Below are 63,511 nucleotides of genomic sequence, written 5' to 3' on the forward strand. Positions count from 1 at the left end.
TTTCTTTTTTTTGGGGGGGGGCTTTATCCCCACAATTTTCATTTCTTTTCTTGTTTATTTTATTTCTTTAATTTAAAGTGACAAAATATTGAAACCCCCTCAAAAAAAAAAGAAAAGGTGACTCCCATGCCCCCCATCCATCCCTTCCATTCAGAAAAATGCAGGGGTCAGGATTCTTTCCAGTCCTCACTTACCCGCAGATGAGGCCTGAGCCCAGGGTAGTAAGCTAAGAGGGATCTAGCAAAGCTTAAGGAATGATCTAGAGATTGGCAGTTAAAATGTAATGCTAAAAAAATGCAGAGTAAAGCAGAAACCCAGGGAGAGGTACAGTATTGGAGATGAAGTAATTCTAAGCACAGAAAGAAGAGTGGGATCTGGAGGTGATTGTATCTTATGCAGTTAAGGTGGTCAAACAGGTAGATATAATGACGGCACAAGCCGGAAAGATGGCTGCATAGGGAGAGAAATTGTCAGCAAAAAATGAGTGGCAATATTGCCCCTGTAGAGGTCTCTGGTGAGACCTCATTTGGAATACTCAGACCGCACTTTCAAAAGGATATAAACTGGAGTCAGTTGGAGTCAGTCCAGATTATGGTTACTAAAATGGTCAGTGGTCTTCATTCTAAAGCATATGGGGATAGTCTTAAAGATCTAAACATGTATACCCTAGAGAAAAGCTGGTAGAGGAGATGATAGAGACATTTAAATATCTCAAAGGTTTCCATGGGGGCTGTAAGCACAATACAATAGCCTCTTTCAACAGAAAGGAGGCTTTAGAACAAGGGGTCATGGGATGAGGGTGAAAGGAAGCACACGAGAGTATTTTTAGGGAGTATTTCTTTACAGAGAGGGTCACGGATGTATGGAATGGCCACCTAGTGGAGGTGGTGGAGGTAAAAACGGTATCTGAATTCAAGAAAAGCATGGGATGTATGCAGAGGATCGCTTAGGACATGATGGGAATTGTAAGGGCAGGTGGGCAGACTAGATAGGCAATATGTTCTGTCATATTTCTATACTGATAAATGTGCAAATTACAAAGACAGCATTATCTGTTTTTCTAGCATCAAATTTTTTTTATTATGTAGTGGGTCTCCCCTTTCAGTGCTTTATCCTAGACTAAGGGTGCTATGGGTCCAGGTCCAAGTCCGGATGGGGAGGAACACTTCTCTTCTGGGGGCCCTAGACCTGTTGATCACTGTCTCAGTGGCCACTTCACACTCTAGATCAAATGTTTCCAGAAGGTGCCAGATAGTGAAAAATAAGAGCAGGGAAGCCAAAATTACCACTACTGCAAGGAACCAGAGATCACAGAAAGGTCTATCCATTCCCCAATAAGTCCATGCTTGGGTAAAACTCAATGAAAACACTGGAGTCTGTAGTTGGTGTTCAAATAAGATAGTCTTTACTGTATCTTAAAGAGGATCCAGGTCAAGATGACAAAAACAGGAATCCAATGATCAATAAAAAAAAAAGTGAGTTCTGTCCATCTTTCTGTTCACTTCCCTTCTTCCTCTTGCACCTTCATCCTGATTGAAAATATCCCCACCAATAAGAGTGGAATAACTGGAGTATGGCTCCAGTTCTGGCATGAACTGAGCTGGAAAAAGTATCCAAGGAAAAAAAAAAATCCAGACAAGGGTTCCAAAAGCAAAACTTCACTGTAATTCAACGATCAAAAACACAAATCTCTTGAGTGAGTGGCTCAAAGGTCTATATCCTTCTCTTCACCCAATCTTAACTGGTCAAATGGGTCAAAAGCTCTTTGTTTCAGCCCCTTGGGATACCGAGGGTATGTCCTACCCCCAGGCACTGGTCAATCAACATTCAAAAAGTCTTCTCAAAAACTCTCTCCGAACCCTTTGCCAAAAATGCTTGAATTGCCTTCTGTGAGATCCAGGGGGAATCTCCAGCTCTTCAACTACCTTGCCTTGAGATTTTGGGGAAATCTCTTATTCAGTTCTCTTTATGGAAACCCTAGGGAGGTTTCAGCTCCTCACTCTTCCTCACCATTCCTGCTCCTCACTCATTAACCCATTGAGGAACTGGCCATGCTCCATGGGTCTTTATACCCCAAAAAGCCTATCCTCCAAAAAGGTGAGGTTAAGCAATGGGAGGAATCAAAATCAAAACTGCTCCTACTGCCCCTAGATAGAAAAATCAGAGGGACAATGTTAGTGACTGGTGTCGCCCCATCACAATTAATTGGTCTGGGAATGAATTATATTCTGTGATTTAGATGAAGAATATATGTAAGGAAGAATATTAACTGTAAATACTAAAGTATGAAATTGGCAGTGGGAGCTGGGGGAAGTGGAATTGGGGGTGGGGATGATTGATTTGCTTAGGCCCTCCCCATCCAAAAAGGCATTCCACTGCCCCTAGGTTGACTTCTAAAGAAACTAGTTTTGTAGTGCACATGAGAAAGGAAGACATTTTACGCAAATGTGGTTTTTATTAACTTATATCTTCTCAGAATTGCTCAGTCATAGAAACATGGCTAGAAAATTCAGACATACCACTTAACTACTCCTCAGCATTTCCTGTATTCCAGTCTAAAGTGGGATCTTTCAGTTTAGAGGCTGTGCATGATGTACCCTCTAGTGGCAGGAGGTCAAAGCTACAGCTAAGTAGACTAATTTGGGAGAGCTGGGGAATAGGTGGAACTTTGGCTTTGAGACAGAGTGGTCACTGGTTCTTTGTTTGCACAGAGGATCACTATAGGCTGGGAGTGTTTAGGTTGCCTGCTCTGAGAGAGAATGATTGGGAGAGAGGAAAACAATTACTGTTAACAGTGAATGAAGGCTGAAGTGAAGATGATTGCCAGGAGCTCTGAAATTTCACATTTACAATCTGCTTGCTTGTAATTTAACACAGCCTTTTGGAATCTGAAAGAGAACAGAGGCTTGGAAGCAGAAAGTGCAAAATACAATGTTTAATGTTTGAACATGTTGAAAGAACTAAAATAAATTAAATAGCTAGACACAGATCTTGCTAGTAAAGAAAGATAATTAGCTTAAAGTTTACCATTAAATTTATAACTCATGTTATAAATACTAAAAAAAAACAAGTCACTAAAACTGTCATGATTCATAAAGAGAGAAGTAAAACAGAGAAGCCAGTCAGATGCCTCTGAGGAGTAAGATTAGGAAAAGGAGAGGAAGACATGAGGAAGAAAGGAAGGCTGGATGATACCAGATGAGAGGGGTAAGGAGGTTAAAGGGCTACTGAGAGAGAAAGAAGATGTGTCTGGCTTAACAAGACCAGGCTAATATTGACAGATGAACAGCAAGCACATATCAAGAATAGGACTAGCAGAAGAGATTCACCTCTGACAGGATCTTACTGACTCACCTGCTTTCACTTTAGTGTTTTGTTTTTTTTAGTATATTTCTGTGGTGAATGGCACAGGCAAGGAAACACTAGTGTAATCACACTGGACAGGGCCCACAAAATGTGTTGCAGGAGCGCTAGGGAGTGATCCCGCTTCTGGAGAGATCTGTGCCCATGGACCACGACGCGACCGCAGAGAGGAACTCCGTGGAAGCGCCGAGGCAGATGAGACGTATCCCAGCACAGGCAGACAGGCTGAAGATCAGGGACTCGGGCCTCCGCCAAATCTGATGCATCAGTAGAGACCCAACAATGCAATGCTGGTCTCTGGGGTAACCCTCCAGCCACTTGATAGCCCTTTCGGACCTGCCGTATGGGAACGACGAATGCGCCAGGACGGAGAGAGGACGAGGACAGGTGATGATGCTGGAACAAGACGAAGACTCAAGACATGGTCAGGTGAAATATCAGGCAAGAAGGCAAGGCTGGGTCATGGTTACATCAGGGTCAAGGCACAGTTATGACAAGGTCAAGACAAGGGTATGTCAGGGTTCAGATATGGCTTCGTCAAAAGATCAGTCATGGCTATACCAAGGATCAGACATGGCTACATCAAGGTTCGGGCAGGACTACATGAAGGTCAAGACAAGGCTAAGGCAGGGCTGAGGCAAGACAAGGACTCTTGAAGAATGGACAGACATCAGGAGACTAGACGGCATGGTCATCTGGTGACAAGGACATCAGGGACAACAAAGATGAGACATCTGAAAGCAGGTTCAACTGGGGTATCCAAGGCAGGGACATCAGGACTTCGGACCCCCAAAGATACTCAATCAAGAGCAATGAGGAGGCACAGAAAGATAAAACATCCGAACGCCAGGCCTTCCAGACTTCGGACCTGCCAGCCACTCAACCAAGAGCATCACGAAGGCCCCACAGACAGGACATATAGACATCTACTGGCAAGGACTACTTCAGAGAAAGACTTCTGTGAACAGGGCATCTGAGATGGACATCAGGGAAGACAAGACATCTGGAATCAACGTCGTCTGAAGACGGAGACATCTGTGGACAAAGACATTGGATGGAGACATCAATGGACAGGAACACAGGATCCGACGAGAGACCAGGACATAGAACGAAGATAAAGATAGGATCAGTAACCACAGAGAAAGACAAGGGAATTCCCATGAAGAACAGAGTGCCTTGAAGAAGCAGAGGAGGACATCGGAGACTCCTGGACTGAAGAGCTGGAACGGAGGATCCAGGAGCAGTCCAGCTCCAAGGCAAAGAGAAACTGAAGGCTGGGCCCTTTTGTAGGGCTGAAGAGGAACACCCAGGATGACATCACGAGGAGGAGCCAGGAGGACTGGCCCTTTAAATCTTGAGAAGAGGCCTAAGGAGGCAGGACCAGGGACTGTAGCCATGCTGTAGAGAAGTAAGCAGGCCTGTATGGAGGGAGAACTGAAGACGGAGACTCCCCACGCAGGGGAGGAGACAGTGGCAGCGGCCTCCGGGTTGCGAAGAGGAGCTCCAGGGCAGCCTCATGGCCACGGAAGAGGAAGCTGGAGGTGGCTCCAAGCCGCGCAGGACGGCGCTGGCATCGGCGGCTCCCAGCTGCGAAGGAGAGAAGACGTCGGTGGCCTCCTGGCTGCAAGAAGGAAGCAGCAATGGCGTGGGCCCGCCGCGGAACACGGCGGCGGCTCCTACCGTATGAAGACTGCGTTGGCGGCCTCCTAGCTGCATGGAGGCATGGCGGCAAGGCCCGCCGTGCAGGAGCAAACTGAGGGCGGTCTCCAGACCGCGGGGCATGGCAGACGGCATCGGGGAACTGGCCCGCTGGCTGGAAGAAGGTGAGAGGCTGCTTGTGGGCTTATCCCACAAGCAGAATCGTAACAAAATGTGAGCGAGTTTGTTAGAACTGCTTACAAAGTTTCTTCCCATTTTCCATCTCTATAGATCCAGATACTCTCAGAATATAAATTCCACCCACTCCAATCAGTTTTCCCCTTTTTCTTAGGAAATCACGATTCTCAGTCATAACCACTAAATAAATAGATAGTACTCAATCATTAGAAACATAGTAATTCCCTCCATTCTATTGCAAACTCTAATCCTTCAATGTTTCCTCTTGATGCTTTTACTGCCAATAGCAAGGGACATCCCCGGTTCCCTGGCTCTCTCGCCCTTCAAGAGCTCTTCACACCAGTTTCTTCCCATATGCTGCTTGATCTCCAAACAATCCTCCCCTTCCCGGGTCCAGGCCCTAGTCATTTTCCCCTTTGGGGAGAAACACCCCCGAGCCTCGGTCCTTTCCCATTGAGGAGATAAGCTCCTGCAGGGCCCTCTCAGAAGAGAGGCAATCCTGGGCAAACCCTCTTCCTGCCTGCGTATTCTCCAGCTCCTCCTGCCAAGCATTTTATGCTGAAGGAGCACTCCAGAATGCAGGACTCTTCTCTCCATCCATTCCCCACCTCAACCATTAACCAAGCTTCCCACATTGACAGTGCAGACTGCAGAGGCCATTCAAAATACAATACTTCCATCACAGAACGTACCTCATGCAATAGGCTGAAGTCAGGAAAAAAAAAATGGGAGCAAATGAGGAAGACAAGAATCCAAGCTTGGAAAGAGCAACAGTCGAACAGGTCACCACGAGCAGAGTCACGGGGGGTACAGGAAGCTGGTTGTGCTTTCAGTGCAATCAGTGGCAGAGCACTGAGGGCTAAACCAAGAGTCCCGAGAAGCAGGGGTAACCACCGTGATTTTATTAGACGTGCTCTTCTGTACCAAATCAGAATCGACTAAGCTAAACACAGCTTTCCACCATTTCAGGTTTTTTTTCCAATTCTTTATTTATCAATTTTTCATTAATGCAAACAGAAATGTTTACATCAAATTAGATTGAATCTTTTTCCTAACAGAGTTTAAACATAACAGCATATCAATATTCTTGGTGTAAACTGTTTTACTGCCAGTGATAAAAAGAAAACAAAAGGATCTTTAGTATAATGGAACATTCTTAGGTATTAAACATTATTACAAAAAAAACAAAAAAGGAGAATATTTCAGTCTTTCTTCTAATTGCACCTGAACAGTTCAGGTACCGCTGGTTTCACCTTTACAACTATCTATATAAACCCTCAAATGAGATGGCTCATAAAAATTATAGCTTTTCCCATTATGTTGTAACACACACTTGCAAGGGTACCTGATATTTATCTGGGCATCTAACTTCCTTGCTCCCTGACACATATCCACAAATGATTTTCTACGAATTTGTGTATCTCTTACAATGTCTGGGTATATCCACATTTTTTGTCCTAGGTATAACTTCTTTCTATTTTTTAGAAACATTCTAAGGACTAAGTCTCTATCCATAGGGTGTATATATATAAACGATACTACTATAGTTCCACGAAAGTCCACCTGTTCTTCATTAGATGTCTCCAAAAAGGCAGTGAGTTCTGTTTCAAGATTAAGATTAAGAACAGCAGTTTCTGGCTCATTAACTTTCTTCAATGGTGGTACAAAATAAATCCCATTTCAGTTTTTATCTTTAACTTCTTTATTCAATTATATCTATACATTACAAGTTACAACTTGCGGTAAGAAAAACATGAGATAATCATAAAGGTAAAAACATTTCCAAGAAGAAAGAAAACAAATCTCTCACGCTTCTTCCAAGTCCACATATTAAGAGAAAGTTCAAGCCTCAAAATACAGGAAAATTAAAGCAAGAAATAAGCATTAACATTATGGATAAAATCCATACTGCGGTACTGCTTGTAAGATTTACAATCAGGGCTTTATTGCTAAGAAAAGCAGACAACTGGGAAGGAACAGTAAATATATATATATGTAAATATATATATATATATATTTACATATATATATATATATTTGTAAATATATGTAAATATATATATATATGTAAATATATATATATATTTACATATATATATATATACATATATATATATATATATGTGTGTGTGTGTGTGTGTAAATATATATATATATATATATATATATATATTTACATATATATATATATATATATATATATGTAAATATATATATATATATATATATGATATCCTGAAACGTAAGCATTTACAAGGAAATCTTACCAAGAAACGACCACTCATTTGCTGAAATCTTGGTTTCAATAAAAGGAATTTCTTCCTCCTGTTCTGGCTTTCTTTAAAACCATCAGGAAAAATGTGAATACGACAATTCATAAACAGAACATCTTTCACCTTAAAAACATTTTAAGTAACCACTCTATCAGTATCTAAGGCACACGAAATAATCATAGTAGCTGGAGTCACCTGATCTGTCTCAGATCCTTCCAGAAACCCTATAAGCTCTAAACTCTTAAACGGTACCTGGGCTAGTTCCTAAACATCTGCCTCATTCCTTTTGTATGGAGGAAGATGAAAAAGTCCTGGAAGGAGAAGGGAGACACTCAGGGGGAGCTTTACAAACTGTGGTAACATGTCTAATGCCTGTAATCCCTGGGTGGGATGCAATCTGGAGACTGCACCCAAAGGCACACAGTCAAGGATTTGAGCCCTACTTGCAACAGTTCTCCAAGCTTACATTTCTGAGTGGTCCAGGGCTCCCTGTGGGGGGAAGCTTAGCTTCAAGGCCCTTTTGCATGTATCACACAAATACACTGACCTTTAGTCCCTAGGCGTACAGCACTGATAATCTCGAAAGTCTACGACAGCAATAAATACTGACAGCTGAGTGGCTTCCAACCTCTTTTACTGATAGTTGGTCAAATAGGTAAAAATGTTGTGTACAGCCTTTTGATGTTAAATCCAATTGATTTACAGATTGAAATTAATAAATTTGTGACCTTGCTCTTAGTCAAAGTCTTTAGAATTTGTAATAGCCAATTCCCTTAATTCAGCTCCTTCACCTTTCTCATTAATCAAGAATGAAGTGTAAGCCTTCACCCAATTTTCTCAAATATATCTGAGATTCTTCCCATTGTGAAATGGTCAGATTAGTAGTCCCAATTACTCAACCGGATGAAAAGAGGACCGGAATCTGCATACCTTTCCCAGCAGCCCCAGAAGAAGACTCCAGAGGTCACCGCGACCTATCAGGTTTCAGTCTACAAAACCCCAGCTTCCAGAGGCCCTGCACCTCTTGCAGCAGAAGAGGACCAGAATGCTTATCTGCATACCTTATTCAGGCCCAGAACGCACGAGTCTAATGGTGTGCGTGCCTCAAAGCCCCTTACTATAAATGTGCTACCAATTTGATACAGAAGGGATTTAATTCAACACAAGAGTCAATAAGGTGGGTAAATAAGTATTTATAAGTAGATTAATTGTATTGTTTTCAGGGTCATTGATAAATGTAAAATACTAGGGACTGCCCCTGCTCGCTTTTCTCGTCAACCCAGCCAGTGGGGCAATGTGCAGAAGGGGTGGAGGAATGACATGTACATGGTGGGGGCGACAGGGATGTGTATGTATTGCTGGAGACACTTTTCCCCTTGCACTTTTAACTTTGTCCCTATCTCCTCACCCTGTGTGGAGATAGGGACAAAGTCATAGTGGCAGTATGTGAGATGTATGTATGTGAGCAGGGGAGGGTTTGGAGGTGGTAGTGTGTGTGTGTGTGTGGGGGGGGGGGATTGATGGCAGTAGTGTATGTGGAGGGGTTTGGCAATGGTGGTGATGATGTGTGCGCATGGGGCTGTTGCATGAGGGTGTTTGCGTGTGGTGTGAGTTGTGTGTGGGGGTAGTTTGGCAGCAGTGGGGATGTTTGAGGGGGTTGGCAGCAGTGGTAGGGTATGTATATGGAGGCTTGGTGACTATGTATAGGGCTTGGCGATGGTGATGGGGTGTGGGAATGGAGGTTTGGCTGTGATAGTGTCTGTGCATGTGGGAAGGATTGAAGGTGGTGATTTGTTTGTGTGTAGTGGTTTGGTGGCAGTAGTGATGGGATGTGCATTGGGTGTTGGTGGTGATGGTGGAGTTGTGTATGTGGGGGGTTTGTGGTAATGGGGGTGTGCATGGGGCGGTTTGGCAGCAGGGTTGGGGTGTGTGGTGGGGCTGGGGGGCTTGATGGTGGTGGTAGGGTGAGTAGGGACTTTGTGGTGGAGTGAGTGAGAGTGGAGTTGGTAGTGTGTGGTTATGTATGGAGGGCAAGTTGGGAGGTGGTGGCTGTGGGTGTGTATGGGGATCTGGCAGTGGTGGCTGTGTGTTTGGGGGTTTGCGGTGAAGATTGTGTATATGTGTTGGGGGTGGGGGTGGAGCTTGTGAGTGAGGTGTTTGATGGTAGAGGTTGTGTATGGGGGCTTTGGCAATGGTGGTTATGTGTGTGGGGGGGTTGGTGGCAGTGTGTAAAGATTGAATGTGTAGGGGTTGTATATAGAGAGTGGGCATGTGTATGCAGGGAATGGTAGTGCATGAGTGTGCATGTGTGTGGCGAAAGTGTTGGTATGTGGAAGTGTTGTTTGTGTTAAGGGTTGTGGGGTGTGAGGGGGTGTTGGTGTGTGGGATGTGGCTATGGGGAATGTGTATGTGTTAGGATTCATGGGTTTTGCGGACCCTTGGCTCGAAGTGAAGGTTATTACTGTCTGAGGGGTGGAGCCCCACAGGTCTACACCATCAGGAGGTGAGGTCAGTTGCAACAGGGAACAAGACTGTAGTTCACTGGAGAGATAACGTCCTGCATCACTACCACATGATCGCAGAGTAGACCAGAGCTGTGCCGTGAGGCAGACCCCTAGGAGCGGGGAGTGCAAGGACAGGGTCTACTGTTGGCGAGATGCAGAGACTGGCCCAAGGGGCGGGACAGCGTGGTAACAGAGTCTGGTATGATGACATAGGGGCTGCCCCGAGGAGTGGGGAAGCACAGTATCAATCTTAGAAGTAGTGACGTAGCTGCCCCGAGGAGCGGGGAAGTGAAGAGTCAATCTTGGCAGTAGTGACGTAGACTGCCCCAAGGAGTGGGGAAGTGGGAACAAGTCACTTGTGTAGAGATGTAGGCACTGCCCCGAGGAGCAGGGAAGTATGGAGCAAGTCGCTGGTGTAGAGACGTAGGCACTGCCCCGAGGAGCGGGGAAGTGCAGAGGAATTCTCTGGTGTAGACATGTAGACTCTGCCCCGAGGAACAGAGAAGTGTGGAACAAGTCACTGGTGTAGAGACGTAGGCACTGCCCCGAGGAGCGGGGAAGTGCAGATGAATTCTCTGGTGTAGACATGTAGACTCTGCCCTGAGGAGCAGGGAAGTGTGGAGCAAGTCGCTGATGTAGAGACGTAGGCACTGCCCCGAGGAGCAATTCTCTGGTGTAGACATGTAGACACTGCCCCGAGGAGCGGGGAAGTGGGAGCAGGTCTCTCGTGTAGAAACGAAGGCACTACCCCGAGGAGCAGGGAAGTGCGGAGCAAGTTGCTGGTGTAGAGACATAGGCACTGCTCCGAGGAGCAGGGAAGTGCGGAGCAATTCTCTGGTATAGACACTTCGAATCTGCCCCGAAGAGCGGGGAAGTGCGGAGCAAGTCGCGGGTGTAGAGACGTAGGCTCTGCCCCGAGGAGCGGGGAAGTGCGGAGCAAGTCGCTGGTGTAGAGACGTAGGCACTGCCCCGAGGAGCAATTCTCTGGTGTAGACATGTTGACACTGCCCTGAGGAGCGGGGAAGTGGGAGCAGGTCTCTCGTGTAGAAACGAAGGCACTACCCCGAGGAGCAGGGAAGTGCGGAGCAAGTTGCTGGTGTAGAGACATAGGCACTGCTCCGAGGAGCAGGGAAGTGCGGAGCAATTCTCTGGTATAGACACTTCGAATCTGCCCCGAAGAGCGGGGAAGTGCGGAGCAAGTCGCGGGTGTAGAGACGTAGGCTCTGCCCCGAGGAGCGGGGAAGTGCGGAGCAAGTCGCTGGTGTAGAGACGTAGGCTCTGCCTCGAGGAGCGGGGAAGTGGGAGCAGGTCTCTCATGTAGATACGAAGGCACTACCCCGAGGAGCAGGGAAGAGCAGAGTCAAGTCTCCAGGTAAGGCAGATACTACCCCGAGGAGCGGGGAGCGTAGAGCAGGAGTCTCTGTAAGGCAGTTCTTAAGACAACCCCGAGGAGTGGGGAAGCCAGCAGGCAGGACCTCTGGAGAGGTGCAGGGATCACCCCGAGGAGTGGGGAAGTCTGGAGACAAGTCTCCCAAGGAAGAGCACGCAGCCCCCGAGGAGCGGGTATCCGAGCCGGAGTCCAGAAGCGCAGGAAGAGATCCGAGAAGGCACCAACATCCGAGGAGACAGGAACAAGCACCAGTAGGCGAAGGAACTCATTGCCAAGTCGATTAGCGTAGGCCAGGGGAGGTGCTTATAAATCCCAGCTAGTGATGTCATCAATCGGGGATGCTCCTGAGGTTCCCGCCATAGCGTCTTTAAAGAGAGACTCAGTGGCGCGCGCGCCTAGGAAGGCACAGAGAAGGTATGGATGTCGGTGGCGTCCCAGCCGCCATGAGAAGTCTTGGGAGGCAGATGGCATGCGGCGGCAGCGGCTAGCCACAGCTGTGAGTTCGCCCAGAGAGGAGAGCAGGGCAGCATATGATGTGAGTTGGATCAGCCACAGGAGGCTGCGGCCAACGGTCATAACAGTATGCAGGGGATGTTTCTGTGTGGGGAGTAAGTGTAGGGGTGAGCATGTGTAGGAGCGGTATGTAGGGAGTGTGTGCATTAGTGTGGTGGTGGTCTGTGCTTGTGTGGGGAGTGTGTGTGAGGGGGTGGTGGTTTGTGTGGGATGTGTGTGGAGTGGGGGGGTGGGGGGGTGGGGAGGTGGCGATGAATGGTGGGAAGTGTCTGCATCAATTAGCATTTAAAATTCCATGGGAAACTAATTTGTGCCCAAGAATGGGTTCCAAATCCCTTCAGGTGTGCATTGATCGGGATTGGTCAACATTTTTTTTAAATACCAGCAGAAAAAGAAATTGCCTAGCTGCAGTCTTCTTTGAAAACTCAAACAGGGCATGTATGAAACAGAGGCCTGGATTCATCATTCCACTCTAAGTATAACGGAATGATGAGCCGCGACAAAAAAGGAGCGAGAGGCAATAGTGAGCAGGCGACCGCATTGCAGCGGTGCGTTTTTGCGTGCCGTGGTAACAGCCATGCTGCACACTATCGCCCGTGTAGCATCATTGAAAGAGCTGTAGCTATTTCCGGTGCTACTGTGGGCAATAATGTGCGATACATTATCACCCTCAGTGCTACAGGCCCCTAATTTCCCTAAACCCAGACCAAACTCCTCCCCTTTCCCTAATTTAAATGTTCAGATTGCAATAATGGCCCATTGCAATTTGATGAATGACCCTGAGGGAGAGGAATACAGAAATTCTTGTAAGGCTGGTGAGTTTGTTTTTTGCATTTTGTTTCTCAATTTAAGTAATAAGGAAAACTCTCACAACTATGCTTTTATTTTTAATAGAATTACCAACCGTTTTCGCTAAATCATCCCTAATGCAGCCATTGTGGGGTGAAACGCTGACAGCGTCAGATTGATGGCTTCTTTGAGAGGAGGCTGAACACAGGCTGCTGCTATGTTTGAGATAAGCTGAGAGGAAGTTCCTCCTTTTAAAACAAGTTTTTGTAGCGATTTAAATGGTTTTGGGATTATCACAAGTCTAATTCACAGGACAAAGAAATTTTCCACAATATAAAAATTTACAATAAAAATAATATAAAAATGAACATTTAATGGTCAACTTTAAGATAAAAAAGGAGGTTTTTACTAATGATGGTGCTTTTGTCTTTCACATCAAAGGCATGTGTCACCTAGAATGTGCATTTGAAGTTTTTCCCTCCAAACTAAACAAGTCATTTAAAATTTAAAGCCAAGTTCTGGGTGCAAGTTTTTCTTTTGTTTGGAAAAGTTCATAAACCATTTTTAAGGTACTTGTGACCTAGATTGGCCACTTTTGTAAACAGGTGTTTGATGGCCCTTTGGTCTGACCCAGTATGGCAAATCTTATGTTCTTATCTCAATCTCTCCAGTAGTCTTCAATATTCTCTTTTCCTCCAGTCAGATCCAAATATTGTACTGATCTTGCTCCTCTCTTTCACAATATGTCTCATGTGGGACCATATTGGAAAGCCTTAGCAAAAAAATCATCTTCATTCCTCACTAGCAATAGATGGAAATACATTTCTCTTTGATGATACAGCTACTCCTCGGGGTCTTTTCTGGGCAAAAGACTTTACATTTCCAAATAAAAAATAATGCTGAGACCCTGGGCCATAGAGTTCCCAAAGAGAGAGAGGACGGGTGGAAAAATGTCCTTTTCTAGAAGCAAAAGGTGTCCAAAACTCTTGACCAAAAATAGGGCCAAGCCACTTTCCAACTCTCTTTACCCAGGTCTCTGAGAAGATGACCTTCAGAATTCTCTTCCCGGAAAACAAAGAAAAAGATGGAGTACACAAGCAGGGTTGTCCCTTAGCAGAGCAACTCAGGAAAACGAAATGAAGAATCTACAACTAAAATCCACACCCTAAGATGGTGACAAGGATTTCTCTACTGTTAGCGCACATCATCTTCTGCTTCCACACGGAGGGAGTCAGAATCCCAATCTCTACTCACTAATCTCCCTGAACGTCCCCAGAAAGTTAGTACACTCCTTCTGGTAAGGAAAACCAAAGGTTCCTTACATGCAGATATAAAAGGAACTCAGGGAAAGTTCAAAAACCATAAATTACACCTGTTCAATGTATTTTCCAAAATCTGAAGCTTATTATGAGATGTCCCAAAGTCCTTTAGGAAAAACTTTTCTTTATCATGTGATGGTTTAATCGTATCCTCTACTAAATACAAACACCGCTTACTATTTGTTATTTCTAATTCCTGTGTCTCCCAAATAGTCTCAAATGAGAAATGATCTGGTCTCACCAAATTTTCAGTATCCATTGGAGGAGGAAAACTTTAGGCATCCGGCAGATCTGAGTCTTTGGCATAAAACTGAAGGGCAGAAGGAAATCGCCTTTAAAGTGTCTTCACTGCTCTCAGTTACTGTCTCTGAGCTCTCTTCCGATTGGTGGATCTCTCTACACTGGCTGGAACCAAACTGCACCGCTGCCGAACACACTCCCTCCGCAAAGCACCAGCATCATTAAGACACGCTGCCCCAAGTTCCTCTTCGACCTTGGAAGCCCACGGACCTACGAGAGGAAACCACTCCTCCGGGCTACAAATAAGTTTGTCAGGGTAGTCATCAAGCCAACCCCTGCTCCCGAGAACCTTGGCAACGCTTGCTCCAGGGATGAAGCCGTGAGTCCGGACCGACAGACAAAAGAGTCAGTTGGTCCCTGAACTGCCTGGGCAGGTGGAGCTGGCAGAATTCTTGGATGGCTATTCTTCTTTCAACTCACAAATATCCAGGTTACATCCAAACACCAAGACATCTTGAAGCTGTAGAGACCCCCATTTCAGTGTTCAATAAATTTCCCTTGATAAATTAGCTGATTTGTTTTTATTGGAGTCATTTAGTTTTTACCAGTTTATACCCATTTTTCAATTCACTCCATAATTTACCCAGTTTTTATTTTTCTTATATCTAGATAAATGGTTTTTGTATTGTAGCACTGAAGCTGAAGCAAGTCTTCAACGTAAAACACACTCCAGACACACAATGGAGCTGTTCAGATCAAACGGTGTTACGATGGCATCACGACTGACTCAGATAAAAAGGTGCTCGGTATCTTTTTTTCCTTCTTTCTCGATATTCTCATTTCTGGTTTGCTTTTCATGTGCATCAGTTATTCTTGATAAAGTTGTACGGCAAAAAAGTGAACGCCTCTCTACAGGAAATAACCCATTGTGCCCAGTCAGGGGCCATGGAAGAAGAGAAGGGCTGCAGTCCCAGAAGTGTTGTGAATGTGCAAGTATAGATGCATTAAAACATTATTATTATTATTATTTCCCCCCTATTTAAACTGATATTTTTCTTTCCTTTATATTGTAATTTGAGCCTGGTTTTTATGTTTGTTTCAAGAAAAATCTTGAAAAATTCTCAGAATTATTTTCTGAAAGTAAAACCTGAAAGTGTGGAACACACCTCTCAGGGTGGGAGCTTCTGTGCTGTGACATATCCCCAAGTTCCTGCTGTAATCCGGACAATTTCCCGCACAGGCAGTGCCAGTATATGCTTTGCCCACGTGCGGCCTTTCCCATGGCTCAGCCCTCTACTGGGAAGATTACTTCTGGAAGATAAAACAGAGATCCATTCTCCCTGTGGATTCAATCCTTTGGTTTCTCTGTTAGCTCTGTCAAAAAGGTATCCGTTGTGTACCAGCAGTAATCTTTTTTTTTTCAGTACTGGGTGGATACGTTGATTCCACTTTCAGCTAGGATCCCTAACTCTTCATGCATAAATTGCCTGCTCTTATTCTTCACGTCTATTTGATGTTTAGAAGGACGAAGATATCACCAGAGAGGGAAGAAAGACAGACAGTGCTGGAGAAACAACCTTCCCCACCACAAGGGTGGACAGGCTGATGAATTCACTTAACAGGCAAAGGGAATTTGAACCAGCCCTTAAGAAATCTGTTACAAATCAAGTTACTTATTCAGAAGTTTTTGCAAATGAGGGCAGAGGACTGATTGACATTTCCTGAAATAAGTGAATTAAAATATTCAAGAGCTCTGATTTGTGTAAATCAGTTTATAAGACAGAGGGGTGGAGTGTTACATTTTTATACAAAACAAGCTGAGCAGCTTTGCTGATGTAGTAATGGCGCAGTGAGAGTGAGAGAAGAGCAGGGCAGCAGCAGAAGCTATCCGCGCTGAAATCCTGAGGCATAAATCAATAGGCTTCTCTGGAAGATTATTGAGGATTGTTACACCTCTTCAAGTACAATTTTCTCATTATTGGAACAGGGAGCTTTGCATTACATCTGTTCTCCACTCGTGTACAACCTCTCATTTATTTTTAATAAGATGTTTTTATTTGTAGTGGTGCCTGAGGGACATCACATAACATTTGCTTTTTGGACAGGGCATTCTTGAAAGGGATCTTGTAAGAACTGCTCTGAAGGATTAAACAAGTTGATGGGTTACAGAATCACAGGCTTTCAAAGCGATTTGAAAGAACTAAAAAAATCTCTTAACTTCTCATTCAAATCCTCTTTTGTATCTAAGGATTGGAGGGAAGCCAATGTAATATACATTTCAAAAGTTCTGATGTCAGTACTGGGCAGAACGGTAGAAGCTATTCTGAAGAACAAAATTACTGGCCATCTGGATAGACACAGATTAATGGGGCAGAGCCAACTTAGGTTTAGCAAAGGGACATCTTGTCTTACAAATGGGTTAGTTTTTTTTTTTTTTTTTTTTTTTGAAGGGGGTTAATAAACACGTGAACAAGAATGAGTCCATTGTCATAGTGTATCTGAATTTTCAAAAAGCGTTGGATAAAGTCCCTCACGAGAAGCTCATCAAGAAATTAAAGAGTCATGGGATAGGAGGCAATGTCCTATTGTTTACTAATAACCGGCTAAAGATAGGAAACAGAGAATAGGACTAAATGATCATTTCTCTCCATGGAGAAAGGTAACTTAGTGGAGTGCCTCAGGGATAGGCGCTGGGACCTGCACTGTTTAACATATTCATAAATGTGTGGGAGAAGGTATTTATCCACATCTCTAATTATGCTGGGTACTCAATAAAGTTGGATGCTGAATTCTGTCTATTAGCCAAGTTGGATAATAGTGAAATGGCAGATGAGGATCTTTTGGTGTTTGTACTAAAGTCATGCATAGTCGTTAAAAAAAATGTATATTGATATGCTGGATACATAGAGAACCTCCTACTGTCACTACATGGAAAATTCTAATGCATTATTAAATGATTATGGAAAAACTGCCTGCAGTTAAATGTAAATTAGCTCAATGAAAGGCATGTTTAAGCAGTTGGAGAGTGTTTATTGATTCTCTTATTACTCAAACTCATAGTCTAAGTGTGGATTCCCTGAAAGTATGAGATGTTGGCATATATGTTGTTGGACTGGGTATGAGGGGTGCTGGGGGGGGGGGGGGAAAGCTGAAAGAGATGGGAGACTTGCATTAGTGGAAATTCTCAATATTGTCTCTTCTAAAATATGTAGCGATTGTGTTTGTTGGTCTGGTTATGATTCTTCCAATAAAAAGATTTCCCCATAATATGTTCATAAAAGATCTGGAAAAGGGAGTGATAAGTGAGGCGATCAAATCTGCAGATGGCACAAAATTATTCAACATATCTAAATCAAGAGCCAATTGTGAGGAATTGAAAGAAGGCCTGAGCCTGGGGGACTGGGCAGCTAAATGGAATTTAACGAGAAAGTGCAAAGTGATAGAAATAGGAAAGAAGAATCCAAACTATAGGTGCGTGATGCTGAGTTCCATTGTAGGCGTCACCACCTAGAGAAAGGATCTTAGAGCACTGTGGACAATACTTTGAAATTCTCTGCAGACAAAAAAAAAAAAGCAAATTTAAAAGTTAGGTATTGTTAGGAAGGGAATAGAAAATAAAACTGAAGATATCATAATGCCTCTGTATCAATCATGGCTCGACAGCATCTTGCATATTGTGTGCAGTTCTGATCGCCCCATTTCAAAAAAGACACAGCAGAGCTAGAAAAGTTACAGAGAAGGGTAACCAGCATGGAAAAGGGGATGGAGCAACTCCCCTAGGAGGAAAGGCAAGACAGGTTAGAGGTCTTCAACCTGGAAAAGAGACGATAAATAAAGAATTGAAAAAAAACCTGGAAAAGAGATGACTAAAAGGAGATAATGTTGAGGTCTATAAAATCATAAGTGTGGTGGAATATGGGTAAATAGGGAATAGTTATTTACCTTTGCCGGTAGTACTAGGACTAGGGCACACTCCATGAAGCTAATAGGTAACACTTTTAGAACAAAATAGGGAGAGTAATTTTTTCACTTGGCGTACAAACCATGGAATTTATTGCCAGAGGACATGGTGAAAGCAGTTAGCAAAGCTGGGATTTAAAAGGTTCTACACAAATTCCGGGAGGAAAAGTCCATAAATTACTATTAGCCATACAGACTTGGGAAAGCTTATTCTCATTATAAACAAAAGGATTGGCCTATTCTTTGGGATCCTGCCTGGTACTTGTGACCTGGATTGACCATTATTGTCGGAGACGGGATGCCGGGTTTCATGGACCTTTAGTTTGATCCAGCATGGTACTTCTTATGTTTCTTTGTTTGTTGTATTTATTTAGGTCTTGCGTTTGAAGACCGCCCTTTCACATAGGACTCTGGGCAGGCTTACAAAAACATTAAAATGTCACAATTACATAATGAAATATCCATAACAACATAATATGCAAATAGAACAAAACATACAATTTAATTTAAAAAATGACTTAAAATCAAATCCATCTCAGCCAGATAACAGCAGCAGCCAACAGCTAAGTGAAAAAAGAATTGAGAACACATCCTAATTATACAGCTTCTAACATCATGTACCTATCTTGCTATTTAAAAGCTAAAGTAAAAAAAAACAACAACTTTTACTGTGCTTCTGAACATAAGAAGTTGTCATGCTGGATCAAATTAAGGGTCCATCAAGCCCAGCATCCTGTTTCCAACCGTGACCAATCCAGGTTACAAGTACCTGGCAAACATTAAATAGACATTAAAGTCAACTTAACTAATAGCAGTTTATGGACTTCTCCAGGAACTTATCCAAACCTTTTTTAAACCCAGCTACACTGACTGCCTTAACCACATCTTCTGGCAATGCATTCCAGAGCTTAACTGTGCATTGAGGGGCGGATTTTAAGAGCCCTGCTCACGTAAATCCGCCTGGATTTACGCGAGCAGGGCCTGCGCGCCGGTGCGCCTATTTTACATAGGCCTGCCGGCGTGCTCAGAGCCCCGGGACTCGCGTAAGTCCCGGGGTTTTCCGAAGGGGGCATGTCGGGGGCGGGGCCGATCGGCGCGGCGTTTTCGGGGCAGGTCGCAGAGTTTCGGGGGCGGGCCCGGGGGCGTGGTTTCGGCCAGGGGCGGTCCGGGGGCGTGGCCGTGCCCTCCGGAACCGCCCCCGGGTTGCATCTAGGCGCGCCAGCAGCCCGCTGGTGCGCGGGGATTTACTTCTCCCTCTGGGAGGCGTAAATCCCCCAACAAAGGTAGGGGGGGGTTTAGACAGGGCCGGGGGGGTGGGTTAGGTAGAGGAAGGGAGGGGAAGGTGAGGGGAGGGCGTTAGCGAATTCCCTCCGAGGCCGCTCCGATTTCGGAGCGGCCTCGGAGGGAACGGAGGTAGGCTGCGCGGCTCGGTGTGCGCCGGCTACACAAAATCGGTAGCCTTGCGCCCGCCGATCCAGGATTTTAGCAGATACGCGCGGCTCCGCGCGTATCTACTAAAATCCAGCGTACTTTTGTTTGCGCCTGATGCGCCTACAAAAGTACGCGAGGGCGCCCTGTATGAAAATCTACCCCTGAGCGAAAAGGAATTTTCTCCCATTTGTTTTAAATGTGTTAGTTGCTAATTTCATGGCGTGTACCCTAGTCCTTGTCTTATCTGAAAGAGTAAATAACCGATTCATATTTAACCATTCTAGTTCTCTTGTGATTCTGAGGATCTCTATTATATCCCACCTCAGCCATCTTCTTCTCCAAGCTGAACAGCCCTAACCTCTTTAGCCTTTCCTCATAGGGGAGCTGTTCCATCCCCTTTATCATTTTGGTCGCTCTTCTCTGTACCTTCTCCAGTGTACTATATCTTTTTTGAGATGCAGCGACCAGAATTGCACACAATATTCAAGATGCAGTCTCAATATAGAGAGATACAGAAACATTATGACATTCTCCATTTTATTCATCATTCCCTTCCTAATAATTGTTAACATTCTGTTTTGCTTTTGGACCGTTGCAGCACACCAAGCCAACGATTTCAATGTATTATTATCCACTATGACGCCCAGATCTTTTTCCTGGGTGGTAACTCCTAATATGGAGTGTATAACTACAGCATGGGTTATTTTTCCCTATATGCATCATCTTTCACTTGTCCACATTAAATTTCATCTACTATTTGGATAACCAATGTTCCAGTCTTGCAGGATCCTCCTTGTGTTTTAACTACTCTGAATAATTTTGATCACCTTACTCGACATAGGCCTTTCCAGATTTTTAAAAATATATTAAAAAGCACTGGTCTAAAGTACAGATCCCTGAGCTATTCCACTGTTTACTTTTTTCCACTGTGAAAACAGACCATTGAATCCTACTCTCTGTTTCCTGTCTTTTAACCAGTTTGTAATCCACAAAAGGACATTGCCTCCTATCCCATGACGTTTTAGTTTTCTTAGAAGCCTCTCATGAGTGACTTTGTCGAATGCCTTCTGAAAATTCAAATAGACCACATCTACCAGTTCATCTTTATCCACATGTTTATTAACCCCCTTCAAAAAAAATGCAGCAGATTTGTGAGGCAGGACATGGAATTAAGAATACACTGGGGCTGAGGATGGGCAAACATTTTAACAATAAACAGATTGACCCTGGGGTATAGTGTTTGCCCATCCTCAGCCCCAGTGCCCTATGCGCATCTAGCCTGCCATAATTCAAATGTCTTTATTGTTAAAGTAGTGTGACCAGATATCGTACAGACGTAGAACACATGCTTTCTGACCACTGAAGTTACTATTCTAGGTGCGGGGGGGGGGGGGGGGGGGAGTTGACCTTTTCAAATGTTTATGTTTTTGAAATATATTTTCAGAAACAATGAGTTAATTTGTGTCATCTGCTATTATTCATCATGGAAACACACGTGTTTTCAGTTGTGCGGGTGTAATGGATGTTTTCACTGGTTAATCTTTTTTGTTTATCAAATGTTCCAGTGGAGGCCTGTTGACATTAAGTTTGTTGGCTATCAGAGTGTCTTTATTAGGGTGTTTCCAGTAGAAACAGATGCACCAGGACAGTTCAGGACATGCTAATACTTAATTATCACCATGTGAAGTTTAATTTGAGAAAGAACCGGCACCCAGACATGCAGCTCCGAGCCTCTTTTTGACTACAATGGTTAGGAGCCGGAAGATTTGAGAGAAACCCATGGACAGCATTTTCCCAGAGTAGTGGTGTGGCTTCAGACCTGACCAGAGGGCCACAGACATGGTATTCTATTCTTTAGCCAGGCAGATTCAGGAGAAATGCCTTGAGCAGCATCAAGATCTATAGATGGTCTTTGTAGAATGGACCAAGGCCTTTGATACAATCGGCCGCTGCAGCCTGTGTAAAATCCTCTAGAAACTTAATCTCCCAGAGAAGTGTGTTTCCATCATCAGATCTTTCCACAAAGGGACGTTGGCCAAGGTTCAGGAATGTGGTGAATCCTCTGATTACTTCTCCGTCTCAAATGGCACAAAACAAGGCTATTTACTGGCATCAAGATTTTTCTCTATTGTCTTTTCCATGATGCTCCTGGATTCCTTCCAGGATATGGATCAGAGTGTTTACATCCAATTATGCCCAGGCAGAGGGTTGTTTAATCGAAGACTGCTACAGGCTCTTTCTAAAGTGGTGAAATCAGTGGGCATGGACTTGTTGCTTGTGGATTATTGTGCCCATTGAATGGAGGACATCCAGGTCATCATAGACTGGTTCATCCAGGCAGCTAGATGCTTTGGCTTCACCTTAGCCTGAAAAAAAAAATGGATGCCATGTACTAGCCAGCTGTATCTGATGCTTATGTCAAGCCTACAGCTTTTATTGAGGGTATGCAACTTAATGCAACTGACAAATTATTTTATCTCGGAAGCTGCCAACATTAACAGCGAGATTATACAATGCATTGCCAACTCAAGCTTTTCCTTTGGCAGATTCATTATTGTCAGTGGGGTGAGAGAGGGGTGAGACTGCGGTATGGATGTGAGTTCTGGATGCTGTACTGGAGACACCTCAGGCAATTCAAGCCTATCATCAGTGCTCCCTGAGATCCATCTGCAATATGGCAGATGGATCTCAGGCAGGACAGGATCTTCAACAGAGAAGTCCTTGAAAGGTGCCACATTTCCAGCATGGAGAGAATGGTGGTGAAAGCTCAGTTTTGGTGGGCAGGCCATATCATAAGGATAACGGACACCAGAATTCTCAAAGTTGTGTTCTATGGCCAACTGAAAAGTGGACACAGATCAGCAGGTAGACCATGCCTTAGGTTCAAGGACACCTCAAGCATAACCTTAAAATCTGCAACAGCTAAGAGGACATGGCCTCGGTCAGGGTCAAATAGAAACATCTGTCACTTGGCTGCCCAAAGCGGGGAAATGAAGTAAATGCAAGCATAAAAGGAGAAGAGTGAGAGAAAAAAGGTCAACTCCATAACTTCAACAACTCCAAGTTTCATCTGCTAAGTCAAGGATTGGTCTTATTTCATATCAACAGACACATCATAAACTGAGTCAAAGGGAGTAGCTGAAAACTCATACATTGTTATCAATGGGAGACTCCATTAAATAATGAATGACGCTGAAGTCTGTGTAGGCTGTGACACCTTTTAAAGTACCAATGGAAAAGATGTTATAGTACCTGAACTTTAGGATTTCCTAGGCTGCCTCCTCAGAGGAAGAAGAGGCCTATGCTACAACATCCTTTTCACTGATCCTTATAAAGGTGTCACAACCTAAAAAGACTGGGGAAAATATATTACAGCATGACACCATAAAACTCACAGCTTAGGACTGGAAATCTTTGAACTTGATGCAACATACACCAGTATTTCGTGGAATCAGAACCATAGTTTGGAATTGTTTGTAAAGGAAGAAAATCCTATACTCTGCTTGTTTGCTGCTCTTTGCAAGGTACAGCCCGGAGCATTAGGATACTTTGGTTTTCATTTTATATTTTGGTAGAAGCTGGTTAGGCTGCTCAGTACGAGCAGTGTGGAACAATGCAATACAATGTAGTCTTGACACAATGGTGTCTTTCATACAAAATAACTCACCTTTGATGTACTAATGACAGTTACAATAGTATATTGTAGTACAGCTTGGGGGAGACACAACAAAATCAACAGGGAAGGAAAACATCAAACAGCACAGAAATATAAAGCAGAATGCTGGAGAGATGATGGGATTAAGATAACATGGAGAGGATAAGGAGGAGAGGAATATTGGAGGCGAGGGAAAAGAGGTGAGCCTCCTAGAGAAGGGAAAAGGGTAAACTGGTTTAGCCTTATGTCACCAGCTCAGTGAGCCCCTAATATCTCCAGAAATGTCCATTCAACTTATTATGCACCTCTTCCCTTCCCGTTTCACTGATACTGTGGCTGCAACTATGACATCCAGAGAGAGGTTAAGGAACTGGAGTCCCCTAGAGGCTGGAGATGCAATCTCAGTCCTTCCAGCCCAGATGATCCTACGTTAACCCATAATGAACCTTGGTGCTAAAGGTATGATCACGTTGCTCTGCATTTCCTGTCCTTTCAGGCCAATTGAGAAAATGTCACATTTTAAATTTCTTCTCCTAATCATACAACAGAGCTTGTGAGCTTCTGACCTAATTGGGAAGGTAAATATATCTGAGCACAATCTCACAGACATAGCATCAAGACAGCGGACGTGTTCTAGATAAAATTTGCCTGCCTCCAGCCGGTATGTTTTGGAGTGGGGACCCCAGAATACAGAGTAACGATATGCAGGTACTATAATCCTGTGGGAGGAGGATCTGTTCATTCCACCACAGTTCATTTAGAAGGCCAGATCTCGTTTAACGTAAATTTTCCAGAAATGCTAACGCTTGTGAAAATCCAGACTCAGGAAAGGGCGGGAAGGTCTGATAGTCATTTAACTAGCAAGGTAATCATAGACATTATTTACCTTCAAAGAAATTAGCTCCTGTAATTAGAGACAGCATTTATAATCAATTACTTCAAAGCACTGCATGCTACTGTCTGACTGGGAGAAAGGACTGGAAGGGAAACAACCTAGATAAACAAATGCATTCTTCTTTGGTGGTGTGCCCAGCACTACAGCAGAATGAGAATCCTTTCCTGAGGAAAAGAGAGTGATTCCTTTACACCTGCAGAGATAAGACACTGGTCAGGGCTCTCTTGTGATGCACCATGTACCCTCTGGCTGCTGAGTTACAGAGGGACCCTCTTGCTGGAACTCTGCAAAGTGTTATCAGAGGATGATAGTGACAGAGACATCATGACCGCTTCCAGCAGCTGGAGGGTCTAGAGGAAGACTCATTCAGAAGTGAGAAGGAGCTTGCTTTGACATGAAACAGTATCCTCCACTTTGTAATGGTGTTTCAAGAAGCTATGATTTGCTGCTGGCTTTCCTCAGACAGAGAATAAAAAAGGCGGGGGCCGGGGGGAAATTCATTCTTTGGGGATTTTCCTGGTTATATTTATGATGTTAAGGTTACACAATCCAGGAAGAATTCAAAGGTCTTCTGCACACAGACTAAGTTGGACTCGAAAAACATGATTCCTAGTCTTGATGCTCTAATGCTTTCCCACTGCACTGAGGTTTGCTAGCAGGAGGTCAATGACTGTGAAACTAATGAGGGGATGGAAGAACTGAGCAGCTCTCGGTGCTGCAGCCCTAAATATGGACTTGTATTTCTCCTTGAGCGGTTGGGGGTTGGTATTTGGCCTAGCAGAGAAAGTGGACTGTGGCTGTGATGATCCACTCTGTCTATGTATTGCATGACAAAAGGACTGTCTGCAGACAGGGTCATTGGGCAAGCAACTGCTTTGGATGCCAAGACAGGGGGGCGCCATGCTGCTCTTTTGAATCAATGCAAGTTCAAAAAGGATGGGGTACACTAAAACCACCCTTGCCCTAGGCACTGTTTTCTACAGCGACTACTCTGTCTGGACAAAGGACAGGTGGCATTTACATTTACTTCCTGACCTGTCCTGCGGCGTGCATGTGCAGTGCTGCAGCCATTGCATGGAGTTGTATTTTGCGTCCTGAAGGCATCTTCTTGCCAGTGGACAGATTTCTTCCCAGTACAGTCCTGTGCACCTGAAAGATGCTGCTAAATTGGAGATTATTCGTTTAAATAAAAAAATCTATTCTGCTTGCCTGAAAAGATCATGTGCTGACCAGTGTGATTACATCCCATCATCACTAAAGGCATCATTTTACCTAGCTAATGGCAAGGCATCTTTAACCTTGCTTGATGACTTCACAAAGCTGCATTTAAACTGAAACAATTTAGCAAAAATAAAAAAATAAAAAATTACGTACAGTATTTATTTATTTATTTAAAATTATCTTTATCATGGGAAAGATTTAGTCTACAAAATTTTAAGAATTAGTATTTTCTAAGTACATTAAGACAATCACGGTGTGCACATGGAACTTGTCCTTATCTAGTGATGTAATCACCTCCAGGGATGGTAATATCTTTTCTCCGGACTGCCCCCTCCCCCATGCCTTTTCTCTTTACAGAGTTTCTAAAGGGATTTTCCTGGGCAGACTCCCCTATTAGAAGTAGACGCAAGCTTCTACAAAACGCGTCCTTTCAACCAGATTAAAATGAGGCGTTCCTGACGGGGGTGGGGTGGGGTGCGTACGTAATCTGATGCTAGTCTCTAGCCTAGAACATGTTATGTGATGTTTGCATACTGCTTTCCTTGATCAAAGTCCAATCCAAAGCAGTTTACAACAGAAATAATACAACAAATTCATTATAATACATCAATAAAAATACATTCATCTACTCTATGTAAAAAGCTATCTATGAAATACTAATCTGCTAATTTTTAATGCATAATAAACTCATACAAATTACAATAAAAGGAAGTGTGGCTGCGTGTGAACCTATTTGAATACAAGAAAATAAAGGTTAACAAATAAAAACAAAACACATAAGGTGATGATATCTTTTTATTGGACTAACTTAATACATTTCATGGACAGTTTTCGGACTAACACTCCCTTCCTCAGGTCAGAATAGAATGAGCAAAATGTGATGTGGCTGGCTCAGGTGAACTCAGAGTGAGTTGTGTAATACAGTCCTGCTACTCCCATACTCTTTCTCCTCCTCAATCCATCTCCACCGATTTCTCTCTTACCTCCTCCCACATCCACCTCTTCCACAAGTTAGCTTCCACCATGCTGTCATTATTCCCCCCCCCCCCCCCCCCCATCACTACTACTGCTAGTACTAGTACAATTACTATTATTTATCAGTTCGAAATGGAGCCACTCTTAGAACAGGGGCCAGCATCGGCTCCTGGGCCTTGCTGTGAAGAACACTGCTTTGCTCTATTTGTAGTCTTGGTGAGTGCTGCCGTGCTATTAATGTTTTTTTCACCCTTGCATTTTTGCATGAAGGGTGGCTATTGTTCCTTATTAATTATTTTTGTTATTTTGCACAGTTGTTTGTTTTTTTATTATTATACTTTTTTTTTAATTTTGGATTTCTGTTCTACCTTTTGTGCCTAAGCAGCCACTCCAAAGCAGATTACAAACAAGGGAAGATGAGTTACATTCAGGCCGATACAGTAAAAATTGTGGGAAAGCGGGCGAACGACCACTAGGGACACTAGCGCATCCCTAGCGCCTCTTTTTGGACAGGAGCGGCGGCTGTCAGCGAGTTTGACAGCCAACGCTCAATTTTGCCGGCGTCGGTTCTCAAACCCGCTGACAGCACGGGTTCGGAAACCGGGCGCCGGCAAAATTGAGCATCTGGTTTTCAAGCCGCGGACCGATTTAAAATTTTTTTTTAATTTTATTTTTAACTTTTGGGACCTCCGACTTAATATCGCCATGATATTCCCGATGCCGGCAGAAATTAACGCCTACCTTTGGGTAGGCGCTAATTTCTGAAAGTAAAATGTGCGGCTTGGCTGCACATTTTACTTACTGAATCGCGCGGGAATAACTAATAGGGCCATCAACATGCATTTGCATGTTGCGGGCGCTATTAGTTTCGGGGCGGGGGGGGGGGTTGGACGTGCGTTTTCGACGGCTATTACCCCTTACTGAATAAGGGGTAAAGCTAGCGCGTCGAAAACGCGCGTCCACACGGGTTAACAATGCACTCCGCCGAAGCGCACTGTACTGTATCGGCCTGAATGTCATTATAAAGAGAACTGAGGAATACATTATGATTTACTCTATGTAGGATGATCCTATCTTTGTATTCCTGTATGCTTTTATTAATCATTTTGTTATTGTTGTGTTATGTTGATATTATTAAAACATTGCATAAAGTGTTTCTATTGTACTTCTTATATTTCTTATTACTAAACTTGGTGTTCTGCATTGAACGGATTTTTAACCCTTGGACAGGTGGATAACTTACATTAAATAAAATTCACTCTAGGCAGTGCTGCACTGGATCGCTAGTTCTGTGTACACCAAACATCTAGCAGAGATGTCTGAATCTTTGCAAAAAGAAAAAAACTCGGTTCAACAGACATTCACTGGTTTTTCAAAATCTACCAGATTTCACTTCCAATATTCAGTTGAACTATTTGGTAAATCTACAAGATTTGATGAAAGTTTCGGCAGCTCCTGCAATCACTGATGCTATAACAGGGGGCCATCTCCAGGAAGCATCTGTGAGGAAAGAGAATGATTGGCCATCTTGTAGTTTGTGCGCGCTGCAGGGCTGTTAGTCGCTTTTTTTTCTTTTTTTTTGTGTCCAGCAGTTTCCTCTTGTTCTTTTGAGCTTCCGGATCAGTTAGGACTGGCCCTCATTGGGTTAGGGGGATCATGAGCCTTACTCTCAGCTGTCCAGGGGTATTCCCCTATTCTGGGGTCCTCCCAATCCAGCTCGGCCATTGCAGTGAAGACCTTAAGCCAGGGGCCACAAACCATGCCTCCTTCCAGAGCCGGGCTAACACGGACCCGAAGGGCGCCCTCTGCAGCATCCCCAAGCCCTGGCTGACTGGGGAACAGGAACTGGACCCATGATCTCCGCAGGGGGTGAAAAGCAAGGGGAGGGGGCTGGTAGAGATTCCCAACCCCCCACCCCCGCTGCCAGGCAAACCCCACCTCTTGCACCCAGCCCCCAGGGCCCCGTCTCTGCCGCCGCACTAAAAACAATTCCATGTCATTTCCTTTTTCATTTCTCTGGTTTTTTTTTTTTTTGAGGGGGGGCAAGGTTTTTCATTTGATGTTTCTTTCTGTTTCTTTTGTTTATTTGAAATGAAATAAATATCAAAAGGAGCAGTGAAAAAAATTTTAAAAAACAAACAAAAGGAAAGTAAGAGGCTGAAGTTCTCCACTCCCCCATTGAAACAAAAGTCAGCTCGGCCGACGCTTAAAAACTGAATCTCCTGGTCTTCTCCTATTCCCCAGCCCCCACGAGGCCTCTTACCCTTGCTGTAGGGTCTCCTGGGTCCTGCTCGGTTCTGATTTGAAAGTGGCATCGGCTGGCACCATTTTCTTGTACAACGCAAGGACATTGGGCCTCGGGGCCAGCCGGCGCCATTTTGAAATTGGGATCGGGCAGGACCGGGAATCACTCTTGCGAGATTTTTTGTGGGGCAGTGACTCCGTCATTCTGACCATTAAAAGAATTGCTTTAGCAATAAGGCTGTTTTATTAACTGCCAAAGCTAGAGAGGCCACATTCCCGCTTTCTGACCATGAGACCTGCTGGCCTGTATTATTCAGCCTTCTCCAGCTGCCTCCTTCATTCAGTCCAACTGCCTTCCTTTGCCTTCCCTTTGGCTGAGGAGCTGCTCCTCTTTGATGGATACCTGGCGCTGAAGAGTGAACGCAGCTCTCCTCCCGCAGCAGTGTCCGCCCACGGAAGGGCGGCAGGTGGTGCCAGAAGTAGTGCAGAATAATATTGTCCTTAGAAGGATGAAACAACGTCACTTCCTTTGCTGGGCTGCTGCATACCTCTCACTCGGTTCCTCATCTTTGGGGTCCTTTTGGGACGTCCTGAAACCCATCCCCCTCACTGCTGCATTTTTTTGGGCCACAGTTTTGAAATGGCACCTCTTTTGGCCAATGCTTTGACTTCCTGCGACCAGTGGAAGGGAACATATTCTGCCAGAAAATCTTCTACAGAGCGCACAGTAGGATCTTTGCCTGAGCCTTACATTGAAATATTCACCTAGACAATATATTTTTGTATGTGTGGAGCTTCCCTCCCCCTCCAGAGGATGTGGTTAGTGCAGATAGTGTAGCTGGGTTCAAAAAAGGTTTGGATAAGTTCTTGGAGGAGAAGTCCATTAACGGCTATTAATCAAGTTTACTTAGGGAATAGCCACTGCTATTAATTGCATCAGTAGCATGGGATCTTCTTAGTGTTTGGGTAATTGCCTGGTTCTTGTGGCCTGGTTTGGCCTCTGTTGGAAACAGGATGCTGGGCTTGATGGACCCTTGCTCTGACCCAGCATGGCAAGTTCTTATGTTTGTCTTATAAAATGCACTCTTTTAAAATTGGGCACACTCTCACTGACGTGCAAAACTTTTATGTTGGTTCTAGCCCCCAAAAAATGCAAGATTTGTTGTGTTAGAGTGGGAAACTGTTATTTTTTGCTTCTGAAATAAAATATCGAAGTTTCCTGCTTTTATGGTAAGTCAGCAGAGGATGTCCATTTCCGGCAGCAGTTAGAAACTAAATAATGAACTTATTATATATATATATTTTTTTTTACTTTTAGATTTGTTAAAGTGTAGTTTATTAAAGATTGTTAAATGTTTTACATGTTACTCAGATTCCACATGAGGGTTGGAACTAAATATATATGAATCAGTTAGAGGCAGGGCTGGTGCTTTCATTAGGCAAAGTAGGCAGTTGCCTAGAGCAGCAAACTTTTGGGGGGCAGCAAAATCCTGCCAACCCGAGGCCAAGAAGGGGTGCTGTGCTGATGTCAGTACTGCCAAAGAAGGGAGAGCTGTGCGGGAACTACTTTTGTCAGCAGAAGGATGCTACTGCCAACAGGTATATTAAGGGAGGTGGTGCATGAGTGAAGGGTCACCTAGGGTGCCAAATACTCTCGCATCGGCCCTGGTTAGAGGATGAATTTATGGGCATTTTTTTTTTGGGGGGGGGGGAGCGTTTCTATTTAAAGCATTGCATCAGTGCTTTATTCTGTACAGAAATTTAAATGATGATGCATGAAACAAACCTGCTCATAAAAGAAATGGAACAATTTGAGTTATGTTGATTGCTCCCATGGATTTAATTGTGTAGTATAAGATTAAAGAATCAGCTTTGGAAAAGGGATGTGCTGTCATGTCAAAATGACATGAAAGCATCAACAGTGCTTGTAATATTGTTTGTGACTTTTCCCATCCAAAAGAACTCAAAAATTTAAAGAAATATTGTTCATAATGTTTTAGCGTGCACTAAAACATTTCAATGTATGCCATTCCCAAAATTTAGTAAAGTATGATGAGCACTGTAAAAATATCCATGCATTGTAAAAATGCAGCGTGCGCCAACACAAAGCGAATGATATATACAAGAAAATAGCACAGAACTGAAATGACATGCCAAAATGTCCCAAAACAGCATTTTATTCCATGCACACCCCTCTGTTGAAACTATTTCAGAATTCCTCAATGATACATTAAGATACGTCTATGACACAGAGTGGGGAAATCAGGATTTGAAGGTCGTCATGCTAAGAGCTGCACAGGCACTAAACTCAGAGATTGGATTCTTTCTCCTAGGTTCTAGTACAGCCGAAGATTTTGTTCGTTACTAATGAGATTCTGAAAATGTCCATCTGCTGAGACACAGCCAACAAAACTTTCCAGCTCAGATCTGCCCAGTTTACCAATTAAAGTGCCTTTTAGACTGCTCAGTTTCTGCACTGTGGCAACATATATCTGTCTGTGCGAGGACTTTATAGATTCAAAAGTGATTTGAAATGGTGAACTGGGCAGATCTGAGCTGTGATGTCTCTGAGCAGCCAGATACAGCTCTTATCTGTTCCAGCTGCTGTGAGTTCAAGGACCTCACTTAAATCCTAAGGCAGAAAGTCAAGTCCACTGAACCAAGTTCTTATTAATGAAACACAATGGCTGCAATGCTAGAAGCGCGCCCCACTGTGTGCGCATGTTAATGTTTGATTTTGCTCACATCTCCGTGCGTAGCACTTTGCTCCCAATTTAACAAGGGGTTTAGTGCACAAATAACGTGCACACAATCCTGAGTGAAATTGTGCAAATCCCATGTTAATCAAGGCATTGGCTGTTACTCCCCAGTGCAGAGGGGTGCATGGGCTTAATGCAGGTTTTCTTATAGCTGGGAATTTAACTCCTGGTCAGAGGTATAGTAAAGTTTCTGGGGCCAGTGTTAGTCAGTGATGGAGCTGAACTTTGACTTGATGGTGAAGTGCCTGTACTCAGCATTTATGTGCATAAAACCCAATCAGGTGAAGTTGCACATGTAAAAGTAACATACTATCATAGCAATTTACAAAAGTCATTTATCTGTGCTGAGTGCACTAAACACAGGCAAAACCTATTGACAATTCAATGGCATATATTGAAGCAATTTTCAGAAGCCCACTTACTTGAGTAAAGGGCATTTACACGTGTAAAACCCAGTTTTAATTGTGTAAATGCTTTTGAAAATCAGGCCCAATTTGTGCACTAATCATGTTTTTTGTGCAGACATGGTCGAAAGCATAAATCTTTTATGTTCTCTAAACATAAATGTTTTTATGTTCTCTAAGCATGGCACATCTTCGGGGTTATGCAGTTTTTTTTTTAACTCCCAGTGCATTAGCATAATATTAGCTTAACTGCATTGGGAGGCATTTTCTTTTGAGCTATGAAGTTCAGAAAGAATTCAGTCCCTTTTTGTGTCTGGTACCAGATGTCCAATATATAGGGGCATCTATTTTCCTGTAGAGAGCGAATGCAAGGCACCTAAAGATGAAATGCAACAGAAATGGATCTTTAATAGAATGGCCCTGTCAAGCACCAATGCTTCCAAGCAGAGATGGTGGATCCGGGGGAACCTGCAGCTTCAGTTCGCTAAGTTGTTGCTTTTCGGAGAATTCCGTGTTTTAGTCTCCTTGTGTGGCACAGAAATGCTCCGCAGCCGGTCTGTAAGGTTACATTTGTTATCGAATTGTTGTGTAACTTTGAGAACAGAGAGCCGTGACTCAGCCGTGACAGTTTGCATACAGATTGTTAAACTGCAACACAAAATTCAGTTTTAGTTTTGATGATGACAGGGTTTTCTAATGGGTTTTTTTTAACTGTTAGTCCAATAAAACGGCCTCAATGGAACTTGCTTGTTGACCTTTATTTTTCCATTTTCCTTCTGTTTAACTTCGGAAGGATTTTGTTTTAACGTATTCAGTTGCAAAGAGGGCAAAACCACATTGCAGATTGGTCTAAGCTTTCCTCCGCTTGAGTTTCAAGCAGGTCCAAAGTAACCCCGCAGGCAGCAGCTGCTTGCTTTTGCAGTCCGTAACAGTTTACATTTCGGTGACAGTAACTTCTGCGGCACCGTCCCCTGGATCCTCCTTCTCCAGGGGCGGAGGATGTGAGGGGGTGGATGCAGTGGCCTCTTGCGCCCCCTAGTGAAGCAAGGCATCCTTGCAGGTGGTACATGAGCTGCTGTGCTGATGCCCCCAGCCGCCTTCCAGCCATAGACTAATCGCTGTATGATTTACAGGACCGACTGCAGCCTCCGCCCACCCCCACCCCCTCCCCGATTTTAGTGTAGAACAAAATGTATAGCTGCAGCCTGACTCCTCCTGGGAAGCTTCGAGGAAGGTGCAACTTGCATTGCCTTTTGCTGTTAAACAAGCAGGAAGGTGGCTGCAGCTATCACACCACGGATCTTTCATTCATATTAAAAGTATGGGCTGGATTTAAAGTACCCGAAATGCCAAAACGTGTATTATTGAGAAGGTAAGAACTCAAAGCATGTCTCTTTTCTCAGTGATAGGGTAGCAGGAGAAGTTTTACTGCAGGATACCCGCTCTATCTGCTTGCACACCTGTGCCCGTTCCTAAAACCTAGATGAGATATTGTTGCTCAGAGTTGTAGAGCTGAATGCAGTAAAACAGATCCCGGGTGCTCCAGCCTCGCTAGATTTTTAATGTAATGCTGGACCTTAATAACGAGGATGTTGCACGGCAGCTGATTGTCTCCACGAAGTGAAACCCTCTCACAGAAAACGAATCTAGAAAGAATTAGCCTTCAAAATGTGACTGTAATGGACTTGTTCAGCTTTTATTTCCCACTGAAGCAATGACACTAGAAAAACCTTCCTAAGAAGGTGCTCGGTGTATTCTTGAAGGGATCCGTATGAGTGATTGGAATATGATTCGCAATGTATAATTGATTTGTTGCTATTTTATTTGAACTTTGATGTGTCTGCTACAAATGATACTCACAAAAAGGATCCTTCTAGCAGATCCATAAATGTTTGGGGGCATTTGCATGCTCTTGTCTTTGATTGCAATAACTTCAAGGATTGCGATTTAAAATAGTAAAGACCACATGTAGCATTTCTGTTATTATTATTATTATTTTATTTGTATTCTGCTTTTCATGCACTTCAAAGCAGATTACAAATTCTTTGCAAGAAAAGAACTCAGTTTAAAAGAATGCTTTGATGTATTTCGTTGCAGGAACTCTTGGGTTTTGCTGTTTCATCTCTCCGTTCCTATTGGCTTTTAGGGGGTAGGAGGTGATCCGAGAGAGGGGCTGGGTAGGGAAACCCTTCTCCTGTTGTTTCTCATCTTCGGAGGACCCAGAAAAAGAGAGAGAGAGAGAGAGAGAGAGAGAGAGAGCTGAAAGTAAGCCACGACGGGATTGACGAAGGAAGAAAAGAAATGGAAAATCTAAAATAAAGGAAAGATTCCGAGATGAAAAGGAGCAAAGCAACATCATCATAGAACTGTCTTTCAAGTAAGAAAAAACCTTAAAAGAAAAGAAAATGATCTCTCCAGAGCAACACTATAGGAAGTGCGTTTAGAAAGCAGGCAGCCCATATTCAGTCCACCTTGGAGGGCAGAGAAGGGGAGACATGGAGAGCTTGTGTGCCCAGGAGGATGAGTGCTGGGGGCTTTTTGCTAACAGCTCGCTCAGGAACTCCACTCTGGAGTACAGGGCTGCAGGCGCCAACAACAGCAGGGATCCCCTGAAGAGGAATGAGGACATAGCCAAGATTGAGGTGACCGTGCTGTCCCTCATCCTCTTCCTAGCCCTGACTGGCAACCTGTGCGTGCTGCTGGCGATCCACATCAACAGGAACAAACACTCCCGCATGTATTTCTTCATGAAGCATCTCAGCATTGCTGACCTCATGGTGGCCATCTTCCAGGTGCTGCCCCAGCTCATTTGGGACATCACCTTCCGGTTTTACGGACCGGACATCCTTTGCCGAGTGGTGAAGTACCTGCAGGTGGTGGGGATGTTCGCATCCACCTACATGCTGCTCCTAATGTCCCTGGACAGGTGCTTGGCCATCTGTCAGCCGCTCAGGTCTTTGCACCGGCGCTCAGACCGAGCTTATGTGATCCTCACCTGGCTGCTGAGTTTCTTCGTAAGCATCCCGCAGGTGCACATCTTCTACCTGAAGGAGGTGAGCGACGGGGTGTACGACTGCTGGGCAGAGTTCATCCAGCCCTGGGGGCTGAAGGCGTACGTTACCTGGATCACCCTTACCGTCTACATCGTCCCGGTGCTGATCCTGAGCGTCTGCTACGGCTTGATCAGCTTCAAAATCTGGCAAAACATCAAACTGAAGACGGTGTGCGAGACCAACATGAAGCTGACGGCCACCTCCACCCGCAAAACTGCCCTGTCCCGGGTCAGCAGCGTGAAACTCATTTCCCAAGCCAAGATCCGGACCGTCAAAATGACTTTCATCATAGTGATAGCCTACGTCGTCTGCTGGACGCCTTTCTTCTTTGTGCAGATGTGGTCTGTCTGGGACAAAAATGCTCCAAAAGAAAGTAAGTGTTCTGCTCTTTACTAATTCATGCGTATTGATTGATAAGTACTGCGGCGTACAGCTGCTCCTGTACCCGATTATCTAATTTTGGCAAGTTTTGTGCGGGCAGCAGCCCCTAACCTGAGGTGCTATGATAATGAAAGCGCTATATACTGGGGACGCCAGAGCGGGGATAAGAGCTGGAACAGTGCTGGGTGCTTTCTCTCTCCATCCGGCCACAGATCCTTTGCTTTTCTGTTTATTACTTCTTTGCTGATATGTGCTTAGCACGTGCTGTTTGCTTACCATGAGCTGACGTGCGCTAAGCAGGTTTGCGCCACTGCTGCTTGTGCTGGGATTTGCCAAGTGTCAGCTACAGAAAGCAGCGTGCAGGGGGGGGGGGGCAGAAGAGAGGATGCTGCAGAGGGACCGGTACCAGGAGAAGAGAAGAAAGGCTTGGGGAGGAGAGGGAGCCCTGGGAATGCCTTGAAGTCACTGGCAGAGAAGCACGCAGCAGACCTGGTTTCTAATTTTGCAAGTCTTTTTTGCTACCTGGTGCTCTCCTTACTTTACATTCTTCCTAGTTAGAGCTAAACTCTGGGCAATCCCCTTCCATCGCAGCATTAAAGAGGTCCCTATGGTGGTGGCTCTGCTTAGCAGCCAGGGGTGCAGGTGGACCCGTTTTTTGGTCCTTTCTTATTCCCTCCTCCTTGCCTTCTTAAACCTCTGGCTTCCCAGATGTTCGGCTATGAGCGGTGCCTCTCATCCAAGCTCTCCCTTTCCGAATGCAGCTCCATCCCTCAGTGGACCCGGCAGGTGGCCATCACCGAGTGGGTCTGCGAGCACTGGGCCAAGCGCAGGGCTGTGCCCCCATTTTCAGACCTCTGGGTCCAGTGGTACCAGACCAGCGGGAACCTGAACCTGAAACAACAGCAGCAGGAGCCTTCAACTGGTCGGGCTGCCGCCTCTGTGTGAATTTTAACCCATAGAGAGACTCGGTCTCTTGCACTGAGACTGCAGTGGCAGTTCCTCAGCGGACATTAATGAATTGAGCAGTAGCCCCCAGCGCGCATGGGGCTCGTTCATCGCACGTTCCCCTTCTCAGGGTAGGTGCACTGCTTTTTTTTTTTTCTTTCCAACAGGGGATGATGGATGGGTCTGGCAGCAGCTGGAGAGGGTGCGTCAAGGCAGGACGCGACTTGTTTAATAGTTTCTTGTGAATTCATTTTCTAGCAGTGCAAGTGCCATCGTCCCTCCCAACTGCGTATTCACCTTACACATTCTTTTTTTTTTTTTAATGTAAATCACCTCGCGCTCTTTTGTAGGCGATAACTAAAACGCAAAGAAATTAACAGTGATGCTTCATTAACTGGATCCTAGAAAAGTGACCAAGAAACACAGGCACCCACAATATTCACCCCGAATAGCAGTCATTGGTTAGACACAATATAAATGACGATTTCAGAGTTTAATACCGATGTAACAGCAAGAGCTCCCAGGAGCTGTTTGCGCCCCTATCACTCAGAAGGAATTCCCTCAGCCTGCACGGAAACACTAGCGCAGTTCCCCGCCACATGTTGTATACGTTACTGTGCTCTGCTGCCTTCGTAGCCCACAAACTTTTATTTATTTAGTTTCAAATATTTATATTCCGCCTATAATAATAAACAAATCATGTTAACTAGAGGAATTCCCCTCCCCGCTCCTGGATCCTCCTGGTTTCTGTTCCATTTTCACCCCTATGTATTGTTGTTCCCCTAACTCCTGTACTGTAACATTAGAGGACTTCTTCCATGTCCCTGTAATATCCTGGGCTCTGCTTTCCTCTCTCCCAGATACTCTGTGTCCCTGTAGCTCCCTCACTCCTGTACTGCAACACTAGAGCAGGGGTGGGCAAACATTTTTTTTTAACTGGGGCACATTACTTGTTCCCATTTGTATCAGGGGCAGGGGGGGGGGGTTCCCTTTAGAGTTTCATGAATTAGGGGAGGGGTCCCCCCTAAGGCTTAGACTCTTCAGGCCCACTTAAAGCTCATTCTCTCCCTTATATACCTCTTTCCCTCTCTCTCACTTACACACACACTCTCTCTGTCACTCACATACCTCTTTCCCTCTCTCTCACTTACACACACACACACACACACACACACTCTGTCACTCACATATCCACAAATCTCTTTCCCTCTCTCTCACTTACACACACACTCTCTCTGTCACTCACATACCTCTTTCCCTCTCTCTCACTTACACACACACACACACACACACACACACACTCTGTCACTCACATACCTCTTTCCCTCTCTCTCACTTACACACACACTCTGTCACTCACATACCTCTTTCCCTCTCTCTCACACACACACACTCTCTCTGTCACTCACATACCTCTTTCCCTCTCTCTCACTTACACACACACACACACACACACACTCTGTCACTCACATATCCACATATCTCTTTCCCTCTCTCTCACTTACACACACACTCTGTCACTCACATACCTCTTTCCCTCTCTCTCACTTACACACACACACACACACACACACACACACACACACTCTGTCACTCACATACCTCTTTCCCTCTCTCTCACTTACACACACACACACACACACACTCTGTCACTCACATACCTCTTTCCCTCTCTCTCACTTACACACACACACACACACACATACACTCTGTCACTCACATATCCACATATCTCTTTCCCTCTCTCTCACTTACATACACACTCTGTCACTCACATACCTCTTTCCCTCTCTCTCACTTACACACACACACACACACACACACACACTCTGTCACTCACATATCCACATATCTCTTTCCCTCTCTCTCACTTACACACACACTCTCTCTGTCACTCACATACCTCTTTCCCTCTCTCTCACTTACACACACACACACACACACACACACACACACTCTGTCACTCACATACCTCTTTCCCTCTCTCTCACACACACACTCTCTCTGTCACTCACATACCTCTTTCCCTCTCTCGCACTTACACACACACACACACACACACTCTGTCACTCACATACCTCTTTCCCTCTCTCTCACTTACACACACACTCTGTCACTCACATACCTCTTTCCCTCTCTCTCACACACACACACTCTCTCTGTCACTCACATACCTCTTTCCCTCTCTCTCACTTACACACACACACACACACACACACACACACACTCTGTCACTCACATATCTACATATCTCTTTCCCTCTCTCTCACTTACACACACACTCTGTCACTGACATACCTCTTTCCCTCTCTCTCACTTACACACACACACACACACACACATACTCTGTCACTCACATACCTCTTTCCCTCTCTCTCACACACACACTCTCTCTGTCACTCACATACCCCTTTCCCTCTCTCTCTCTCTCTCTCTCACACACACACACACACACACACACACTCTGTCACTCACATACTTCTTTCCCTCTTTCACATGTTGTCTCCCTCCAACACTTCTCTCCCTCTCTCTCTCTCTCTCTCACACACACACACACACACACACACTTCTCCCCCTTTCTCTCATATGATCTCTCTTTCTCTCTCACCTACATACCTCTCTCATGCTCGCTTCTGCTACAAGTCGAAAAAGAACTTAATGAGCTTTGGCAAAGTAATTTTACTCTCTATGCCATTTTTCTCTGCACCTTAGACCTTTCCTCGACTTATGTAGCACATATCAGTTCTGTTGCCCTCCCCCACACCCTACCTCCTCAGTACATCTCTGAATTTTTCCATGATAGGGGAGGGAGAAGTGGATGGAACATTTGCACTGATCCACATCCCTGGGTGACCACCTCCCATCTGTCTACTCTTTGCTTCTCGTCTTGCAGCAAGCCCGAGCTCCACTGGATGGTCTGCACTGAAGGCCTAACCTGGGGAGGCAGAAGCAGAATCTCTCTGCCCCTGCTGCCGGGAGGGCCAGAACTGCTCTTTGCTCACTGGACACCCGAACATGCCCATACGGTTGGGTGGATAGGCGGTGCACTCACTCCAAGATACAGCCATGTTGGAGTGGGATAGGGAACTCAACTCTCGTTGCTGGCTGCGCTTGTTCTCCCGCGATGTCGAACGCCTCCTTACCTGCTCCTTTTCCCTTCAGCATGATCAACTCCATTTCTTGTTGTTGCTTCCCACTCTTCGCACACTTGGAGTGAGATGAGCTGCAACTGCGAGAGTGATCCTTCTTCACTGCTACTATTTTGGCCTCCTGTTCCTACTCTATCTCCTGCCATTCTCCTGATAATCTGTGCTAGTAGCACATGCCCAGGAACAGCTATCTCTACAGGAGGCATGTGCACACACACCTGCCTTTCTCCAGCCAGTGAAATCCTTCTCCTCCTCCTCCTCTTCTGCAGCAGCGTCATGCAGGATGCCAACACATTGCTGCTGTCCTCCAGCAGCCCACCTGGGGCGCAGCTCAACATCATCAGCGATGGCCCATGTCACACACATTAGCATACCACTATGGGCCATCGCTGATGATGAGGTGCTTAGGCAGGCTGCTGGAGGACGGCAGCAGGCCGGGTTATATAGGGAGTGTGTGGGATGTAGGTGGGCTGGAAGGACAGGGGAGATGGACTGGTTTTGGCCCACCCAAGCACTAGAAGATTACTCTTGTGTCCCTGTAACCTCTTGGGCTCTGCTCCATTTCCACCCTTCTATTGTAATGCTAAAGGAGTTCCCAATGTGTCCTGGTAAACCTCCTAGGCTCTGCTTCACTCTTTACCCTATACTATAACACTAGAGGTGTTTTCCTTGGGCCCTACTCCCATCTCATCCTTATAAGGTCATGGGGAGAGGTCAGAAAACAAGAAGTGTAAGTATAGGAACTGATACAATATATGCAGCATCCCCTCCAAGGGCTTCCCAGCCTGGTCCAACACACTCTATGATCCTAGTCACTACATATCCCCCCCCCCCCCCCACACACACACACTATCTGCCATCCAGAGTTCCCAACTTTCTGCCCCTTCGCCTGACCAAGCTCCATACTAAACTCAGCTGAGCTGGTCTGAGCATTGATTTCCATATCTCAGTGGAAGGTTTACTAGGTGAACCCCTTCAGCATCAAGTCCTCTATGTATTGTCAGAAATATGTGAGCCCTTCAAGCACCTCTCCTAGGGTGGTCATCCCTTCCAGAATCCCCAGATGCTCCGAAGTCCCATATAATAAGTAGACAAGTAATAGTCCAGTGGTTTATACTGAGGTTAAATTAGCCTGTGAAAGCAGCAGCAGCACACACTGCTATCCGGTAGTAGAAGAGAATGGGGGTAATAAAAAGGGACAAAGAGAGAGAGAGAAGGTAAGAATACAAAGGAAGAGCTGAGAGTGGACAAGAGAATAACAGAGGCAGAGAAAGGCTGATGCTTACAAATTATTTTATTACAGATAAGTTCAAAGTATTTACAAATGCACAATACAGTGTCTAACAGGAATATCTTTAGCAGTTAAAAAACATTTTTATAATCAAAGTAGTATGCATTAGACATTGTATTCCAAATTATGCAAATCATTTTATACTGTGTATACATTTTATACTGTGTATACATTTACCATATCACCTTGCTACCAAACTTTAAGTCATTCATCAGGGTGGAATATTCTAAGCGTGTTCTTAACAGCTGCTGCCAGGGCCTCTCCTCCTCCTCCCTTCTATAAGATTTTAGGGGAAGCCCATGTTGCTTTGACTTATTAAAAACTGACAAGAAACCCCTTTTTCTTTTCTTTTTTAGTAAAATGTACACCAAAAATAAATAGGTTTTTTTTTCAATTTAATTGTTTATTGAATTTTAACAAATAAACATCAAAATGTACTTGAAAGGAAAGGATCATGGTGTAAGGGAACCACATAGAGTCTGAATTATTAGGGAGGACAAATGCCCACTGCAATATGGAGGGATCCAATGTAATAAAGACACATACTTCAGGAAAGAAACGTGCAAGCATTTACCATTTACTAAAACTGGATTTTTAAAAATACAACTTTATTTATTTATTTATTTATTTATTTAAAATTTTTATATACCGACATTCATCCAGGATATCATATCGGTTCACATTGTAACATAAACTGGCGCCAGGGAAAGAAAGAAAGATTTCCCCAAGACGATGAGATCTGGCTCCAAACATTTACAGTGAGAAAAGGGAGACAGACAGACGAAGAGAAATAATAGGAAGGGCAGACGGACTACTCTTATGCTTCACAAAATTCTCAGACTTTTCCAGATGTGTTGCCAGATTCCCGGTTTTTTCCCATCCCGTGGACAGAGGTGCAGAGCCAAGGGCTTAGAAGTCCCATTTTGTGTCACTGGGACATTCCTCTTCGTCCTCCTCTCTCTGTCTTGCCCATCTGCCCTCTGGCCTTTCTCCTTCCCAGGTCAGCGCTGCGTTATTGACCGGTAGAAACCCAGGCACGGCAGAGCTGCTGCCCTAGGTCAAGATAGGATTTCCTGCTCGCTAGAGTAAAGGTGCAAGGTTGACACAGTTTAGTCTGCTTGGACACTAGAAATCAGGGCCACAAAGATGTAAGGATGTGCATTCAGATGATCCAAATGTGAAAAAAAATATATACAACAAATAAGCTGATTTTCGGTTTGGTTCATTGCAACTGATTTGGAACATCGACTCTACTCATCTGGAAGTGTCTGAAAACTTTAGGATAATTCATTTAAGCAAACAGTGTGCGCTATTTGCAAAAAAGAATAATCCCAAAATGTTGAACACCGCCCCCCCCCCCAACTCCCCCTCTCCCAAAATGAAATTCAGCTGGAAACAGACAGAACCGAATTGCAAATATTTTCCTCCACACCCTTACAGATAAGTTGTAAAGTGGGACCTTGATATTGGACTAACTTACAGATAAATTATAATAGTCCAGCAAAAAGATGTCACAACTTGTGTCCACCTTTATTTCTGCTTGCTAGAAAAATCCCAATATTTCTTGTAAACACAGAGAACATGGACCAACGACGCATCCTGTATATTTACAAAATGTGAGATTTTGCAACTTTTTCTGCTCTTCCCTTTGGTTTCTTTTTAATTCTGTGCCCCCTCCCCCCCCCCCCCCCCCCAATCTGACGACTTCCTCGCTGCCTTTGCTGGTATCCATCCCTCTCCTTTAAACTTTGATGTGCCGTGCCTGGGAAAACTCCAAGCTCCCAATGTTTTCCGGGGATTACATCCAGTAGGATATTCCCTCATTCTTCCTTTCCTCCAGGTCTTAGACTCTTTTCCCAGCGGATTCCCAGCCGTGCTGCATCTTCTGCTAACAAATTGGCAGGGAAGGTTTATTGCAAAAGAGGGAACCACTGCCATTAGCAATGGTAACATGGATTAGACTTAGTTTTTGGGTACTTGCCAGGTTCTTGTAGCCTGGATTGGCCACTGTTGGAAGCAGGATGCTGGGCTTGATGGACCCTTGGTCTGACCCAGTATGGCATTTTCTTATGTTCTTAATTATTAAAGAGTTATTGTTTCTCACAGCTTCAAAGAGCGATTCTCCATCTTCTTCTGCACAGTAATAATATCTGATGCATAACACATGCAAATGTTTTAAAACCTCACTGAAAGACTTTCTAGCTGCAGTTCAAACATTGAACCAGTGCAAGCCTTTGGAAAGCAGCCTGGATACCTCGGAAGTGTGGGGAGTGACCAAGGACTGAGGTTTCCATGCCAGGGCAAGAGAAGAGGTGCACAGCTTTTGTCCGACATAAAGTAGAGAGTTCCCCTCTCTGCACTCTGTAACACACCAGCTTTCCTCAGAGAGGAATTTGACCGGTGTAATAAGCACTGAACAGAAATATCTTGGGGTTTCTTGTAAAAAAAGGAATGTGGCATATCTGGTGAATTCTTTGCGTGTACACACCCCAGAGGAATTAATGTGCCTGTGTCTGCATTGGCTATTGTGTGTCTGTACTTCCTTGTGTGCTGGTGCCCTCCCTCTGCAGCGAGGTCCCTCAGGGGTGCAGTGAGCTGGGGGGTGGGGCTCTCATTCTGGCTCACTTACCCTGGTACTGCTTTTACAGTTCAGAAGAGCAAATTGAGTGAGGAGAGGCTACAAAATACCCAAAATGTGTTCCAGGCCTACAGCTGATCAAGTCTTGTACAGACATTTGAGCTACCCCTGCACCCGAGTGGAACGAATGGCATAGAAGGAGAGGGATAGAGGGAGAACATGGCCATGTTTGAAATTATGGAAGGGGCCACGCCAGCTGTAGAAAAGCACACACAGAGGGGCCGTTGGAAAAAAATCAGCACGGAAAACGGGCGCTAATCCCATTATAGCATAGGGTGTTGTGGACGCGTGTCCAAAACGCGCATCCAACCACAGGTTAAACAGTGTGCTCGGCTGAATGCACTGTATGGCCTGCACCACAGAGTGTGTTTGGGAGAGGGCTGAGGTTAGTAGGCCAGGAAAAAAGTGGTTCAGCAGGTTTCACAGTTCCAGGCAACACTTGCAGATCAGTCATTGTGCGAGCGGAACATTTTATCAGCAAAACACTGCCGGTAAGGAGGGTGGTCAGGTGCCATGTGTTGCAAAGGACAGTTCTGCTTTTAAATTGTCCTATGTCCTGCTTAAGCACATTGTCCTGTTTGTCAATCTGGCTGCCAAGGAAAAAGAAATTCATCTGAATTTTACATTGATCGCACATGGGTAGATGGAGAATTTTAAAACGAGGTTGGAGGTGCAGATGGTTTGCTACATCATCATCCCCTTCCCCTTTCACTTTCATCTTCCTTTCTGCTCTTTCTCCTCCTTTCTCACCCCTTCTGCTCCTTCCAGGTTCCTCTCCATCTGTCCCCCACCTACCAGGCTCTTCTTTGTCTCCCCTCCTCTCCCTCAGATACCTCACTGTGTGCCACTCCCTTAAATTCATTTCTATCTCCCCTTTTAAGTTCCTTTCCATCTCCTCTTCCCTACTATCCCCAAGGCTACTCTCCGTCTCCTTCTTCTGCCAGCGTCCTCTTCATCTGCCCTGTCCTTGGATTTCCAAACCTTGGATCTCTCTGGATTTGGCCCAGAGACTCTAGATTTGCAGATTAATTTCTGGGGCTTTGGAGACAATGCTGAAATCTCTGGATGCCACACGGAGCTGGCTTATGGGTGATCACCTGGGGGCTGAGATGTAGGGGACACTGCTGCAGACATGCCAAGAAGAACAAGCTATGGCAACATGGTGATGATGTGCCCTTGGGGTTCCCACCGCCACCAGGCAGAAGACAGGAACCATAGCAGCTTGGTGGTGATGTGTCTGCAGGGTTCCCATACCCCATGGGCAGAAGAAAGGAATCATGGTGGCTGAAGGATAGGGTTGTCGCAGACCCCATCCCATGGTGGCCAAAGAAGGGTTTTGACCTTGGCTGATGAAGAGGCCCTGAGAAAGTATGTGAATGAGTACCTATGTGTGTGAGGACGAGAGAGGGGGAGCCTGTGGGGGTGGGAGTGGGAGCCTGTGAGTGTGACTGGGAGCCTGTGTGTTTGTATGTGTGTGTATGGGAGTGGGAGCTAGTGTATGTGTTTGTGTGAGACTGTGAGAGTGTGTGTGTGTGTGTGTGGGGGGGGGACAGCATGTAAGAGTGAAAGCTTGTGTGTGTGTGCGTGTGTGAGGAAGCCTGATGTGTGAGGGAGAAAGGGAAGAAGACTGAAGGAGAGAGAAAAAAACAAATAGAAAAGAGACCTTGAAAAAGGAATTAGAAAAAAGACTGACAAGGGGAAAGTGGAAAAAAGAGACTAGGACCAACCGGGAGTGAAAGGAGAGGAAAGAGAAGAGTGAGTGGGTGTGAGAGAAGGGGATGAAAAGAGAGGAAAGAGAAAGGCATGAGTGAGAGGGATGAAAAGGAAGAGAAGAGAAGGGCGAGTGGGTTAAGGGAAAGGGAAAGGGATGAAGGGTATGTGGGAAGGGAAGGGAAAGAAAGGGAGGAAAGGGAAGGGATGAGTGAGTGAGAGGGAAGAGGATGAAAAGGAAGAGAAGAGAAGGGCGAGTGGGTGAAGGGAAAGGGATGAAGGGTATGTGGGAAGGGAAGGGAAAGAAAGGGAGGAAAGGGAAGGGATGAGTGAGTGAGAGGGAAGAGGATGAAAAGGAAAAGAAGAGAAGGGGTGAGTGGGTGAAAGGGAAGGGGATGAAGGATATGTGGGAAGGGAAAGAAAGGGAAGTGATGAGTGGGTAATGGGGAAGGGGTTGAGTGAGATGGAAGGAAAGGGAAAGGGATGAGAGGGAAGGGATTGGGGTGGGAGGGAAGGGAAGCAAAGGTGTGAGTGAATGAGAAGGAAGGGAAAAGGGTAGTTGAATGAGTGAGAGGGAAGGGAAAGGGGTGGTTAAGTGAGTGAGAGTGAAGGGAAGGGGTGGTTGAGTGAATGAGAGGGAAAGGGAAGGGGTGGTTGAGTGAGTGAGAGGGAAAGGAAGGGGTGGGTGAGAGGGAAGGGAAGGGGTGGTAGAGTGAGTGAGAGGGAAGGGAAAGGGGTGGTTGAGTGAGTGAGAGGAAAAGGAAGGGAGTAGGTAAGTGAGTGAGAGATCAGTTGGAAGGGGAGGGGGCGCTATCAACAGTTTTTGCGCAAGGCATCATTTGTCCTAAAGCTGGCGCTGGTGTTGCAGCAGAAACAGAGCCCATGTGCAAATGCTGTGCAGTCAGCCAGACCCTGCTCCGCTCTGTTGCCATGCTCTCCCTCTTCCTCCCTGCCAGTGTGCCCACTCATGTGCAGTGGATGAGTTTTTCCCTGTATCGAGGCACACGCCCCACCAAGGAAGGACTGGAAGGGGACTGCAGTGCTCTGGTAAAGGCACCAGCACAGCCTCGGATACAGCCTAGAAAGTCCGAGAGAGGAGGATTGGAGAAAACTTAAGAAGCATTTGAGGCAGGAGTTAGTCCGATGCTTATTTCGATGGTTGGGGGAGGGGGGGAGGGGGAGATCAAGTCTTCAGCTACCTGGGAGAGGGTGGGTGCAGCAGTAGATGAAAAAGTGATGATGGCCATGGGGGAAGGGAGTGGCATCGGGGTCCTTGCCCCTTGGTGACCCTGGCACCAGCACTAGTGAATCTGGGCAGGGGGATCTGGGGGCAGCGTAGGCATTAGCAGGGGAAGAAGGCAGAAGACTGGAGATCTGGGGAGAGAGGGAAAGCACTGGGGATCCTTAGTTCATGATGGGCAGGAGGGAGAGGACAATCTTTTCATGTTTAGCATGGCATAGTTGCAGACATTCAACTTGCATTAAAGAAAATGAAAAAGTGAAGAGTAAAAGAATGACTGTCTGTTAGGAGTGGGAAAAGAGAAAGTTCATTGCGCTGCCCTGCCCAGCTCCATTCTTCCCCCCTAATCTACAGAAATCTCATGGTGAGCAGAACTCAAGACTTCTCGGAAATGTGCATTTCTCTCCTCTCTTCTCATTTATTTGGGCTCTTCTGTGTCTCCCTCCTCGTTTGTCCCCCCTTCTCAGATTCTTCTCGAACACCCAGTTCCTTTCTACTTTCTCCCATTGGGCTGCCGGTATATAAAATAAAGGGACCCGCTGGGGTCTTACATTGGGGAATTACATGGAGTTAATCTGCTGCTATTGGGGTTTTTTCTCAGTTTCTTGAGGCACAGTACTGAGGGCAGAGTAGCGGCATGCCAGCAGGGTGGGGACATGGTGTTTGACTGGTGTGCAGGAAGAACCGGCCCACCTAAAAAAACAAAACCCTCTTAAGGGCCCGGAAAAGGGTGAACCTTTCCCTTCTATGTGGGAACCCCGTGAGGTCATGGGGCCTTGCATAGTCTATGGCCATCTCCATGCCCAGGTCCAGAACAGGACGAAGGCTACATATTTTTCTTCAAATGCAGCTGCTACTAAAGAAAGGAAGTCCCTTGCAACAACATTTAAAGAAGATCAAAGGCAGAGCTGTATTCTGACACATACCCCGAATACAAAATATCCACAGGTAAAAGCTAAATCAGTATAAAAGACCAACCTTCTTCTGCTTCCCTTCCTCCCAGGCACAGGGGCGGATTGGCCTATCGGGGGATCGGGCATCCCCTGGTGGGCTGATCGCGCTAGTCACGCGGTCTGCCGAGCGCGGCCATTACGCAACTGCACTCTGCAGACCATGTGGTATCTCCTGGGCCAGCCTGGGTGGCGAATCCTCGGGCCGGTCTTTATCGGGAATCCGCCGCTCCCCAGGCACTCAGATTGGAGTCAGTGATGGCAGGCCAATGGTAATGGAACACACAGTAAGCATCAGGCCCGGCGTGGCTGGATGCGCATACTGTGCATTTGCAGAGGGCGGCACACCTGGCAGGGTGGAAGTGGAGTTCTCGTCTCATCCAGGCCTGGCGCCACTGGGTATACAAACCGTGCAATTGCACAGGGTGGCATACCCGGTGGGGCGGCGTCGGGAGCAGGGAGAAGCCCGTGCTGCTGCTGGTGGACCCGATCCCACCAGTGCCTGAAGAAGGAGGTCCATGGTGCCACCGATGGACCTGATCCCACCAGCGGTGGAAGAAGAAAGTCTGTGGTGCTGCCGGTGGACCCGATCCCATCGGCAGCAGAAGAAGAGGAGGCCACAGCAGAGGAAACCCATTTGGCAGCTCCTCCTCCAGTGCTGGACCCGCTATATTCAAAACTCGCAATGCTAGAACTTCCTGTATTCTCGCGAGAATACAGGAAGTGCTAGCACCATGAGTGTTGTATTTCCTCGGGGGCAGCAGAGGAAGAGGAGCTGCAGAATGGCTGCTCTCCACACTGAAGAAACAGGCTGGCAGCAGCAGCAGAGGAGGAGAAATGACCCATGAACCCTGACTGCCTGGTCTTTATGTGTGTGTGAGTGAATGGGAGGCTGCCTGTGATGTGAGTGTGTGTGTGTGTTTGTGTGTGTGCACTTGCATGCTTGGGAGTCTTCCTGGGATGAACAGTGCAGTGTGCCTGGCCCCTCTGTGGCAGGTCGTTGTGCTCCAAAGTGGCAAACTGCTGCCACCACCATTTTTAAATGTATTTATTTATCGGGTTTTATATACTGTCGTTTAGGAAACATTCCATCACAACAGTTTACAATGTACTTAAAATATAATAAAAGAATAGTAATAAAAAGAATAATCACATATTATCAGTAACAATAATTCATAAAAGTCATAAAAATAATAGAAGCTTCTAGTATAAAAGACGAAAAATCATAAAATAATCATCCTCCTGGGGTGCGCACGCGCCCGACATCATCACATTTAAAGGGTCCACAGAGGGAAAAGGCCCAAGGCGCCTTCTGATGACATCATGGACACAGGCACATAAAAGGCCTGTACTGACAGTCCATCAGCTCCTCGGCAACAGGTCTCCCTACAGCCTGGTAGCGTGAGTTGCCTCAGCATTCCTTTCTCCACGCTCTTCAGTTCCTGAGTCTTCATTCTTTAGTTTCAGCATCTTCAGTCCGTTCTTCAGTGTGCCTTGCCTTCTCGCCTTGCCCTTCGGACAGATAACCGTACTGACCATTGCCTGCTTCTTGGACCTTCCTGAATGCCGCCTGCCACTGATCATTGCTTGCTTCAGCAGAGGTCCCCACCTAAGATCTGCTGGCTCCAGCACCCAAAAGCTCAACCCGAGGGGAATGTGCGCTGGTAAAGGCGGAACTCCAGCTGGGCCTCTTCCTCCTCTGACTCTGCCTGCCGACCATGGGCCCCTGCAGGGCTCCTCCCTGCAGGCTGTGCCAACTCCACCTCAGTTCAAGGGTCCACGTTTCCATCACATCTTTTCCAACTCCTTTACCTAATCAGAACATGCAGGACATCATTCTTTTTTTCTGGGAAACATCCTGCATTAAATAATATTTCCAGATGCAAATATGAGTATCTAACTTAAAAAACAGTCCAGCATCCAACCGACTACATCCTGTAATCCCTCCTCCTTCTTTGCACTCTGCAATATTATCCTCCCTCTCTTCTCCTCTGCAGTATTTTCCTTGTCTCCTTCCTCTGCCCTCTTCTGCAATACTCCTCTCTTCCTCTTCTCCCCTCTGCAGTACTTCCCTCCATCCTTCCTCTCTCCCATTCTGCAATACTGGCCCACCCTCCCTCCTCATCCCTCTGTCCTGCTCTGCAATACTGCCCTCCCTCCTTCCTCTCTCCTTTTCTGTAGTAATGTCCCTTCCTGTTCCATCCTGCTTGCAGTTTTCCCTCCTTCCTTTGTCCCACAATGCAATACTCTCTCTCCTCTTCCCTCAGTCCTGCTCTACGAAAGTCCTCTCCCTCCTGTCTCCATCCCACTCTGCAATACTCTACCTCCCTCCCTCCCACCCATTCTGTCCTGCACTACAAATGCCCCTCCCTCCTCTAGTTCTCCCAATTGGTAATAATTTTTCTCCTTCTCTCCTGCTAATCCTGGTGGAAGTGAGCATCAGATCAGACCTTTCCATTTTGCTCTTGCACTGACAGCTCAGATGGACTTAAGTCACTGCTTCTGTGACTAGAGGGTCACCTGTGTTACCGAAATACTCTGTCACCCACAGCAAGGTCAGCAGAAGCTCCCTGGAGGGTTTCGGAAGATTATTTGGTTTAGGGTTCATGTCTTGATGGCAAAAAATAATCCCACAGTGCTAAAATCACAGAAACATGAGAGCAGAGAAAGACCAAACCATCCAGCTGTTCTGCCCATCAGAGGCCTTAGAGTAGCATAAATCAGGGAAGATAGTGCAAGAAAACCAGCCATTGTACTGGTATTCATGCAGAATAGACAGGGGAACAGCAGGATTTTCACATCTGGAATTTATCTCTACATCCAGACCTAAATGTTGATAGCAGGAATGCCTAAGGCTGCTCTGATGTGTATAACTATATGGGCCACATGTGCTAATGGGTTTCTTTTATGTTATGTCTATGGGAAAATGCTTGGTACATCCAATCCTTAATGTCTTTGGCTCACTCTCTTCATTTCTGTCTCTCACCATGCGTGCATGGTATGTGTGTATATTTATGTAAACATATGCACATACAATTTGTGCGGTTTCCTATCTTGAGCTGGATTCCTTGAAAATGTCCTCACCAGCTGAGAACAAAACGCCCTTGCAAACCAGAGGCAGACATTCCAGATCTTGCAATGAGCTACTTAGTCCCCTACTGCACAGGAGCTAGGCAAGTAAAGAGCTCTTAGCTGTTTCAGATCAGCTGAGAAATTCAGATGTAGCAAATTAGGCTCCTGGTAAAACCTGGAGCAGCTTAGGCAGTAATCTGTATTGGGAGTTTTCCTGTGCGCCGAGGAATGGTTCTATCATAAGGGAAAGTGAGGCGGCTGAAACACTCCTGTGGCAGCTGTTCAACCTTGCTGAAGACTAGAGTGAGGCTCAGCAGGGCTATATAGTGGACTCTATCTCACCATGGCCCAAACAGCAAGGTTTGATGGTGCTGTGCAGACCCCCATCTTGCCACAGCCCGAAGAATGAGGCCTGGCTGGGCCATGGTGAACCCCATCATGCTGCAGCCCAAGAACAGAGGGGAAGGCCTTTAGACAAATTGTGTGCATAAGAAAGAATGAAAGCCAATGTGTGTGTGTTCCGAGAAAGGTTCTATGCATGTGTGTGTGTGTGTGTGTGTAAGAGAGGTTGTATGAGAGAGCATGTGTGTGTTGTGAGAAGGGTGTGTGTGTTGTGAGAGTCTATATGCATGTGATAGAGAGGGTATGTAACTATGTATGTGTATGTTGTGAGAGAGCCTGAATGTATGTGTGAGAGAGAGGATGTATGAGAGAGGCTGTGTGCATGTGTGTATGTGTGTGTGTGCGTGCATTTGTATGTTGTGAAAGAACTTGTATGCATGCGCGTGAGAGAGGGTATATGAGAGCCTGTATACATGTGTGTGTGTGTGAGAGCTTGTGTGCATGTGTGTGTGTGACAGAGGTTGTGAGTGAGAGCCTGTATATGTGTGTATGTGTTTTAGAGAGATAATGTGACTGCATGAATGTGTGTGTGTGTGAGAGAGCGAGCCTGTTTGCATGTGTGAGTATGAATGTGTGTGTCTGTGAGGGACAGAGAAGGAGTGTGTGGTGTGTGAGAGCATGGGTGTGTGTATGAGAGAGGGAGTGTTATAAAATTTGTCTGTATAACAGAAAGGATTAAATTTGTGTAGCTCCCTTCCCCCAATCCATGATAATTTTAGGGTGACTGGAAATAAAAAGATACCAGGTATGGAGAGTGGAGACGTTTTTGGTTTTTTTTTTAGTTTTAATTATTCAGTGTTATTTGATGGGTCTATTGTTTTGAAATATTTTATTGCTTTTTTAGATCTTTTTTAGATCTTTTTTAACATTTTGAGTTTCATTATTGAATGATGTTCTGTTTATCAGCTGTTTTGAAACATTTATTCTTTCTATTAGTATAGTTTTACTATTATGTTTGTTGTTTTATTTCTTGATTTTAATATTGTTTCATGAGGAATGATGTTCTTTTTGTTTTTCCATTGTTGCACTGCATACAGAATCAGGCTTCTTGCTTTTTCCAGTTTAGTATTTTTCTGTGTAATGCCCCCTCGACCGCTTCCCTTGCAGAGTGTTCCTAGGTCCGGGACTGACCTGGTGGGATCTCCCCTAGTGCAGACTCTGTCAGTCCTCATTTTCTTGGAGCCTGGTGCCTTCATCTGGGGAAGAAGGTGTTAGTGGGTGGGATTTCCCTCCTTTCACCTCAGGAAAACAAACTGGACTGTGAACAGGGCTGGCAGGATTATTAGACTATTTGATTATATACATTTCTACATGACTATATACATCGCTAACAGGATATCAGACAGCACACTTACCTATACAACTATATACATTTCTATATACATTTCTACAAGATAGCAAGAACATTTAACTATCTGGTGTGTTGGTCCCCACAGAATATCATCATATAGAATAGAAGGGACCTCTTGCATTCCCACTTAATCAAGTATCAATATTCTCTCCCCCTTGCCCCAAGTCTCACCCATGTGAAAAGATGCTACTGGGCTGGTGGGCATTGCTGGCCATGGCAGGGGAGGAGGTCCATTGTGTCTAAACTGCTGTTGTCTCTTCTGCTCCACTTCCACTCTGCTAACAGGTACACACCCTTCTGGGGAATCCGACTTCAGCTCCTGGTTCACCACTGGGGACTATGCCCTCCTGGAGAACCCAATCTCACCTCCAGCTCTGCCGCTGAGTCCTTGTCCACCTGGTGGACTCAACATCCCCTCTTGATATGCCGCTGGGGTCCAAGCCCTCCTGGATGACCCAATTCCACCTCCAGATCTCCCACTGGGGAACTCACCCTCCTGGGGCACCTGGCTCCACCTCCAGATCTACCACTGGGCTTATTGTCTTCGTGGTGGACCCAATGTCTTCTCCTGATCTGCTGATCTGTGAAATTGGGTACCCTCCTGGGGTACCCAATTTCACTCTGGATCCACTGCTGTCTTCAGGCTTTTCTTCCTTGCCAAGAGGGCTTTCCTTTCCTCAGGTTTACAGCTGTACTAGGCTCATGGTTGCTCAATGCTCAGTGACTCCACCTCAGCTAAGCTCATAGCCTGCCATTCACTGTTACCCAGCCTGGAAAGATTACCTCCTATTAACCATAAGGCTAAAACTCAGACAGGAGTATGGAAAGAGACCAAGTACAAACTTTTCCATTCTACCTGGCCTTTTTCTTTTTCTGGTGTGAGATCTAGGTACCCACATCTTGCTAGTCAGGATGAGAATCTGTTTTGTTTGATATAATGGGTTTTCAGTACATTTATCCATGAATCCCTCTCGCAGTCGGAAGTCTGCAATTTAAAGCTTTTTCAGTCAAAGTTCTATAACTTAAGATTTTGCAATCCATTGTTTTTTAAATGAAGTTCCACTATAAGTTAACAGCATTAGTCAGGGGCCTGTGACATGTAACTCCCCTACCTGAATCTCTGACTCATCTATTCAATAGATGAGTAAGGGGTCTGGCATCGTTTTCAGTCTTGCTCTGGCTTTCCTAGGCTGGTGGCTCTTGTTACAGAGCTGCATTGCCCATTTATTATTCTGCTGCAGTTCACTTAACTGGTAGCATGCTCTTTTCCCCACCAACTCTCCCTCGACGGGAGGCTTCATTTACATGTTTCTGTTTATACTTTATAGCCACTTTATTCTGTATTTGGCAAGCAGAAGTGGTTCTACCATGAGGAACGGTGAGATGGCTGCTTCAGGCACCAAACTTTTGAGGCAGCAAAAAATGCCCCAAACCACTCCTGCTGCAGCTGCCTTGCCCTGCATTTAGGACCATCAGCATCACTGCCAGCGTGACTTGATTGACATGTCCATGGGGTCATCTCCCCCGTGGGCAGGAAGAGCTATACAAGGAGGAGGCAATAGTGGAGACACCACCCCTCCTCCTCTCGAGCAGGAAGAGTTTATGTGAGGAGGAGGCAGCGGCAGCAAGGCAGTGAAATGGAGGGGAGTATGATAAAGAGAGAATCCCCATCTCACTTTACCTTCCCTTCCCTCCTCTCTTCTGTCCTCCCCTCCTCTTCCTTCTCAATGGGAAGGGCGGGGGAGGGGAAAGTGAGTGAGAAAAGAAGCGAGGAAAGTGAATGGTGGGGTGAGTGAGTGGAAGGAAAGGGAATGGAGGAGATGTGAGTGGAAAATGGGAGGGAAGAAAAGGCAAGGAAGTTGAATGAGAAGGAAAGGATGGGGTAAGTGAGAGGGGGAGGAAGGGGATGGGTGAACACGGAGGGGAGGGATGTGAAAGAGGAGGGAAGAGGTCAGTGAGAAGGAAAGGGAGGAAAGGGATTGGAGGTTAGGTGAGAGGAAGGAGAGGGTGTTGTGAGTGAGCTGAGGTGTGAGTGAGAGGAAGTGGAAGGGAAGAAAATGGGAGGAGGTATCAGAAGGAAGGGGGTTGATTTGGAAGGGGAGGGAAAGAAAAGAAAGGGGGTGAGTGAGTAAGAAGAGAGGAAGAGAAAGAGGGAAATAAAAGGGAGCAAGAATGCATGGGGGATGTGATTGGGAGAGAGTGTGGGGCTGGTAGGAGAACTTGGCAGACTAGACAGCTGCCTGGCGTGCCACAGTTTGGGGGCAGTATAGCAGTGGCAGGACTGCATGGGATGAGGCGAGGAAGTTACATCACATGGATCCGCGTGGGTCGGAAGGAGGACGCACAATCGCTGCAGCCATAAGCAGCAGGAGCAGCATTGCTCTGTGTGACCAGTAAAAAAAGGAGAAGCAGCTGCATCAGCTCATGCTCCAAGAGGAAAAAGTAGTCCCATCAGTTGCATGGGCCAAAGATGGAGGCTGCTGCAGCTTGTGTGTTTCAGAGGGAGAGAAGTGTATGTGTATGTGTGTGTGTGTGAGCATGTGAGAGCATGAGTGAGCATGCGTGTGTGGTAATTAATATATTTTTGTTAGTGTCTTTAAGAGAGAGAGGATCATGTCTGTGTGAAGCCTCCCCTTCCCCCACTAATCCATAACTGGAAATCAAAAGTTCCCAGGTATGGAGAAGTGGGGAATTTCTTTTATTCTTATTAGTTTTAATTATTGCATGTTTGTTGCGGGTTCGCTCCTGGGGAAGGGTGGTGGACACCACCTCCAGAGTGGCACAGGATAGCATGATGGGCAAGGGCTAGACTTAGGCAGTCGGGTGAGGCTGGAGCAAGGAGCGATGAGCAGGCAGGGCTGGAGCTCAGCAACAGAGTGCAGGCTAGGCTGGAGCTCAGGAATGGACTTGAGCTGCATGGAGGTAAGAGTGAACCGGAACACAGGAATGGACTGGAGCTGTGTGGAGGTAAAAGTGAACTGGAACACAGGGACAGACTGGAGCTGTGCAGAGGTAAAAGAGAACTGGAACACAGGGACAGACTGGAGCTGCGTGCAGGTAAGAGTGGGCTGGGACTCAGAAAAGGACTGGAGCTGCGTGAAAATAAAAGTGAACTGGAATGCAGGAACAGAATGTAGGTGAACAGGGAACTCAGGAACACTGGAACAGAGACTAGGGCACGGACAAAGACTGGACAGGACAAGGACAACACAGACCGTGGAACAGGGAAGCCCCAAGGGGCAAGACAGAAAAAGGCCTAAAGTCTAGAAGAAGCTAAGGAAAGTCTCAGGGCTAGGCCAGGCCTTGGTATGTCAATGGTCAGGGAGAGTCAGAAAGAGACCTATGGAGGCCTCAAGGCTAGGCCTGACGTCAAGAATAGCCCAAACAAGGAAAGACCCAAAGATCCAGAGGCCATAAGGAAAAGAAAGGAAGGTTGAGGTCAGAAGGGTCAAAGGCCACAAGACAAGACCAGGCAAAACATAAACCAGAAGGCCCGGAGTCCACAAGGTGAAGCAAGAAAAGGCCTGGAAAGGCTACAAGACAGAGGTGGCTAGAGCAAGGAGCTGAAAAGAACTCAAATAGGACTGGGGTCTGGGCGAGGTGCAAGCAGGCAAGAGAAACTTGGCCAGCCAGGGGAGTGAGCTCGTGGAGGTCCCCTGCTGGCGCAGAGTCTGTAGGGCTGACTGAGGCAAGAAACCAGGGGCGTGCTGGAGAGTGCAGTTCAGAGCTGGGCTCATCGGTGGAGGGGAGACTACACAGCTGCTGGAAGTGTAACAATGTATATAAAAACCCTTAATTAAATAAATAAATAAATAAATAAATAAATAAATGTTATTTCATGTGTCTGCTCTTTTCAAATATTTTATTGATTTTTGGGAAATTTTTAACATTTTTTATGAGTTTAATAATTAAATGTTCTATTTGTCAGCTGTTTTGCAATATTTTTTTTTCTTAGTATGTTTTTCTTATTATGATTTCTGTTTTATATTTCTTGATTTCATTATTTAATTTTTTATGACGAATGATGATGTTTCTGTTTTACCATTGTTGCACTGCATACAGAGTCTGTCATGCTGTGGTTTCCAATTCAGTTTTTGTCTGCATGCTTCTGTTTGCTATTTATGGTTTCTTTATTCTGTATTTGGTGAAGGTCTTTCTGTGTTCTGCATGTCTGGCTGAAGTGAGGTATTCTGCTATCCTATAGTTTCTGTGTAGGGATCTAAAGAAACCTGGCTTTTTCTGTTGTCCTAATAGGAGGTGTATTGATGATTTAGGACCTGGTGTAATATTTGCAGTGTTGCTTTTCATATATAGAGTTTAGAGTTTATTGTTTTTTATATACCGTCACATCGGCATAGCCTTCACAACGGTTTACAATCAGAATACAATAAAATATTCAATAAATAGGAAAATACAATAAAACATTCAATAGATATTAAGTTCAATAAGGAACTTAATATCTATTAATTTCATAACATATTAGTTGATAATTACCTAGTTAATCTCTATCGCTCTTACTCCTACTTCACTTATTCCTAGCTACACTAGCTCCCAAGTTCAATACCCCTGTTTATTGTAACTTTGATTTTTCGACCTTTCTTATTTATGTTTACTTGGTTTTATTTTTACTTCTGGTTTCCCCTGTTCCATGTAAACCGGCCTGATATGAATCCCATTCATGAAGGCCGGTATAGAAATGTTTTAAATAAATAAATAAATAAATAGAAATAACAGCTAAAATATAGGGTTGTTACTGTTTGAGTGCTGGCAGTTAGTTCTGTTTTGATAAGGGAGGTATTGTAATTTTGCAATTCAGTTTAGTTATGTCTTTTTGAGGGCCAAGCTTACACTAAAACACTTTACAATAGATCTAATACCATAAGGATTCTAAGTATCTTTTTTAGTATTTTTGCAGGATTTTCTGCTTGGCACCACAACAGTGCATGTAAATATAATATACATGTTGTAAGTGATGTTGTTACCTCAAGAAGACTGTACTTTGAATGCCCTTTTTCATGTAAAATATGTTATTATAAATGCACAATTGTTAATTGTGTGTGTGTGTGTGTGGAGGATTGGGGGGTGCATATAAGGTTGTAAGATTCTCCTAGGGTGCTCAGTATCCAGAGAAAGTGTGTCACACACCATTCACTCATCTTTCACTTCCCCAGGGGGGTGGGAAGCAGGTGGTAGAGTTCCCGGGAGCGTGAGAGGGTTGACAGCCTCCTAGAAATATCACTAACACTCTATCTGGAAAACGCGACCCTGTCTCCCCCTTCCCCAGTATTTCACATTTTCCAAAAGGACTAGACTCCAAAGGGAACCCTACTCCTTTGTCCTCTCTCTGATTTGACGTGCACCATGCCTTAGGGAGGGTGCCATCTCTTTCCGTGCTTCAGGCAGCAGATTGCCTTCAGCCGCCCCTGTTGGTGAGGGTCCCTCTGTGTTCTGGATGTATGACAGAGGTGAGGTATTCTGCTGGCATGTATTTTTATGTAGGAATCCATAGCAGCCTAGCTTGTTCTGTTTTCTTAATAGGAGGTGTATTGGTATTCTAGGGCCTCGTGCAATATTTTTAATGTCGCCTTTTCATAGGTAGGGTTGTTACTGTTTGAGTGCTGGCATTTAATGCTATTTTGGAATAGGACGTTTACTGCATTGTAATTGTCATTCATAAGAACATAAGACTTGTCATTCTGGGTCAGACCAAAGCCCGGTATCCTGTTTCCAAGAGTGGCCAATCCAGGTCACAAGTAACTGGCAGGATCCCAAGAGGTAGAGAGAGTACAAGCTGCTTATTCCAGGGATAAACAATGGTTTTCTGAGGGCCAGGCCCACAACAAATGCACTTTGAAATATAGATGCCTAATACCGTATGGGTAACAAATGTCCTTTTTTAAGGGTTTTCTGGTTTTGATATTTTTACTTCAAACTCTTAATGTTCTTTTTCGTGTAAAATCTCTTATTAATAAATGAACAATTTTCAATTGTGTGTGGCGAGGGTGGGGAAAGAGGGGGACGTGAGGCTATACATTTTTCGCTTAGTGCGCCTAATACCTTTGCATTGAACTGGAGAGAATCCACCACACACACACAGACCCCCACCATTCACCCATCTCCAACTCCTCCAGGGGGCAAATGCTGAGGAAACATAGGAGGCAGGTGATAGGGTTCCTGGGAGTATGGCAGGGTCGCCAGCTTCCTATCACCATCTGCCAGTCCTATGGGAACTCTGAGCCCTGCTTTCCCTCTTCTTGCAGGATTTCAAATCACTGACAGGGCCAGACTCCGAGAAGAAACCCCCTTGGCCCTCTCGATGATTAACCTGTGCCGTGGCTTGGAGGTGGGGGTGGGGAAGCACTATCGCATACCTCGCCTCAGGCAGCAGGTTGCCCGAGCCACCCCTGTGTCCCCCCCATGGTTTTGGCTCAGCTGATGCCCCACTCTTTGTCTATTCTACTCTCTTACATAACCCTAATCACAGACCTTTCCATTCTCTCGCCTTCTCTCCCTGCAGCCTCCCTCTTCATCATTGCCATGTTGCTGGGAAGCCTCAACAGCTGCTGCAACCCCTGGATCTACATGCTGTTCACCGGCCACCTGTTCCACGACCTGCTCCAGCGTTTTCTCTGCTGCTCCACGCGCTATCTGAAATCCCGGAAGCAAGGCAGCGAGCTGAGTACCAGCAGGAAGAGCAATTCCTCCACTTTTGTCCTGAGCCACAAGAGCTCCAGTCAAAAGAGTATCTCCCAGCCATCCACAGCCTGAGGACTCAGAACTATTTGTATAAAAGAAAATGATGATTCAGATATATCTGTTTTATATATGTTTGTATGTGTGTATACACACACACACACACACACACACACACATATAATATATAATATATATATGTGTGTGTGTACATATCAGAAGTGAAGTTTTTATTTAATTCAGGCAGGAACAGGAAGCCTGCATAAAGTGAAAGGGGAACAATTACCACTGGCTTTTGACTTTCTTAAACCTCTCTTCACCACGGGTGAGTAGTGTTGGTCCAACAACGACACCAGTTCACTGATAAGTTAGCGTGGCTTGCACACTGTTCTGTGACATCTCTCTGTACAGTATTACATTGTCGTTCTCGGAGGGAATGACATAATAAAATGTGTCACACCTCCATAGAACTGTCACCACAGATCAGCACGGGTGTTCAGTCAATCCGCGACACTGCTGGAACAAGACATTCCTATTATTAACCATTATTGAAATATTTGAAGATTGGCTAAGGAAGAAGCAGGGCCTTCTAGTTGCCTGTCTCTGGGACTCCAATCCCATGGCAGCATCAGTGGACAGGGCAACAGTGTTTTGGGATGGGACCCTGGGGATGGGAGCACATGCCACAGAACGAGGTGGGTTAGGCTCATCAAAGATATATATCTTTTCATGAAACTTATGCACCGTGCAAACAGGGTCTAAGGGAAGGCAACATCCCTGTGTTACAGGGAAGGAGTAAGGGAAGGGACGTGCTCTAGAACTCTCCCCTTCACTCAGGAAGTGACACCTGGTAGTCAAACCGGACTATTGGCTTCCAAATGACATGATATGCACTAGTGAAGGGACATGTTTGGTGCTCAGGTGCCATAAAACTGCCAATATCCAGAATCACTAGATTAGAGGTTGCCAGCATCTGTGGCAAGAAAGGTCTAGAGTTTGAGCATCTTGGGATCTTGTGGTACTGACCTGGTTACTATAGATTCACCTTCCCTGCTATAGGGGAGTAATAGGATGTTTGGAGTCCTACACCCCACTCTCCCCCTCCAAAGCAATGTTTTTTAAATAAGCATTTCAGCACAGGAAACCCAGATCTGCTGAAACGCTCCTTGATGTTATTAGACAGCCTCTCTGTGGTTGTGCTGTTTGCAGAAGTCTGAACAACTTACTGACAAATATTATTTCTTTTGCATTTTAAAAGCTGGAATGCACTAGTTGGCACTGCTTCTTTCCTCTATTTAGTGGCTCTCTAACTATTGCGGGGTATTTTCTCCAGAAATTTCTATCTGATAGGGCTGGAAGGAAGGCAGAGATTGGCCAGGATCCCAGGAGCTAAAAGCTGGATACAAATTTCAAAGTCATTTTTTTAAACTGAAAAGCACACATGCATTTACCGGACAGTGGTAACATATCAGGGGGCAGAATTAGGAGAAAGGTGAAACTTGTGGGCAGCAGCGGCAATGGTCAAGGCTTAACCCTTGCTACTGTCCATTCACAAATCTTAATTCAATCGCTTTCTTAAAAAAAATCTCAAAATTACAGCAGGGGCTCAGGCCGGTGAGGAGATCAGGAAAGCTGTTTCTTCTCCTGTATGTACTACACGTGAAGCTTTGACAATTGCTCACAATCTCACCTATGTGTTCATGCAGCTGTTTTTGAATTTTGTTTAAATAAATGTTTCCGCAGTGTTAAGTGATAGTGCTACAGTTTCCTACCCAGCGGTGTGAACACAATGGATCTTTGGTTCTGTGGCCTGTCTTCTTCTTTGTCCACCGGTCTCTTTGTTCCGAAATCTCACTAGAGAAGGATCCTCCAGCAGAGCTGATTCCCTGCTAAAACGTCGGATTATTTCAGAACAACGTTTTTCTTTTTCTTTATTGCTCAGGTGCACTTTTGTCTTGAACAGACCCATATCTAAAGGAGTATTAATGACAAAGCAATGAAAGAGACTTTGTTTTATACAGCAGATATGCACATAAAGTTTGTGTTTATACATTTCTCTGTGCTGTTTGGAGTCCCTGTATTGCCGTTTCTGATAATTTACAGACACACCAGATGCTTCTGTTTACTGGCTGCTGGTGCGCGCTGGCTCCCTGTGGCTCCTCTTTGGCTGCGCATTCCCTGAACACATAATGTTGGCCATTTAAATAGGGCAAATGAGAGCCTAGGGGCTTGTGTGCTCCCAAATCAAATATCACCACTTGGGGCCTTTTCATACTCAGCAAAATTCGCTTATGACTGCAGTAGTAATGTGTTGGTTTCATGATGAACTTGTCTACAATATCTACAATCCTCTTATCCTGCGTGAGAGAGGGGCATGATAGGTACATGCCAATAACAACTGCTCTTAAATACGATAGAGAAGGAAGTCGGGGGGGGGGGGGGGGGGGAAGAGGATCTCAATAATATCAGGGAGCAGGGAAGCCTTTTATTGAAGATTTCAGTGAAGAGGAATATATATGAGTTTCACTCAAAAAAAAGTAATGGGTAAAGAATAATGTTTTCATTTGCAGCTCTGAAACTCGAGCAAAACCAGTATCGTAATTTGTTCTGTTTTACTTGATACCGCCTTCCTCAAACAGAAGTCTGACCCGAAGCAGTTCACAGTAAAATAATACAATAATAAAGAATACAATATCAAACTAATGATACAACCCAGCAATAACATACAAGAATAAATCACATTCAATGCAGTTCATAAAGAGCATCAAAGCAATAAAATACATATCCCTGGGACCAGAATAGAGGAAGCAAAGAGAAAGCTTTAAGCCAGAGATCCCTTGGGTTCTAGAGCACAGAAAAAGGAAAGGACAATGGACAGAGACTGGAGGTGTTACGCTTGGGCTGAGTTCAGGGGTAGTGAACACCACCCAAAGGGGTGGCTCCAGGTGGAGAGAGACAGGGATGGCTGGAAACCGTGGCTGGGTCAGGGCAGACAGCAAGAAGCAGTGTCTGGGTCTAGGCTGGGTCAGGGCAGGCGGCAGAGCAAGGCAGGTCAGAAGGCCCGTAGGCCACACACCGTAAGCGGGGCAAGGCAGGCCAGAAGGCCCGTAGGCCACACACACACAGAAGGCCCGTAGGCCACACACCTGTAAGCGGGGCAAGGCAGGTCAGAAGGCCCGTAGGCCACACACACACACACAGAAGGCCCGTAGGCCACACACCGTAAGCGGGGCAAGGCAGGTCAGTAGGCCCGTAGGCCACACACACACACAGAAGGCCCGTAGGCCACACACACACACAGACAATAGAGCAGAGGGCCCGTAGGACCGCATGCACAGTAAGCAAGGCAGGGCAGAGCAGAAGGTCCGAAGACCATACACAGCACAAGATAGAAGGCCCGAAGGCCGCGCAGGGCAAGACAAGACAAGGTAGAAGGCCCGAAGGCCGCGCAAGGCAAGGCAAGACCGAAGGCCCGAAGGCCACCAAGACTAGGCTAGACAAGACAAGGTAGAAGGCCCGAAGGCCGCGCAAGGCAAGGCAAGACAGAAGGCCCAAAGGCCGCGCAAGGCAAGGCAAGACAGAAGGCCCGAAGGCCGCGCAAGGCAAGGCAAGACAGAAGGCCCGAAGGCAGGGCAAGGCAAGGCAAGACAGAAGGCCCGAAGGCCACGCAAGGCAAGGCAAGACAGAAGGCCCGAAGGCCGCGCAAGGCAAGACAGAAGGCCCAAAGGCCACGCAAGGCAAGGCAAGACAGAAGGCCCGGAGGCCGCGCAAGGCAAGGCAAGACAGAAGGCCCAAAGGCCACACAAGGCAAGGCAAGACAGAAGGCCCGGAGGCCGCGCAAGGCAAGGCAAGACAGAAGGCCCGGAGGCCGCGCAAGGCAAGGCAAGACAGAAGGCCCGAAGGCCACACAAGGCAAGGCAAGACAGAAGGCCCGAAGGCCGCGCAAGGCAAGGCAAGGCCCGAAGGCAGGACAAGGCAAGACAGAAGGCCCGAAGACAAGGTAGAAGGCCCGAAGACAAGGTAGAAGGCCCGAAGACAAGGTAGAAGGCCCAAAGGCCACGCAAGGCAGGCTAGAGCAGGGAGCCCAGGTGAGCTCGATGCCGAAGCACCGAGGCAACTGTCAGGCAGGGTTATAAGGGCACACCTAGAGCATAGAGTGGACAGAGGAGATGGACTGGGCCTGTCAGGAAAGCCAGCTCTAGAGGGGCCCCTGGTGGTGAGGCGGTTGCACAGCAGCCACAGCCGTAACAGTACCCCCCCCTCAAGGCCTCCCCCTCCACCAGGGTCCCATTTTTGCAGGGGGTACTCAATAATAAAGTCAGACCCCTCCGGGGGCGATGCGGCAGGTTCAACTCCTTTCTGAGGCAGCAAGACAGTCCCTAACCCCTCCTGGGGTGATAAGGCAGACACAACCCCAACCTGGGGCAGCAAAATCATCCATAACCCCTCCTGGGACAAGGCGGCAGAGTTAGACCTCTTCTGGGGCAAGGTGGCAGGTTCCATTCCTTCCTGAGGCAACAGAACAGTCCATAACCCCTTCTGGGGTGACAAGGGGAACACAAACCCCACCTGGGGCAGTGAAATAGTCCATAACCCCTCTTGAGACGACAAGGCAGGTGCTAACCCCTCCTGTGACGACAGCAGGGACGGTCCGGACCCTTCCAGGGTCGGCATCAGGGCCGGCACAGACTCCTCCCGAGTCGGCAGCTGAATCGGTACAGCAGGCTCAGATGGTTGAATAACAAAGTCTGTTGGCAGGACCGGTTCGGACCCCTCCGGGGACTGCAACAGGGCCAGTTTGGACCCCTCCGGGGACTGCAACAGGGCCAGTTCAGTAGGCTCGGATGGCTGAGTCAGAAAGTCTG

General features: G+C 45.7%; 1 protein-coding gene across 1 annotated transcript; it reads left to right on the top strand.

The window, feature by feature from the left end:
* Positions 1 to 32,967: 32,967 nt before the first annotated feature.
* Positions 32,968 to 60,701, top strand: OXTR (oxytocin receptor). The gene is made up of 3 exons (XM_029601448.1): positions 32,968 to 33,143; positions 33,869 to 35,197; positions 58,471 to 60,701. The coding sequence occupies exons 2-3, from the start codon at positions 34,267 to 34,269 to the stop codon at positions 58,719 to 58,721; spliced, it is 1,182 nt and encodes a 393-aa protein (XP_029457308.1). The 5' UTR covers positions 32,968 to 33,143; positions 33,869 to 34,266; the 3' UTR covers positions 58,722 to 60,701.
* Positions 60,702 to 63,511: the final 2,810 nt, after the last annotated feature.

Source organism: Rhinatrema bivittatum, chromosome 4 (genome assembly GCF_901001135.1).
Source record: "Rhinatrema bivittatum chromosome 4, aRhiBiv1.1, whole genome shotgun sequence".
In the NCBI taxonomy this organism is placed as follows: Eukaryota; Metazoa; Chordata; class Amphibia; order Gymnophiona; family Rhinatrematidae; genus Rhinatrema; species Rhinatrema bivittatum.

Excerpts from the sequence above, each read along its gene's own strand:
- OXTR (XM_029601448.1), top strand. The coding sequence starts at position 34,267 with ATGGAGAGCTTGTGTGCCCAGGAGGATGAGTGCTGGGGGCTTTTTGCT. Across the intron at positions 35,198-58,470 it reads CAAAAATGCTCCAAAAGAAA|CCTCCCTCTTCATCATTGCC; the intron begins GTAAGTGTTCTG and ends CTCTCCCTGCAG.